This window comes from Ambystoma mexicanum, chromosome 8, assembly GCF_040938575.1.
Source record: "Ambystoma mexicanum isolate Mex_15411 chromosome 8, UKY_AmexF1_1, whole genome shotgun sequence".
NCBI classification, from domain to species: Eukaryota; Metazoa; Chordata; class Amphibia; order Caudata; family Ambystomatidae; genus Ambystoma; species Ambystoma mexicanum.
Window position 1 is genome coordinate 546,303,080 of NC_090929.1, and position 72,089 is coordinate 546,375,168.

Genomic DNA, 72,089 nt, shown 5'->3' on the forward strand with positions numbered 1-72,089 from the left:
TGTCTAAATAGCAAAGCCTTCACAAGTACAACATGTAGTATATCACCTCCATCACACACCACCTCTGTCAGGCACATGTCACAGGCAGAAATGACAGATGGCAACAAAGAGATGGCACATACCATAAGCATGTCTGAACTGCTAAATGCCCACAGCTGCAAGTGAATTCAAACACACAATGACACACGTAATATGCATGTACACATGCATCACTAAACCATCATCACCAATATGGCTTCATGCATCTGCGGATCAGCCCGTACCGGGCGTCATGGGCCATGTAGACATAGTGAATGTCCCGAGCAAAGCGGGGGCCTGCAACCAGGCATGAGGGACCATAACGCCCAGTACAGTCCGAGCTGCAGGCCATGAAGCCTCCAGAACACCCATCAGGGCCTGATTGAGCACATTGTGCTATGAATGTGCCCTATTCCATTATTCCTTGTGTAAATTCATCACGGCCAGGCCCCACGATATTAGTTAAGTGGGCCTGGGCGTACACATACTGCACAACAGTGCACCTTCATGATTATGCCAGTTGAACATAATGGGCGCAATGCTGAAATCTCACCAGCATTAACGTCAATCAACTACATATTTGTCAGTCAACCAAAAAGCTGCGGAAGACACATGTGTAAATGAACACTTTCACACACACATAAGTGAGTAGCCGCAATTCTGCACTACACAACGTAGAAGCTGCTTGCATACGTACATGTGAAAGTGTGCAAAAACACTCCTTTCCCTATACACCTTTATTGTGAACCTTAACAGCATCCAATACAGGAAAGCAAGCAGCTACAATGCTGCTTGCTTTGATGTATCTGAAAGTATACACATATACACGTGACGGCAGCTCCTTAGTCATTACAACCCGATTGGCAGGCTACAATCAATCTGCGCCCTAAACCCGTTGGTATAGGCTGCAGATTGACCAATCAACTTTGCTAAACACCCGCTAGGGTGTTCCAATACTGAGTACATGTGTCACAGGATGCACCTGTGCCCGTGGCATTCCTGACAGTGAAGAGATGCAAATCTGACCATACATGCCAGGTCACTTTGACATTGCAGCAGTGAGTAGGCATGTAGAACGGTGTAACACGACTCAGAAGTGGGTTGATGCAGTGCAGAACATGTGTACGTTACCCACTATCTACATGAACAAGTACATTATGATGTCAATCAATAAACATGAAGGCAGTGTAAGAGCAAGTTCAGGCATCACGTCCAATGTGCATGCAATGGGTTGCATAGCTACAGGCAACCCCCCCGCCCCCTTAGTGAAAAGGCATGGAGGCATTGCATTGCAGGGAAAGGGTGACCAGAGAACTGTGTATTGGCAGACAGTGTTGACTAGCGTCAATTTCATCATCTGAGTCAACTGACAATACAGCAGATGAGAATGGGACAGTAAGCAGGACACATGATGAACCCTCAGTAGTACACCCGAGTGTGCAGAAGCCACTACACCAGTTGAACAGAGTCAGGGGGCCTGAAACAGGGGGATGCCTGTGCCCACACAGACTGTGACACCCTAAACATGTGCGTGATGCAGGGCTGAGCCAGAGTGGGCATGGAATGGATGATCAAATGCCATTAAATGTATGTCATCCTGTACACATACTACAATGATCATCCGGACAAGGACACATAGGGGCATGCATGGAATGCACATGGAGCATGAATGGGCACTCATGTCCCTGCGGAGCATCTGCCATCTGCACAGTCCGAGTGAGACACCCTGCATCAAGGACAAAGGATGTATTCCACTGTATGTGTTTGGCAGGTTGGCACAGGGAAGTGTGCATGTACACAGGAGCGTTGAACAGGTCATTGCAGTACTCCAACATGATACCCACCAGTACCATGGTGAAATTGGGGTGCAGGGGGGTGCAGGGGCAAGGGAGCATGCCTATGTGGAGTACTCGCATGCAGGCAGAACCCACATGCATGTCAGTCATGCGATGACATAGTCCCAGTGCTGAGTGGGAAGACACCCCAGGCTACATGCAGAAGGGCCTGTGAGCAGGAACATGGACCGGAGGGGCTGCCGGGTGACTAGCATGTGAGCAGGGTGCAGGTGTGGCGATGAGGACAGTCCCCGTCTGCTCTACATGTCCAGCATGCTGCACAGCAGGCACGCATCACTGAAGCATTGCATGACTCGTACATGAGAACCATATTCACATAGCATGTAGTGGCAATCAAGCACATGGTCTGCACAAACATGCGCCAACACTCACTGGACGGGTCTTGAAAGTCCAGCATCTCTCCCACTCCTTCATACAATTCTGGTGGTATGAACTCCACAGCGACTGACTCGTGCGAAGTGAGATCTTCCTCCTCAGGTGGTGGCCCACTGCCATTCACCAGAGTCATGTTGTAATTAGAGGCACGCTTTAGCTTAGCAGAGCGTCGGAGGTCATCCCAACTCTTTTTGCACTGCTGAGCTGTGCGCACCTCATGGCCAATTGCACTGACACCCTCCACAACATACTTCGAGTGGGACAAACGCTGGGCAGCCGTAGTGTGACAATTCGGGCCCACTAGCATATCACGGTCGTGTCCCGACACGTAGTCCACAAGGAAGTCCAGTTCCTGCTTGCAGAAGGCTTCTTCCTCGACGTGCCGGAGGCCGTAGCTGTGCTGGGATCCCAGCCTCTGCTGCAGATACAACCTTCCTCCTCTTGGACAGTGGTCCCGACCCTGACTGACAAATGCCGCAATGATTAGTATGGGCAGTGGCGCTGGTGGATTGAACCGAGGGAATGGCAAGTGGAACAAGGATGGGAGCCCTGACTTGTGTCAGTGGCTGCTGGGTGCCCTTAACTTGACCCTGTGCAGCAACATGTGTTGTGCCAAGGTCATTGACCGGGACTGTCCTGGATGGTAGACTCACAGCCGGGGTATTGTCGGCTGCATCTGCCTATGCACTTGCCAACACCCGGCTGCTCGGGGCAGCAGCTGATAATACTGCCCCAGGGACATGAGCCTCGGTCAGGGCAGCCCTGCGTGCACTTACTGTGTGCCTCCTGACCTCCTGGAAATCATCCTGGAACTCTTCAGGTGCCAACGCAGAATGCGCTGGCCGACCCTGAGCCTGGATGGTGATGTCCACAGCTGCACCTGCAGCTACCACTAGCCTTGGGCCCGTGACTGTCAATGAAATGGACTGCCGGGTCACATGGCCGCCAGTGCCAAATGCAAGAGCTGCATCTCCTGGAACCACAGGGGGTGGTGGCATGACTGCACCAACACGTGGCACAACATCATGCCGAAGTGGCGGACCCCAGGCTCTTCCCCCTCTGCAACCACCCAGGACACCCTGGAGTCCCCCTACTCCCTGGTCACCCCGGCCACGTCCCTGAACATGCCCGCCACATGGAGTATGCCCGGCTGAGGCGCCCCTCACCTTTCGTGGCCTCCCAACCATGGCACAGCTGTAGTAGTGCCGGCAAAAATGTAGTAGTGCCAATGGGAGGTGTACACAACAATTGTCCTGGGCAATTGGGGTGAAGGGGGTGGGATACAAGATGTAAACAGCACCCCTGTGCACCTGCAAGGCTGTATGTGACCCCGGTGATAATGTGACTGGTCACGCAACGCTCAGGCACCACAAAACTGCAGTAAAACTGTGCACACAAACCCTGGTAGCCCACGTGTGTGGAATTAACCTTCTGCACTATGCAGTGGCACCCATGGACACGAAAAACACGTACGCGTGGGACACGCAGGCTACTATGACCTCAAAAATGGGTACGCGATACACAGGGGGACCCGCAGTGGGAAAAATAGCATGCACGACACACTGTCTGACTAGCGTGATAATGAAAAAAATGCGTAGCCAATACCCCCTGCTAAAAGAAGAGATACGTCCTTGATCCGCTTTGAAGTTGTGTTGGCGCGCAAAGCAACCAGAAGTAGCAACACACGATGGTCTCCACGAAAGGCACATACAGCGAACTGCTGGCCCCGCTCACCATTAACCCGTGCTGAGGGAAATGCCTGCGCGCATCACGCTTAGGCACTTTCCTCGAATTACATGCATTAACACGCGGACGTGCCGTTTTTTCACGTGCAGAATCACTATGCACTCGTGAAGAGGGAAACACCCGCGTGTATCACGTCACATACGCGCTTATGCGCTAAGGGCTTTTCCTCAAATTACATGCTGACGTGCTGTTTTTTCACATGCTAAATGACTCTGTATCAAGCTGGCCACGCGACAACACACAGAAGACCACACTCCTGCCCAGAAGGCCATTTTCCTGCCCCTCAGAGGACCGAGCAGAGCCCCGAGCAGACTCCCACCTGTCATCTGCTGTTGCCTGCCTGCCTGCTGGCCACGTGCCCGCCTGCTGGCCACGTGCTCTACCATTGGTACCTGCACGTCAACCATCTGCACAGGTCCAGTTGCTGTGACCACCCCTGTTGGAACAGAAGACTCCCGACTGAAGTTCCATCGCTCCACAGCCCAGCCTCAGGACCCAGTTGCCCACTCACACCTGCCTCGGTGGTTGCCATGTCGGGGGAAACACCATCAGACACCACTGGCAATCCCCAGCCAGAGAGGCAGAGGGCTGTCAGCTTCTCAGCAGGAGAGGTTGTCATCCTGGTGGAGCAAGTCCTGGGGCATTATGATTCCCTCTACGGTAGAAGACGCGCTGACAAGGATGGATGGGAGAGGATCTGGCTGGACATCGTGGTTGCCATCAACGTGGAGGGGGTGGCAACCCGTGACATACAACACGTCCATAAGCGCTGGGAGAACTTCAGGTCCAGGACCCCCCGGAAGGCCTGGCGCCTCTTGGCAGCAGCGCATGCAGTGAGGCGTTGGGTCCAATTTACTACCAATGACATGAGGGTCCTGGAACGTATTAACCAAGCGCTTCACCGCCAGGTCCTCGAGAGGGAGTCCGGTCCGGAGTCGAGCGGTAAGTGTCCATACCTATTTATTGGACGCAGTGCAAGTTGAGGTGTGCAAGGAGTGTGCAGCTTGGACATATGTCTGAAAAGGCCAATGTATGGATATGTATGTGCAGGGACATGACCGTGCTGCATGTGAGTCCTGTCATGAATGATGCACATCAATGGTGTATGTGTTCCAAAGCATGATGCACAACTGCATGTGGAGATACACACATGTTGGTATTTATGTGTATGTACTATGGCATGGTTGGGGTGTGACACATGGATGCTGGTTACACCTTCATGTATGTGCATGGCATACATATGCATGTGTGGGTTGCACGTGTGCGATAGTGATACAACATGGATGCATGTGACACGGACATGTATGAACCTGATTGGCAGATGTGACATAGTTGCTGATGATTGCACTGTGACAGGTAGTGGAGATGTACAGATGCATGTCTGTCTGTTGGCGCGTGTGCATGTGTTCGGCACTCCCCATGTTGCTTGTGACGTCATGCCAACCTTCGGATGTTCATGCTGTAGTGTGCTTGTGGATGCTGCTGCCTGCTGCACGATTCCTGTAAAATTCTGCATGTGTGTGGGTTCAAATGATATGAGTGTTCGGGAGTGTGTTGGCATCTGTGAAGTTTGACACTGCCACTCATGTGCAACTTTGACATGTGTATCCGACCATTGTACAGTGCCCTGATGCCTGTGTTCTGTCTCTCCCTATCTGCAGCATCGACTGATGAAGAGGGCGGAAACGGTGCTGTGGAGCACAGAGGCAGGAATCCCACCGCCAGACGGAGATGCAAGGCCAAGCTCTCCTCCCACGTTGTCATCTCTTCCAGGAGTGAGGAGTCTGGGGCCGCGTCCATGGCCACAGCTGCCGAGGACGGTCCAAGAGGCGGAGGTTGGAGGCGGACTCCTCGGGCAGCAGTAGGGGAAGCTGAGCCCCCCCCAGGTTGGTGGGGAGTTTGGTTGAGGAGGAGGCCATGGAAGGCCCACACAGGTGGCCTGGAGGGGGGCATTCCACTGGTGCTAGTGGTGCAGTCCAGGGGCAGGGCAGGAGGCAGCACAGGCTGCCGCGGAGGTGCCTGTGTGTAATCCTGTCCCCGATCCTGTGACTGCATCATCCCACACCAGCAGGGATGCCTTTGTCCAGACCCGTTTTCACGGAGGGGATGCACAAACAACAACTGGCCTTCGGACGTGGCAATCCAGGACCGGGTTGAGCCTGTCCTAGCTGGTGAGGCGTTGCGTCAACGCGGTATTCGGGATGACGTGCAGGGTTCTCGTGAGGACAATGCATGTCATTTCGAATACCTCATTGACCGCGTTGGCCTACTAGGACAGTTCACCCAGGCTGGGTTCCTCCGTGTGCTGGATCTTCTAGTGACCCCCTCCTCAACTGAACCCCCTATACGCCAGTCATCCTCCGTGCCATCTTCCTGCCCAAGTATCACCTGGGCACCCTGTGGAGCTGCCCCTGACCCAGCGGCCAGGCTGGTGGAGGACACATCCCATCCACAGTCAGGATTCGGAGGTCCAGCAGGGGTGGCCACCCCAACAATTGGACCCCAGCAAGAGGAGGACGTACAGGCATCGACCAGCAGGGCACATGCACGGCAGCAGCAGGCTCAGGTTGGGAGCCATGATGGCTCAGGGCCTTCAACATCACAGGCGCAGGAATCGGGCGGAGGGCAGGAGGACCCTGGATTGGGAGTGTCTTCCATATGGCAGCGGTTGGGCCAGCGGATAGATGTGGAGCGGCGGCGGGCGAAGGAGGCCCAGATCACTATGGTCAGGGCGGAGAACTCCATGCGCAGGGCATTGAGGCGGGCTGAGTGCCTCGAGGCAACTCGCAGAGAGTTGGAACAGGCCATGACTTCAGCCCTGCGAGACCTCGAGGCCAGGGAAGAGGCCCACGACATGGAGTTCGATGATGCCCGGGCCCAGAACATCAACAAGTGAGCCGTTGGACTTGCCCGCCGCCATTGTACATAGTTCATTAGTGTTAGGTTTCATTTGTTTTTTCTTTTATTTTGGAGTTAATGGACTTTGCCCCACTTCATGTATATAGTTTATTCTTCATAGGACTTTTTTGTAGATTTCATTTTGTTTTGGGGATCATGGACCCTTTGAACTTGGATTGTAGATAGTTGAAGACTTGTACATGCTTTCTTTTTCAATTTTCCCATGGATCAATGGTTTTCTTTTATTTGGATTATTTATTTCTTATTGACATTGGCAATGGACCACTTTTTTTTATTCAACATGACGTTTATTTTTTTTTCATTGGGTTACCATTTCTTTTGGTTATATCTGTCATTGTATGTTGATTTTCAAGTTTGATTTCCTCTATGTTACTTCATTATGTTTATAATACATGTTTTCTAACTTCATGATTGGTGTTGTGTTCTATCATTACTTTTGTGCATGTTTCAATGAACATTGCTTCAGTCATTTGTTGCCACTGTGTGGCTCTGTTGTGCATTTAGGCATGGGCATGGTGGTTCTTTTAAGACTGTCATGGCATTGGGTAATTTGGGAGTTGGTGCTGTGGATGATTGCATGCTTGTACTTGGGGCAAGGGGGATTTGGGTTGGCATTAGGGCCATGGGTCTGTTTTGTTAGGACATGTTGTTTGGTGGGCCATGTGTCGGGGCCTGCTGGCAGGTGCCCGTCACTGGTGGGTGGGTGTGGGTGTGGGTGTGGGAGGACATGAGTTGGGGCCTGCTGGCAGGTGCCCATCAATGGGGGTGGGTGGGGGTGTGGGGGGACATGAGTCGGGGCCTGCTGGTAGGTGCCTGTAAATGGGGGTGGGTGGGGGTGTGGCGGGACATGAGTCGGGGCCTGCTGGCAGATGCCCGTCACTGGTGGGTGGGTGGGGATGTGGGGGGACATGAGTCGGGGCCTGCTGGCAGGTGCCCGTCAATGGGGGTGGGTGGGGGTGTGGGGGAACATGATTCGAGGCCTGCTGGCAGGTGCCCGACAATGGGGGTGGGTGGAGGTCTGGGGGGATATGAGTCAGGGCCTGTTGGCAGGTGCCCGTCACTGGTGGGTGGGTGGGTGGACATGAGTCAGGGCCTGCTGGCAGGTGCCCGTCACTGGTGAGTGGGTGGGGTGTGGGGGGACATGAGTCGGGTCCTGCTGGCAGGTGCCTGTCAATGGGGGTGGGTGGGGGTGTGGGGGGACATGATTCGAGGCCTGCTGGCAGGTGCCCATCAATGGGGGTGGGTGGGGGTGTGGGGGGACATGAGTCAGGGCCTGCTGGCAGGTGCCCGTAAATGGGGGTGGGTGGGGGTGTGGCGGGATATGAGTTGGGGCCTGCTGGCAGTTTCCCGTCCCTGGTGGGTGGGTGGGGGTGTGGGAGGACATGAGTCGGGGCCTGCTGGCAGGTGCCTGTCAATGGGGGTGGGTGGGGGTGTGGCGGGATATGAGTTGGGGCCTGCTGGCAGGTTCCCGTCCCTGGTGGGTGGCTGGGGGTGTGGGAGGACATGAGTCGGGGCCTGCTGGCAGGTGCCTGTCAATGGGGGTGGGTTGGGGTGTGGGGGGACATGAGTCGGGGCCTGCTGGCAGGTGCCCATCAATGGGGGTGGGTAGGGGATATGTGTCAGTGCTGCCGAGTGCATGGTGCCATGTGGGCTGCCTGTGGGGCATGGTGTGGGGTGATGGGCTGCCTGCGGGGCATGGGGAGGGGGGGCACACACAGGAGAACCAAATCACGTGTAAAAATCCCTACGCAACCCCAAAATACACGTACCCTGTCCGTGCTAGAGAAACGTGTGTAAAAATCTATGCGCACCCCTCGGAATATGCGTACCACACTCGTGCTAGCGAAAACGCGTGCAAAAGTCCAGGCACACCCCCGGAATACGCATACCCCGCTCACGCTAGCGAAAATGCGTGTAAAAGTCCATGGGTACCCTGGAATACAGGTAGCGGGAGCGGGATACGCGTATTCCATGCAACTTTTGTTGGTGCATGGCGTGGGGTTGGGGCGTAACTGGCGCTGCTGCAGGGTCGCTGCGCCGCTCTGCGCCACGGCTGGTTATGGATGTCGGAATCCATGAATACGCTGTGCGCTGAAATGGGTTTTGGTGCACGCGGCTGGTGCAGACTTCCGCACACGCACTCTGTGCGCCACTTGTGCGCCGAATTCCATGAATTACCCCCATTGAGATTGCAATGCAAAACAGCAAACACCAAAATATGTCTATTCATGGTTATTGCAATCAAAACTCTGCCCCTACCATTGTAAAACAACCATAACTCGGTCACAGCAATGCACTGCTCATGACTTCTAAAACCTATAACATGTATGTGCCCCAACATCATACAAAAACATATATTGATTTATGTATTTATTTATTGTTCGCTTGTTAGGTTTTTTATTGGAAACCTGTCCAATAGATTTTTACAAATTAGTCTGGAATGGAGTGACTGTGGCACCAAAAGCTTTTTAATATCTCCCGTGATGTGTTGCTGTAGTCGAGATTTTTCATTTTTGAAAATTTGCTATTTCAATATTGCAATTGTTTTAAAATTGTGAAATTGTACATGGGCGTTCCTGAGCGGTGTTTGAAGGGAGCGCTAGTGAAGTGGATTAGTGAAGGCTTGAAGTTGGTTGGTTTCATAGAAACCTTTTTCTCGAGCCATTTTACAACATGGCGGTGTGATATCTCGATGTTTTACAAACGTAAAAGAAAAAGTAGCAGAAAATGACAAGCAATGAACTTTTAGAATTAATAGTAAATGGAGGGCATAGTTGGTGGGTGATTTTTTTAACTGCCATTGTTTTACTACATTTGCCAAGTATTATCTCATTTGGGTAACTCGGTGAATGCTTTGTAAATGGAATTTATGAATTTTCCTGAAAGGGAGCATGGGATTGTGAGGCGATGTGCCTGCGAAATATGGGATTGAAAATGCTATTTGGCATGACTTTTAATTTCAATTGCGCGACAGAGGCTCGAGTGCATGAAGCTTGTGCTGTTGTTATGGGTTATTTACAATGGGCGCTAATTTCGTGTCATGCTGAGAAAACACCACAATGACATCCTATGTGTTCACGACTCAGTGATTGCATACAAGCCATTTGTAATAAAATAATTATAAAGGAAACGCATAGAGTGGAATGGGGGAGTGTAAATGTGAGAAGGGTCAAAGCATCTCAAACAGAAACGTTTGGTATATTTGAAGATGCTTGTGTAGTGAACAATGTGCCCTATTCACATCAACAATTCGATATCATTTGTGGCATTGTGATGGACATGAACATATTATTTCGTTGCTTCTTCAGCACAATGGTGGTTTTATATAATATAGAAGCAATACATACAAACATTCTATAATTCATAACTTTAGACTTTATTGGAGGTCAGCCTAGATGTAAAAATGGTGGAGGGATTTCCAGTCGTACGGTTTTTACAGTGACATATTTGTTCAATTTCATTACACATTTTTATATAATTCGTGCCATCCTGAGATGTAAGTAAATGGGTGGATTACTTTGCCTTAGTCATCAGGATTGTTGTGGTGCGCTCTGCAGTCCCGCGATGTCCCGTGAGCCCTCACACGCCACAGACTCACACAGGAGACGTCTGCTCGGTTCGGGCTCCCCAGTTGCACTGACCACTGGGGCATGCCCCCTTTATTTATAGGCATGCAGCGGAGTGTAACGTCACTCTGCTGCGTGCCGAAGACCTTAAAGGGGTAGCACCACACTCCTCCTTTTTAATGAGGACAAAACAAAACAGTATGAACATCACACTCTTAAAACAGAACTATCACTTCAAAGACAGAACCTAAACTGGATCCCTTTAATCACAGCCACCCGGTCCCTTTATCACTAGCAAACCCCCCCCCCCGGGTTGTTTGGAATCACAGTTACAAAACATATTCATTGAGGCGAACAGGTTTCCCTCGCCCTGCCCTCATGGGGTACCTCCACTTGCCTCCTTGATCAGGGATCCGTCACACTGACCGGAGAGAGAGGCAATCTCCTGGTCTGGGGGTACCTCTGTCCTGGTTTCCCCCAGTCTTTTAAAGAAGCTCATATTTCTCCTGACCGATGCCTTGCGATCCGAGGCCGTCATCATGGACCCTTTTACCGCAACTGCGTCCAGTGGCTCGGGTTTGTATGTGAGGGATAACTTCCCGTGGGTGTGCCTATTTCTGATTAGCACCTCGTCACCGGGCACTAATTGTTGAGGCCTGACTCCTCTCCTCTGATTCTCTTGGCCAGTCCTCAGCCAGCGATCATACTCTACTTGTTAGTCGTCAATGACCGCCGCTCTCTTTCCGCTACCTCTGGTAACAGTCCTCTCAGGCACCGCTTGAAAAGTGCTTCTGCCAGGGCCACTCCCGTGGATGTGTGGGGGTGGTCCAGTGGATGCGCAGGAACTGGTAAAGTGCCCTCTCCAGGCATCAGCCTTGCCCCTGTGCTATATGGAACACTTTGTTGAGGGTGCTCAGCAGTCTCTCCGCCTCACCATTTGCCCTTGGCCAGAGTGGACTGATTTTCCTGTGTCGAACCCCATAATCCTCCATCAGGGCTGCAAACTGCTTGCCCTGAAATGGTGCTCCATTGTCCGAGCATAGAGTATTAGGGAGTCCATGAGCCGCGAAGATCTTTCCCATGGCCACCACAACATGCTCAAAGGCCACTGACTCAATGAACTCCACTTCTGGGTACCTGGACCATTCGTCGACCACCACCAGGAAGTGGGTCCCCTGCGCCGTGGATCCAAAGTCAGCATGCACTACCTCCCAAGACTGGGTGCTGCGTGGCATGGCTTCGATGGAGAGCTCTCTCTGGGCGGGGGACGCCTCTTGGCACCACACACACAAAGCCACAAAATCTTCCACTCGTTTTTTTGAGCTCAGGGAACCACCCATTGAGGCAAAGGTGGGCTTTGGTCTTGGCAACCCCTTGATGACCATGGTGAACCAGCCCAATGACCTCCTGGATCTTGGCCTGAGGGACCACAATCCGATCACCCCTGAGTAGGAGGCCGGACGCGGAGAATGACTGTTCATCCTTCACCTTCCACAGCTGCTCGAGCGCCACCTTTGTGTCCTGAGTACTACTCACCAGAGAGTCCAGCACCATCTTCCAGGATCCCTGTCACATCGCTGATCTCAGGATGCAAAAGCAATCGTCCTGGGCTGCTGCCAATTCCAGGTCTTCCACTGGAAGGGCATTCGTTGTTGGAGACTGGCCGATAGATCAGTGAGACCCCATATTCGAGCAGCGCCAGCATACACCTTTCGATCCTCGCTGGTGGTTTAGAGGATGACCCGGCCAAGATGGGGAGCAGTGGCTTGCGGTCAGTCACAACTGTTACTGGTCTGCCCAAAATGTACAATCAGAAGTGCCTGCACCCCCACAGGACTACCAAGCCAAAACCGCTCAATCTGGGAGTAGCGCTGCTCAGTTTCAGTCAGCACCTTACTTGCATACGCCACCGGCCTGACACTGGAATCAGTGCCAACCTGTGTCAGCACAGCCCCTGAGCCAAACGGGCTGGCATCCACTATGATTTCAAACTGAAGGGCAGGATCAAAGAATGGCATAGTTTCATCGGCCGTGAGGGCGTTCTTGATGTCCTCAAATGTCGCTTGTTCAAGTGGTCCCCACTGCCACACGGTCTCTTTCTTTGTGAGAGCCCACAGGGGCTCTGTCCAAGAGGCCAAGTTATTTATAAAGCGGCCACAGTAAGTCACCTTGCCCAAGAAACTCCATACCTTGGACACATTTTCTGGCTGGCGAGCGTCCTTGATGTACTTGACTTTGCAAGGGTCGGGGGATACGCCCTCCCTGAACACAAATCCGACAAACTTGGTGGTCGGTTTCAAAAACACGAGTGTCAGACCCAGTAAATGAATCCGTTCAAAAGTCTTGGTGAGTTTATGCGGATGTTCCACCTCAGATTTTGCGAACACAAGAATATCGTCACTAATTTTCAAGACCCCATCAAGGTCCGCCAAGGCACCACGGATGATGTTTTGAAATACCTCAGCTGCAGGGGACAGACCAAAACTAAGCCTCTTGTACCGGTACAACCCCCTATGAGTGGTGAAGGTTGTGATATACCTGGTTTCGGGGTGTAGCACCACCTGGTGAAACCCGCCACTAAGGTCCAGTTTTGAAAAGAATCAGGCTCCCTCAGGGTCAGTAATGATGTCATCTATAGTTGGTGTTAGGTCTCGCTATCTCCAGATGGCCTTATTGGGGAGCCTCATGTCGACACAGATCCTCACTGATTCTGGTTGCTTAGGTTTTCATGCAACGACGATGGGGGACACCCATAGTGTTGGACCTTCAACCTTCTCAATGATATCAAGGCTGACAAGATTGTCCAGTTCCTGGTTCACTAAGTCCCTCAAATGGAAGGGCACCTGGCGGTGTTTGAGAGCGACAAGCTGCACTGAGTCATCGATGTGCAGACTCACCGGGTCACCTGCAATCTGCCTGATTACTTAGAACAGATGTGAGTACTTTTCCAGTAAGGTTTGGATGTCCTCCAAGTATACTTAGTACGTGAAACTCACGATCCCCAGGGCCTCCACCACAGCGCAGCTCAGCAGCATGTTGGTGCTGACAGGTGTTACATAGAACCAGGCCTTTATCCTCGAACCACCATGGCCCGCCTCCGCTACAAAGGCACCACCTAGGGGAATTGGCTGCAGCCAGTTTCAGGGGGCACTCTATGGCGTCATAGTGTTTGTTTGTTTGTTTATTTATAGCGCGCGCCAGACCCGAAGGTATCCGGGCGCGTGTACAAGAATACTTTAAGCTTACAAGTTACAGTTACACATTCCAGAGTAGTTACAGGATACATTGACAACAAGGATGATGATTACCACACACATTTGTACACAGAGTTTGTAAACAGAGGTGTATACACAGTATACATTGAAATTCAAAAAGCAAGGTAGAGTAAGGGGGGGAGATGGGCATGTAAGTATGCGTTCGGCTAGAATTTACAGATGGGTCAGACGTGAGAAGTCATGGTATCGGTCAGTTATAGGTCGTTTTCTTTGAGCCATTTAATACAGTTGAGTCTGAAGTGTGGATAGGATTGGTCAGACCTTAAAGAGGATGGTAGGGAGTTCCACATCTGGGCCGCTTTGACAGGGAAGCTGTTGCCTCCGGCAGTGCTCAATTTAAATGGGGGCACAACTAGCTGGTTGGTATATGCTTCTCTGGTAGGTCTATTGGAAGTTCTTCTTTTGAACCTTTCTATTAGGTATTTGGGGGCTAAATCATTAATACTTTTGAACGTTAGTGATACTGTTTTAAGTTTAATTTTGTCAGGTGTAGTGAGCCAATTAGATTGTCTTCTGACATCTGAGATATGCTCTCTTCTTGGGATTTCTAAGGCGGCTCAGAGGGCATTATTCTGCAAGGTTTGGATTTTTTGAAGCGTGTGTTTATTAGATCCTATGTATAGTGCGTTGCAATAGTCCAATTTGGATAATACCAGAGCTCTTGATAGGGTGAGGCAGCTGGTGGTGGACAAGTATGGTTTTGCTGCTCTAATCAACTTGCAGGTGTATGCGGTAGTAGAGGCCTTCGCACTCACCTGCTTTGTTAGAGAGAGGCAGGAGTCGAGGTAGAAACCTAATGTGTTTACCTCTTTTGCTACTTTAATGGTGTTGCCATCTATAACAAAGGAAGAATAGTCATTGTTCAGTCTTTTGATATTTTGTGTATTCCCCAGTATGATGAGTTCCGTTTTGTCATCATTCAGGCATAGACCATGATGGGCCGTCCCTGCCTGGATGATGAGGTATATCATATTCACCAAGGCCAAATCCTGTTCTTAATCCCCCGAAAGTGGGATGAGAATTTGAGTGTCATATGCATAATTTGTGTAGGTGACACCCAGAAGGTCCAGGTCATCAAATAGGGCTTTGTGAAAATGTTATACATGGTTGGAGAGACACAGGAGCCCTGGGGAACGATGCATGTGATAGGTACTGGGTCAGCCGCTGCAGAGGTAGAAAAAACCCTCATAGTTCTGCCACTCACGAACGACTTGATCCACGTAAAGGCATATGAGGAGAAGTGGCTGCCGATTCCAAGTGGGTACAGAGCACATCATGATCCACCAAGTCAAATGCCGCTGAGAGATCCAGTAGAAGGAGTTTTGAGGACAATAAGCGCAGTTTCGGTGCCGTGCTGAGGCCTGAAACCTGATTGTCTGGTACCTAATAGTTGATGCAGTTCCAAGTATTTTTGAATCTGTAGGAAGCCACTCTGTCTAGTATTTTTAACAGAAATGGTACCATTGTAATTGGCCTGTAGTTAGTCGGGATGGACGGGTCCAAAGTTTGCTTTTTAAGGAGGGGGAGGACCCATGATTGTTTGAGGTTGTCTGGTATTGTGCCTGATGCAAAGGAAGCATTAATACGTTTAGAAATAAATGGGGATAGGTCTCTGGCCGCATCTTTTATAAGTTGGGCTGGGCATATTTCGCCTCGGCACTAGGAAGGTTTGAGCGAGAGTATTATTTTTTCAATCTCTAAAATAGTTACTTTGGTGAAATTAAATTTTAGTTCAGGTTTGGTAGAAGTGGGTAGTTTATCTCTTTGATTGGATGAGGGAGGAATATTTTTGTTCTTTTACTCAATTTTGGTTTGGAGTGTGGCAATTTTGTCGTTTAGCGTTTTTTGGATGTTGGAGCACCATATTTTATTTTTGTCGAAGTTGTCCGGAGCAGGGATAGGGTTTTCCAGTTCCTTTAGTATAATGAGTAGCTCTTTGGTTCCGGATTTTGCCTGCAGTATTCTGTTGTTAAAACTCTCTTTTTTAGCTCTCCCTTTTTCGTTTTTGTAAATCTTAGAGGCGTTGATGAGAGCTGCTTTATTAGTCTCAGATGGAGTTAGTCACCAGGCGGATTCACACCCTCGTTTTTCAATCCTTAGGGACTTAAGGTGAGGGGTGAACCAGGTGTTTAAGTGTGCTCTGGGCTTGCTTTTTCTCATTTTCAAAGGGGCGATAGTGTCCAAGGCTTTGGCCATGGTTGGGTTGAATGTGTTCACTAGAGCTGAGGTGTTTACTGATTCAGGTAGGAAGTTTAGAGTTGGGAGGATAAGTGGTAGCAGTTTGCCCGTGGTTATGTTTTTTTATTTCTGGTTGGTAAGGAGGGAGACAATATATTTTCCTTAGGTTGGGTAGTGTTTTCATTTATGAGGAAGGTTATTAGCGCATGATCTGTCCAGATTTGTGGGCTGACATCAGTGATAGTCACATTACAGTTATGGTCGGCTACCCGGTCGAGTGTTTGGCCTTTTTTATGGGTAGGTTGTAAAATTCTTTGGGTAAATCTTAGTTCTGTGAGAACATTGGTAATATTGGTCGCTTGCAAATCTTTATGGTCGTTGAAACCTAAGTTCAGGTCTCCCAGAAGGATGGCTTGTGATGAGTTTTTTAGGTCATTTGAGAGGATCATAGAGATGTCCTCCTCAAAGGTTCCAATGGGACCTGGTGGTCTATAGATGAGGTGTATATTGATATATTGAGAGGATGATGTTAAGAGTTTAGCGGTTAAGGATTCTCAAGATTTGGTGTTTGAAGGCGTTTCTATTTTTATGGTGAGATTATTTTTAGTGATGATGGCTACGCCGCCTCCTCGAGAGTTGGTTCTATCTTCTCTGAGAATGTTGTTTTAGGGGGCAAGGCAAGCTTCAGAGCGGGTCCTGCTGATTGGTGAAGCCAGGTTTCCGTTATGGCTAGGAAGTCATAATCACCTATTTGGATGAGATCGGCAATTTCGGTGGCATGTGCTATTAATGACCTAGCATTGATAAGGGCACCCTTCAGAAGGGTGTTTGGTTTAGGTGTCGCAGGGGTGATGCAACTTTTTTTTTTGTTAGCCTGTTGCTTGATTTGCAGTGATTGTTAATGGGGTTGTTAAGGTGGGAATCTCTTTTGGTGGGGGAGATGTTTAGTTTGGGGGCTTTGAGTTGGAAGTCTCTTCTATTGCTAGATTTGGTGACTAGTCTGGCTAAAGGTTCATAGATTTTAGGTAATCTTGAACGTAACTTGGCATTTCTGCTTACAGTATCACATGGGATCCTTGTTAGAGAGTGGTAGGGGATAGGTACCTTTGTGGACTGAGGGTCAGTGTCTGGGGTGATGGTCAGTCGGCACTCATCAGAGTTCAATGTTACAGTGGACATAAATTGCGGTGGGTAGTTTACTGTTACCATTTTGAACCAGAGAGTGGTCAGATAGATGAGGGTGGAGATCATTCTATCCTAGGGATGGTTATCTATGTGTTCCGTGGCCATCATGTTAATGGAGGTCCCTGTGTCAACTAGTACCGGGACAGATGACTCATTTACTGTGACAACGCACCATGGTTGCCGTCTGTTCTTGGATTTGAGGGCCTCAATGCTGGAAATAAAGAAAATGTTCTCTTCTTCTTCTTCCTCCTCCTCGTCCAGCTGTGCACCTTCCTCACCTTGATAGACCTGGGCAATGTTGTGCGGTCTTGATTGGCGAAAATAGCCAGACTTCACAGGGCTTCGCGGCACCATCACTGCTATGGATGCCCTGCATACTCGGGCATAGTGGTCAGCTTGCCCACACTGACCACAGGTTTTCCCCGCTGCTGGACACTCAGCAGGGTGGGGCTGGTCATACCCACACTTCAGGCATGCCTCCCCTGGCTTTCCGTCCCTGTCACAGAAATTGCCTGCTGGTCTCCTGGTACCTCTGCCACCAGGGCCCACTGCACAGACTTCCTCCAGCTTGACGGGGCACACTCCCGCTTCCATGTGGATGCACGTACCTCAGACACTTCTTGGCAGGGACCCAATTGGAGGATGCGAGGTAATGTGATCCCTGGTTCCCGCAGCACCTGTCTGCATAGCTTCCCTGATGAGCAGCTTTGGATCAGCTGATTCCTGACCATCGCATCAGGGTTGTCCCAGGCACACGCCACAGATAGCCGGAGATGGCCATAGAAGGTGTCCAGAGTCTCATCCTCTTTTTGGTGGGTGGATAGCATCACAAAGTGTTCATAGTCTGCATTTGCTAAAGGGAGGAAACAGTAATGAAGATCCACTTTTGATGCACAATAGGAGGCATCAGTTTGTTGGAGAAAGTCAAATATTTCCTCTACCGCTGGCCCCACAGAGTACTATAGGGTCGCCAAATTGCTGTCCTCATTGGTCTCCATGGTGGCCCTGAAGTACATGCCTAGGCGATCAATCCACCGCTTCCACCTGGGCCCCGGGCTGGATGGGGGTCCAGACACATCAAATTCCGGGATTGGCTGAACTGCCCCAGGAGGTCTCAACTATGCCATAGCTGTAGGCACAGGATGGGGCAACGGCTGGATCACCAGCTGAGGCTGGACTTGGGGCAGTGGCTGGCCTATCAGCCTGATCATTCATGGGTCAAGTGCACAAGCACTCATCCTTGGATGACTATGGGGCCGCAACTCACCCAGACAGTCAGAACACTGCAGGCCTCCTTGATCTTCAAACTTCCACACCAGTCCAGGATGCAGTGTATGTTAAACCAACACTGTCCAGTCCCAAAATAGCCAACCAATGTGAAGAAAAGTGGGCCACAGGCAAAGCAGGAAGTGTCCAAAAATTGAGCCAGGGAGGCCAAGGGAACCAACAAGGAAATCAGCAGGCTTCCCCCAGCACCTCATCTTCACTCGACAAAATTAGACATGGATGGCATGTGAGAGCTCCTCCGGAGCACTGCGATCATCCTAGGCCTCATCAACAAAATGGCCACCAGCCGCATGGTCCACACCCTTTACTAGTTGCAATTTACTAGTTGCAGTATTGTATGTATATTCTTTTTTGGTATTTTGGGTTTCTTATTTTCAATATTTAATTGCATTTTTTGGGAATAATTATTCTCCTTTTGAATTGTTTTCCTTTTTGTTTTTTTCCTCTTGATATCTTTTCAGTGCATGGAGGCTGTGGAATCACATGGGCAGTTGCAGGCAGTGGAGTCCCTCAAAACGGAGCCCCAAGAAGCCCCAAGGAGAACGTCTGGGAAGTGCTGGTTGATGAGTCAAAACCAGTGCCCAGGGACAGATAGGGGGACTGTGTGCAGCCTCCATGCCGAGCACAAAGAGGTCACCTTAGATATGCTGGGACAGTTACTGTGAGCCCGAGGTCCTGGCAGAGGTGGAGGAGACTCTCTGTAATTTGTGAGGTCATGTTATCCTGTAGGGTTGTATGGTTAACACCTCATTTGCCAGCTATTGGCACCAGATCTGTCAGGGCTTTTGAGAACATCAATGCACAAAGCTAATTAGGCTTGTAGGGAGGAGTCAACTTGTGGCAGTTATGATATGATATGATAGTTTATTTATATAGCGCCTATACACAATGTGTTTCAAAGCGCTTCAAGGCAAGGAAGGGAACAAGGGAAAATACAATGACATACTTACATGCCATGAACAGCAAGGATGTGAAATTAACTATCGTACTCGGCCTGACGACATTTCAGATAGTGCAAGAGCTTAGACATAGATAAGGAAGGGAATGGGGAGTGTTGGAAGGAATGGAAACAGACAGGCGACTTCCGTACTAGGCCTGATGACATTTCTGGTAAAACAGGAGAAAAACAAAAGGTTAGGGGTGCAGGAAGGGATGGGAGGAACAAAACAGCAAATATCGTACTAGGCCTGACAACATTTCAGATTGTGCTGGAGGGGGTGTGGGGGAAACAAGTAAGGGAAGGGGGAGGAGACAGATGAGGTTGCTACATACTAGGTCCAGGGACAAATCTGATAGAGTAAGTGCATAGAAGAAAGTAAGGGGAGGAGGAGAGGAGATAGGAAAAGGGAGGAGGGAGAAGAGGAGAGAACAAGCAGTCAAAAAGGGTGGAGAAGCAAGAGGGGAGAGCGAATACTATTGCTTAAGTCAGAAGTAACACATAATGTTGCAAGCCAGGATATAAGGTGACAAGGTGAACATGGGAACAGCATGATTCAGAGCCACCATGAGTACAAAATGTAAAGGAAGTCCAGCATGAGAGTTGAGAAAGCGTGATGCACCGTGAATAGATGAAGTCCATAAAAGTCAAATCCAGCATTGGCCACAAGACGGTGATGGTGAAACCTGAATGTATCAGGACAGACTACTGCATTAGTAGGCTGGAGAGGGGTGAGGGGGGAGCAGGGTAGAAGAATCAAGCAAAACAGGCAACTCCTGTGTGCCGGAATGGGGGCACAAGGGAACATCACAGGAGGACCAGAGGGGTGGGGATAGCCTGTGGGGACAGATGGAGTAAACACATGTTGGTGCATGCTTACCTGCTGTCTGAGTCAGGCCCTGGGTCCTCCTGGTCCAAACAGGTCCAAACAGAAATTGCCCTTTTCTTCATCTGCCCTTCACTTTGTTCGCCCAGGAGAGAGAGACACCCTTGATCTAAGTGTTAAGAGCAGGAAGCAAGAGGCAGGGCTAAGAAGGTAGGTGGGGCTTAGGCCAAGATCCACTTGCACTTGCTCCCCATCTGAAGTTCCTACTATCGCAGCATCTTCAGCTGCATGACTGTCTACAGTGTCTGAAAGTTATCCTCCTCTAGTTTCAGATGATCTGACCATAGCTGTATCAGCAGTCATCTGTGGCTGCTTCCGAAGGATGAGCACTCCACCCCAACTTGCATTGGCATGTGAAACACCCTACAGAGCTCCAGATGATGCACTAATGATGTGCATCACCTTTCACCAAAACGTCATTGTTTGTGTAAGCAGTTTTTTGGTATGTGAAATGCATGGACTGTGCACCCTGATTAATGGCCATCATTTTCTATTTATTTAGATGTTTTTAATTTAAATTTATGTGCATGTTTTGTTTTTTCCTATTTCAAAAAACAAACACACAAATAAGTATAAACAAGGATTGGTTTACCTTTCCTAACTGTTTTCTCCTTTTCCCCTTTTCAGAATCACAAGATACATTAAAGAGAATGAAGGGCAATGCACATTTTAAGTTTATCTGCTTGTAATTCTTTTTTTAAATGTATTTTTTTAATTATTTCATTCAAACCAAACAACAATACAACACAACATAATTAAACACATTTAACAACGTAAACACTGCACTCCCCGTCCCCCCCCTTATGAGCCTGTTTGTTCTTCACATTCAGTATCTGTTCCGTGTGTCAGGGCGTCGCTGCCCTGAGATTCGGCAGGGGCCGATATTGCTCCAAACATTTCAGCTATCAACAGTTTCAATGCCATGAGGGAGCCCATTTCTTCATCCCCCCCTTGTTACTAGCCTCTTGCCACACCACTGTTTCAGCCTCCGCCCATTTTTGTAAGTCCCTCCACCAGACCTCCACTCGCGGCTTATGACACTCCTTCCATCCCATGGCAATCCATCGTTTCGTGAGCGCATATGCCAAATCTTTCAATTTCCCAACATGTTTGAGTTTCCGCGCCCTTGGATACCCTCCCAGCAAGAAGGCCCAGGCCGAGTCTATTATGAGCGTGACCCCCTTCCCCGCTAGTTTCTGTGCCACTTCACCCCAGTAACATTCTATTACCGGGCACGCCCAGAACATGTGTATCATGTCTACATTCTCCTCGTCACACTTAGGGCATGCCTGGTGCCCAACATTCCTGAACTTTGATATTCTCCGAGGGGTCATGTATGCCCTGTGCCTTATGTATAGCTGTAGTTGTTTGAACCTGGCATTTCTCGACACCTTCTTATGATATCCCAAAGCCCGTTCCCACATCCAATCTTCCATCGGGGCTCCCATCTCTGTTTCCCATTCTGATCTCAAATGCACCAGGTCCTTCCCAATCTTAGTCATCAACATCTCGTACAATCTAGAAACCTCATGCCCACCCTCCGATGTATCATATATCCCCCCAACAGTAGCATCCGGCTCCTCTGCCAAACTAGTTTCGGGCCACCTACTCCGAATCTCCTGTACTACCCTATGATAAGTGACATATTGGCCTGCGTGCAATCCCAACGCTTCCCTAAGTTCCCCCAACTCCATAATAGGCCCGTCTTGCCAAATGTCTCCCAGAGTGACTAGTCCCACTAATTCCCAATAGGTCCTAATGATCACCCTCAGTTGCCTGTCCCCCTTTGCCAGTGCGACCAACGGTATCTGCGGAACACACGGGAAAGGGTCCCCCATCATCCGGCAGGCTCGGCATCACATGTTCCTCCCCAACAACAGCATTCTAGGGCGCTCCCTCATATACCAGCTAGCCACCCAGATCATTTCCCGCAAGTAAAAAGGAGAACAGTTCCTCCCGAACAACCTGTGTTCACTGCTTGTAATTCTTAAGTAATAAACATTGCAATTTGATGGTTTTACATCTACATTTTTTCAGAAAAAGTAGGGGCTGTGGTGAGTTTGTAGCTTGTGGATTCAACATAAAGATTTGTCTTTAAATGTACCTGTTTCAATTAAAAGTGAAAAGGCTTAAGTGCATGCAGCCTGTACACACGTTATCTATTAAATGGGTAGGGTGCATGTTTCACGGTGAAGTGAGAAAACATTGCAATGGCAACATTGGTGCTAGCATCAAGTCACAGCATACCATTGTGACATACACATGTGTGCCATGTAATTAAAACACATGTCAACATGTTCATATCAGCTTTAAGAAGAAGGGAGGGAAGACGTGTGTGTGGGTTATGGATGTGAACTGAAATGATTTGGTATGTATAGGCAGCGTGTGTGCAGAGATGATAAACTATTTTAACAAACATTTTATCAAACATCCTAATGTTTAAGGTGTTTATTGTGCATGCAATCTGGGGCACACATTGGTCTGATTGGTAAATGGACATCGTAATGTTACAGTGTAAAGGAAGGACCTGGTCCCAATAATGCTATTGATTTTGTGAATTGTGGTCAGGCGTGTGGGTCTTTTCCCAAACTTGGTTGGATTTAAAAAAGTGATTTTGTTGACCTTATTGCCCTTATCTTTCTCACTTTTTGGTTTTGGCATACTTTGATGACCGGTGTCTGTGTGGCTGCCTCACTCATATGCCCCTTTTTTGAAGAAGGGAGGTACAGTGTATGGCAGGGATTCACAACATTTCAAAGCTCTCCTCAGACAGGTCATGAGGATGGTGAACAACAGCCGGGCGTTGTCACAGTCCATATCCCTTGGATCTTTGGGGATCTCAGGACTTTGGCAAAGGAGTTCCCTAATATTAGGGAGGACCCCCACCGATTTGTGTAAGAACTGCAGACAGTCATGCAGTGTTACAACCCATTGTCGGGTGATATGAATGAACGTCTGAGAATAGTGATGCCACTGGAGGTGGGGCAGTGATTAGTAGAGCAGGACACTTTGGCAGTAGCAGATTCCAGCACAGGGGACACCCTACTTCAGGAAAAGGGAGAATATAATGGCAGTTGCAGAGGTATGCCACAGAAAGACAGATTGGGCAAAAATAGGAAATTGCAAGCTGAATAAGCGCAAATCTCCTGCCGACTATCTTTACAGGTTGAAAGTGGTATTGACTTAGTGCTCTGGTATTGTAAAACAAGAGGAGGCAACTCTGCAGGCCATAGCACATTTGTTTGTTTCCAGCCACTTACTAAAGATACAGGTACAACTTAAAAATGTGTGTATAGGCTGGCAGGCTAAGCGGTTAGCGGAGATGGTGGCTGTTGCGGATCATTGCACCACTTGCCAGGAGCAAATGGAAACCTTAAAAGAGGATCAGGAAGAGAAAGAATTAGAGAAAGATGGACAATGGTCAGAGGAATTACAGTAGCTGATTACTTCCATACTGGACCACCTTTTGGCCACACACAATAACGAAGTGGGACACATACATACTACTGAGCCATTGAGAATAAACGTATATCCATTTAAAATGGTGCCTCACACTCTCCAATACTTCTTGAAGGAAGAAGCAGGTATCACCCCAGTCACTGACTTATTGCTTAGCCAAGGGAATATTGTTCCAACTAGCAGCCCGTGCAAAACTCCTATATTTCCAGTGAAAAAGCCAGGAAAGGTGGTTTATCGTTTTGTTCAAGACTTGAGGGCTGTCAATGCAGTGGTGACACATTCTATCCCAGTGGTACCAAACCCCGCCACCATACAGTCCTGAATTCTTCCCGAAGCCACATATATTACTGCAGTCAATCTGTGTTCAGCCTTTTCTTTTGTCCCCATACATAAAGATAGTCAGCATCTATTTGCATTTTCTCATAGGGGAGTTTAAAACATGAGGACCATTTTGCCCGAGGGGTATACAGAATCCCTGACCCTCTCTCTACAACAGCTAAATAAATATCTAGATGATATAAAATTATCAGGGAAACTGGTACAAGTACAGTATGATGATGATTTGATGATTGTCTCACCTTTTTATGAGGCTTGTAAGGATGGCATTAAAGTTCTGTTAAAGGCATTGGGCCTCATTACGACCCTTGCGGAAATGGAAAAATGATGGCGGAAATGCAATACCGCCATCGAACACCGCTCGTTGCGATCATGACCCGTCACCGTAAAGTACGATGCCATTAGCGACACCGCAGTGAACGGCAACGCTAACTGCACCAAGTACGCGCACGCGCGCCTTGCAAAACCGGAATCACCGCCATGGCGCAACGGTACGCGAATTCTGACCCTAGCGGACATGTACTGAACGCCATCAAGCACGTCGTAAAGTACCATTCCGCCATGGCGAGAAATACGGCAACGCGAACCAACCGTAAATGGCCCACTGAGTGCCTGTACTCCACTCCCTGGCCTCATTGCACAACTCCTGGCAGGCGCAATGTACTCACACTATGCAACCAGTGAAATCCACAATCCACCCATGCATGCCAACGTAGAAAAGCATGCAGGGGCTCAAAGCGCCCCGTGAGTGGGCATCCATGTACGGCATGTCACCATAGCCGTACTGACGCAGCACAGGCATGTGAAGGTACAATACATCAAACTGAAAATCAAGAACACATGACACAAAACAACAGTAGTCCCCCATCGCTTGCCACCAGCGCAAGGCAACATCCAAAACAGCATCCTGAGGGGGATTGCACCAGCCCTGTACTCATGCCAGTAAACAAACCAACCATCAGCAGAAGCATGTACCACACAAGTCGGCAGAGTGACTGAGCAGCCAGGCTCATCCCAAGAGGGGCCGATGGGAGCTGCAGGGCACAGATGGCATCAATACAGAAGCTATTCCAATGGACATGACCCCAGTCCCCCTCCAACAAACGCACGCAAACACAGTCACCTGTGACCAGCCACATTCTGAACAACCCATCATTCCACCAATCGACCTGGCTGACAGGCACCAGTCGGCCAAAAGCCAATCCCCCGCCCCTGAACAGCACATCATGTAAACAGTCACAATGGCAGCCCCTATCCGTGACCATACTGTGCTACGTAGGCAAACGCGGCCAGTACTGTACCACACAACTCAACTCAGAAGGCGGAACACAATGCAGATCATCACGCAATACATACCGCCACAAAGCGAAAATCGCCACATCACCTGCAAAGAACAACGCAACACGACAAATATCGGAATACAATTTAAATGCACATCCAAATGACAAAGGCCCCACAGCAATTTGCAAAATACCACCAAAACAACCATCATCACCGAGGGCTGCATCTGCAATAATTGACCGGCTTCCACTTGTGTGACGCCCTGTACCATCATGGCACACAGGGCCTACATCAACGTTCCAAAAGGCAACATGGAAGCGGCAAGAACCGCAGGTCCGTCCCATGAGGCAGGCACTAGTCGAGCTGAAAGGCCGAAATGTTGCACCTAGCCACCAGTACAGCGTAAGGGCATGTGGCCCATTGGCGATCGTCCCATAAGATCGAAATGGTGCTCCACTGATTCACCCGAAGCTGCAGGAGTCGAGAGTAAAAACCATCTGGAGGAGTGGCGTAGAGATGGCATCTGCAATAGGGCAGGAGATACCTGTCACCCAAAAGAAACACAAATTAACCGATTGCATTACGGGACTCATGATGCATTACAATCTTCATTCAACACACCAAATCCACACCCATATGCATGCTAGCCCACTCCAAAGGAATATACACACCCCTAAATCAGTATCGAATCATAACGAAACCAATCGAGCTAAATACACCATTGTCAACGTCGGTTACTGTGCATGCGTCCGTCAAGATAGAACCCATGACATGGGATTAGTAACGTGCCTAGACACAAGTGTATGAAGGCGCGTCGAGACAGGGAGGGTTCAACAAGGGCAGATAGACGATGGTCCCACTATGGCAGCCTTGCATCACATAACGCAGGGGAAGGGGAGTGAATCAAAAAACCCATGTACATGGCAGACCCTAAACGGATTCATCAGTCCATGCATCCACACATCATTCCCTCATCCCGCAATGAAAACGCATGAATATTCACTCACATAATATGTGAAACTTCCATCGCGTCTGTGCGTAATGCAGTCCGCAAAAACCACTGTGCCCCTGGCCGGATCTGTAGTGTTGTGAAGCAAGATGGATTTGGGAACGTCCTGCCTTATCGTCCACTACGCTGTTGCGCATCCCATTCAATTCATATCATTCATTGCCTGCTCGTTATGGGCCATGTCCCAAGGACATTCTACAATAGAACGTTACATTTCCAGCCAGACCTGTGGGCGTATCCTCGCCGCTACTTCAAAACCCAAAATGCTGGCCTTCGAATTCCTCACTTGCAACATTACGTCGAAAAGGCTTCTGTGAACGCTTGCATTCACAATTACATCAATGTAGTGCGGCTGTGTGTCATGATGCTAACTGGCTGCAATCACAAATGCCACGCCACGCCCGTCGGTGAAGTACGTTACTGTGCTGCATGAGGGTCGGCCATCGATCGAGCCCTACATACCACTGACTCTTCACAGGTATGTAAGCGGCTGCAATCATAGCATGTGTAACAATGGGAGCATAGCATGAAAATCAGTCAAAGTACATCACACTGCCATCGGGATTTGATACATGATTCAAATCCCAAGATGCCATGCGGCCAAATGCAGCCTTACGTGCGGGACGTGCTCGGCCAGAAGGGATTGCATCTGCCACAGATTCATTCAATCAGCACAGGTGGAGGCCATACAGGCCGACAGCACATATATTGCAGACCCAAACCCCTCCCACAACCACTCCCACTCCAAAATGCTACCGGCAGGACTAGCGATGTTGGGCCTGGGGTACCAGATAGCACTGCAAGTGCTACAACTACAAGAAGACGACGAACAACAACAGGTACAACAACCGGGCGCACAGGGGAGACGGAGGAGAAGGAGGAGGAGGGGGGCAAGGCAGGGTCAGCAAGGCCCACAAGCACTGCCACTACCACCACGCAGGCGGCCCGCAATCCCACGCCTCCGAGCCGATCCGTTCAACCTCACTGCTGAGCAGATCCACACCCTCTACCGTTTGGACCGGGACACCATAATCGCCATTGTGGACATGACACATGCTGACCTCGTGAGCATGATAGATAGCCCAACCGCCATCCCACCCCTACTGAAGGTGGTGTCTGCACTCCACTTCCTGGCCACAGGCACCTACCAGCACACAGTGGGACAGTTGCATGGCATTTCACAGCCACTGTTCTCACGGACACTCTTCCAAGTGCACGATGCCCTCCTGAAGCACGCCGACGACCACATCACACTACCACGCACGTACCAGGAGATTACCAACGCTAAAGTGGGATTCCATGCACTTGGCGGCATCCCGGGTTGCATTGGTGCCATCGACTGCACCCATGTTGAATTGGTTGTCCCACATGCCATGGAGGTCCAGTACCGCAACCGGAAGCAATTTCATTCAATCAATGTGCAAATGGTGTGTGACTCCAACAAGATATTTACGCATTGTTGTGCCAGATTTCCAGGATCTACCCATGATTCTATGGTCCTGAGGAACACAAGAATACCACGCTACATGGAGCGACACGCAGGGCACAGATCCTGGCTACTCGGTGAGTCTCATTCCATGCATGACATCGTGGCCCATTTGATGCGTCAATGACCTTGCAGGGGGGGGGGGGCTACTTAGCACTATCATTCCACTGACACCCTTTATTCGTCTCATACAGGTGATGCCGGGTATCCACTGAAGAGATGGCTCCTTACACCAATCCGGAACCCACAGAACGAGCATGAGGAGGACTACAACCATGCCCACTCACGTACCCGTGTGGTCATTGAACAGGCATTCGGCCTACTGAAGGCTCGTTTCCGCAGCCTCAGCAGGTCTGGCGGGGCACTCATGTACAGCCATGAGAAGGTTTCTAAGATGGTCATGGCATGTGTCATGCTGCACAACATGTGCATACGTAGGAATGTGCCCATGCCCCCTGACGCTGTACTGCATGCACCTGAAGATGATGATGATGATGAGGGTGGGGATGTGGAGGCACCTCAAGGAGTCCATGAGGCACAGGATGCACGTGCAATCCGACAGAGCATCATAGATGCATGCTTCTAGCAACCACGCATGGTGCCTATTACACGGAAAGGGGACCTGTGGCACTGTGTGTGTGTAGTACAGGCACATTGTGGACTGTACGCCTATGAAGGCCTCGTACGCAATTATCAATGTCCACACATGTCATTGGATGATAATGAGGTGCTGTATTGTTAATTTGATTTGATTTATACACCCTATGGACCCGCCACCCAGTGAAGCCCAACACACCCCCTCCACCCTACTACCTCCCCCCCCAACACCAGTGTCCAAATATGCATGCTGTCCGTGGGTAGACGCTATTGCAAGCCCCCTCTACGGGTATCAGGGGCACCCCTGCCCGTGGAGCGCAGGTTCCTGCCAGATCTGCGTTGGGGGCTGCCCTGGACGGAACTTGCCACGGATGATGTCTCTGCCTGCTCGCGTCCATGCATGTCTCTGAGGGTTTGTGAGAGCTCCGAGAGCACACGGCGCACAGCAGCAAGTTCAGCACAAACGTCTTTGGACGTCGCATGCAGTTCCCCCCTCAGGCTCTCGGTGCTTTTCTCCATTTGTGCTCTCAGGCTCTCGGTGCTTCTCTCCATTTCTCCCCTGAGGCTCTCACTACTTTTCTCTATTTGTGCCCTGAGTGTCTCGGTGGATGTTTCCATGGCTGCCCTGGAACCCCCGCATTCATTTGCATGGTCCTTGAGTAGCGAGGACGCTTCCTGCTGTTGCTCGATCAGCAGGTCGAGGGACTGTTGCCTCTGCTGGGCCATGGACATTTGCGGTGGTGTGACAGGGGGGCTGCTCAACACATGTTGCCTTGGCACAGGACTTGTGGGGGTTGGCCAGTCGTCGTCTTCAGGGTGCCCCTGCGTGGTTTCGTCATGGTGTAGGGGAAGGAACATGCAGGGGGATTGGGAAAGGTCATGGATGGTACCTACGTCGCCAGCACTGTTTTCCGTGTCGGAGCATGCTGGCATGACAGCTGTGTCACCTATGGTGCTGCTACCACCAGAGGCAGTGCCATCAGATACGTTCTTTGGGGGGACCTGTGGTGCTGGGGTTGTGGACTTGCTGGCTGCTGGGGTGCCTGTTGCAGTCCCCTCCAGTGTGCTGCCACTTGATTCCTGCTGCTGCCGTGTCTTGATCCTTGCACCTGAGGTGGAGGCTCTTGGGACGTTGGTCCTGGCCCTCTTTGCAGGCGTGCTGGTAGGGGTGTCCTGCAGCTCGTCGTTGGTATCGGACCCTGTGGTGGAGTAAAGAGGGGCGAGCGTTAGTTATGGGTCTGTCGGATTTGGAATGGCAACGTATCAAATGCATTGGGGTGGTACATGAGGCTGATTTGGGACTGGGCCTTGGAGGTGGTCTCATTTTCGTGTGGATTGAGGATGCATTCATTTGGCTGCCTGCAGTTAGGGGGTGCATGCTGCACATGTAGGGGTTGTTTATGGCTTCTTGATTGATTTGTTTGTTCATTCTGACTTTTAGAGGGCGCTGTCAGGGCAAAGTATGTATTGCACTATGGGGTCACATGGTACTGCACATGTTCGTGGTTTGTGGATTTCGCATTGTTTCTCTTGGCCAACCTACCTGATTCTCCGGATGTCGGCACTCCTTTCTCCATCCCTCCGACTCCCTCTATGCTCTCCATTCCTATGGTGGAGGCGCAGATTTCCTCCCAGGGGGTCAACTTGATGGGCGACTCTGAACCCCCCCCGGTAGCTGTGGCGATGTTCCTGTTCGCAGAAAGTATGCTGCGTACGCGGATCCGCAGGTCGTCCCACCGCTTGCGACATTGCTGTGGCGTGCGGGGTGTTGTCCCCACCGCACTTACGCGCTGTGCCACCAGGGCCCATATGGCCTTCTTGTTGGCAAGGGCCGTCCTGGTCATTTGACTGGAGAAGACGACGGCGGAATTTTCCTGGAGGGTCTCGGTGAGCACGGTCAGTTCCTCTCGGGAGAAGTGTACCTGCCGCTTGCGGTCACACGCTTTCTTGGCTACCTTTCCCATATTTATTTTTTTAACTGGGGTTGCTAACGGGTTGGGATGTGTGTCAGGGTCGGATTTTTTATGGTTGTGTTGGGATTCGGATTTTATAGTTGTGCGGCGTGCTGTTTCCCGTTCCGGCCACATGCTTTTACTTCCGTTTCCGTATATTTACGGTGGCCGTAATTTGCGGTGCACGCTCGTTACGGTGACCGCTCATTACGGTGACCGCTAAGATGGGTGGCGGTATTGCACCTGGTGCAGCGTACGGCGGCGGTAAGGGCCGTTTTGGGGTCATTTCCGCCATCGCAGCCTTTCGGATTCCGCCATGGCGTAATGCTCGTGCCCGATGGGTCGTGATTGGCCGCACTTTGCTCCTTCGTGCAATGGCGGAAACGCTATTTACGCTGTTGCGGTCCGGTCAGTCACTTTCCGCCAGGGTCGTAATGAGGCCCATTGTCAGAAAAAGAGCACAAAGCATTGAAGAAGTAGCTACAGTTGTTTGCCAACATATTACATATTTTAGGTAATGGCATTATGACAGGATGTTGGCTGACATCCTCTTCATGGAAAGAGACAGTTTACAGGATTCCCAAGCCCCATACATTGACACAAATGCAAGCTTTTTTGGTAGGAGTTGGTTATTGCAGGTAATGGATCACAAGATATGCTGAACTAGTTAAATCACTTCAGGCATACACTTGTCTGACTACTGTAGAACCATTTAATTGGACTCCAGAGGCAGAGGAGGCTTTTACCAAGGTTAAGTCACACTTTGTGGAAGTGCGTGCTTTGGGGCTGCCTGAATACAAGAAGGGATTTACACAGTATTGTCATGAGGGAAACTGGTTCGCCCTCGCTGTCCGTATTCATCAGCGCAGGATTCACTGTAGACCAGTAGCCTAATACAGCATGGAATTGGACCCAGTTGCAGCTGGGTTGCCACCCTAGTTATGATCAGTAGTTGCTGCTGCACCAGCGAAGGAACAGAGTGAGAATAATGTGGTGGAATTACCCATGGAGTTGGCTATTCCACATGTTGTAGTATCTTTATTATTGAAGACAAAAACATAGAATATGTCAGTATCAAGAGCCAGTATATATGAGATGCTTTTATTTAATTCCTCAAACATTGCCCTAAATACCTCTGCTATTTTGAATCCAGTGTCCCTCTTACGTAGCTGTTAGGTTGACTGTCCCACATGCCCCACAAGCGGGCTCTCACCAGTCTACTACCACCGCCCTCTCTGGTCCCAGTCCTCCACATTCGCATTCTCATCAACCCAATTCGCCTCCCATTCTTAGATCGCCACTTACTCATGGGCGGCAGCAACATGGTAGGCATGGGCAGCGCACAAGGAGACAGCCTATTGGATATGAGCGCCCGAATTCCTTGCATCCGTTCCGCTAGTGGCAACTACCTTGGCGTCTCACAGCTGTTCGGCGCAGCCACCTGCCCAACTTGCTGCAACGTCACGTGATCCGGAAGGCCCGGCCGGCTGTTGTTGCTGCGGATCACGTGGCACGGAAGTGTATGGGGCCGCGCGTCATGCTACGCAATCACCTGACAGGTCCCTATTGCTTCAAATGCCGTGAGGGAAGGCTTATTCAGTGCTTCACAGCTGAATTGATTCGGCACTGTTTGGCGTTCCTGTTCCTTCGATCACGGTACTGATTTACGGACTGTTTTCTCCGATTTCTTCTTCTCAAGCCCTTGGATTTCGTTCTGATTTGCTAACTACCAGACTTCTGGACTACTTCTGGCTTCCTTTCGGATTATCCCTCGAATGTGTCGTACTCATCTGGTTTAAGACCTCCGAACTCTATCAGATTGTCTACGGATCACCCCACTTATTGCAACACCCGAAATTGACATTCCAGCTCACACAGGTATCCTAGTGCAAGTCCATCCAGATTGCCGCCCAGTTTGCTACACCACTTGCTGCTGCCAGTCACACCCTGTAACAACTCGGAACACCTCCCATCCCGTCTTTCTAATTCAGGGTTTGGTTCCCTCCACCTTGGTAAGCCCCTTTAGTACTAAGTTACATTGTGGTCATCGCCTTTTTTCCTTGTCACTGTACTTACCCATTGCTTGCTTTACAGCGGTCGGGGGGTTTCCGGTGTTCCTGGTTCCTGGCATTCCGGCACTCAATACCTGTGGCGTCAAAGATCGCACAGGGAGTTGTTTATGTATCTCCCTCTGTGGTACTTGGGGACAGAGGCCCTTTATGATCTTCATGACCATCAAGATATAACAGACTGTGAAGCCTGATTGGTCGTCTGGATTATGGAGGCATCAACTGGGGACCCCATGACCACTCTGGTGCAAGTGGTCAAGGTCTTGAGAGCAGACATGGCCGCAGCTACAACAGCGATACATCATCGCCTTGGCTCCCTCCAAAGCGCCCGCCCTCCTCTACCAGCTGACCCCGAATTCGGGGATACCACACCCCAGACCCCCGGTCCCTCTACTGCTCCATCTGCCACCATACCAGTGGTGGTTCCTACCCCCTTTCCATTGGCACCCCCTGAGAGGTATTAAGGTGACTCTAGGAAATTCCGTACATTTTTGAATCAATGCAAACTCCACTTCCTCTGAAGACCCCTAGCGTTTCCCGATTCAACCACCAAGGCCGCGTTCATGCTGTCCCATTTGTCCTGCATTGCCGCCACCTGGGCGAACCCACTGCTTGAAAACTACCACACGGCCCTTTATGACTTTGACCTACTGGTGAGCGAAATGTCCAAGGTATTTGACACAAGGCACAAGGCCCAGTCTAGGGACCTGGAGCTGCTCGAATTATCTCAATGGAAACACACCCTCATAGAGTACATAACAGGCTTAAACCAGTTAGCGGCAGAAACATCCTGGCCTGAAGACAAGAGAGCCGTGGTTTTCTATAGGGGGTTAAGCGGTTCCATGAAAGACGCTCTATCGGTGGTACCATCACTTCCGGCATCCTGACCTGGTCAACCTGGCGCTACAGGTAGACGCTCGACGAACCGAGCGAAGGGCAGAAGCCAGATTTTCTGGTACATATACTCCCGTACTGTTTGATTCATCCAGCGAGCCCATTCAGGAGGGCGGGGTACGCAGCCCCATCACTATGACAGAACGGGAACGCCGGAGAACAGACAATGCTTGCTTTTATTGTGGCCTTAATGGGCACTACGTTAAAGACTGTCCACGCCACCCAAAACACAAGAGCCAGGGTTTTCCGACTGCTTGTTCCTGAATATGGGGGCCAGGACGAGCTCTCTTCAGTCCCCCTCCGGTTCACCTCCTGCATTTGGGTCCATTAGACCAGTCATAGTTCATGCTATACTAAAACCTACTCCAGGTGTCATACATCCTATTCAGATAGTTATTGACTCCGGGGCCACGGGCTGTTTCATCGACATACAATTGGCCAAAACCTTGAATCTCCCATTAGTAACCAAGGAATGCCCTGAGCCTGTGCAGGCTGTGGATGGTACTTCCCTTGCATCTGGCCCTATCCAGCAACAGACAGCCCCTCTGGGGATGATCATTCAGGACACACATAGGGAAACACTTACGTTTGACCTCATAACCACTCCTCAGTTTGGTGTCATTTTGGGTATACCCTGGTTAAGCATAACCCACTAATCAACTGGGGAACTGGCCATGTCCATTACGAATCCGAGGTATGCCAACACTTCCGCCTTGTTGAGAGCGAGGGGATGGTCACGCCAGCTCGAGCGTTGGGTGCAGTAGCTCGTCTGACTGTATCCAAGGAAGACCAATCCTATGCATCCGTCCCACATGTGATCGGTGCTGTACTTGCCAATATACCCGCACTCTACCATGATTTCCTGGCAGTCTTCGATAAGGATACTGCGGAGAGATTACTCCCTCACAGACCGTACAACTGTCCCATAGATCTGGTCCCCGATGCCCCGATCCACAAGGGCCGAGCTTACTCTCTCTCGCCTTCAGAAGACCGGGCATTAAAAGACTATGTACAAGAGGCTCTACGTTTAGGCCACATACGGCCTTCCACCTCGCCCGCGGCATGCCCTATCTTTTTTGTTCCAAAGAAAGAGGGTGATCTTCACCCTAGTGTGGACTGCAGGCGTTTAAACGCCATCACAGTTAAGAACCGATATCCGATACCCCTCATATCTCCGCTCCTGGATCGGTTAACACACGCCTCCATCTACTCCAAACTTGACCTCCAGAGGGCCTATAATCTGATCCGTATCCGCAAAGGTGACGAGTGGAAGATGGCGTTTTGCACCCAGCAGGGTTTATACGAATACACGGTAATGCCCTTCAGGCTGTGCAACGCCCCAGCCACATTCCAGCAGTTTATGGATGATGTCTTCGGGGACATCCTGGACACATATGTCATGGTCTACTTGGACGACATCCTTGTATTTTCCTCCTCCTTGGAGGAACATATCCTCCACGTCCGAGAAGTTCTGTCCCGACTGCGCAAGAATGTGCTTTTTGCTAAACCTGAGAAATGCCAATTCCATACCAAAGAAGTAGAATTCCTAGGCTTCCACATCACGCCGGGAAGGTTGACCATGAACCAGTCCAAGGTGCGTGCCATCTTGGAATGGCCTTTTCCGGTATGTATAAAATCCTTGCAGTAATTCCTTGGATTCGCCAATTTTTATCGGTGGTTCATCCTAGGTTTCTCCTCTATCGTGGCCCCACTGATAGCACTAACCAGCCCACATGTTCCCTTCGTCTGGTCTCCCAAACTTCAAGTGGCTTTTGACTCACTTAAATCCGCCTTCACTACAGCTCCTGTCCTTCAACACCCGTACCCGGAGTTGCCCTTCATGGTAGAGGTGGACACCTCATCTTTTGCATTGGGAGCCTTGCTTTCACAACCCTGCCCGACATCTGGCTTCCTACACCAGGTGGCATACCACTCACACCAATTCACCTCTAATTTGTCCCACTACACAGTTACGGAGAAAGAACTCCTTGCTACTAAGGATGCATTCCAAGTCTGGAGACACCATCTGCTAGGGGCTAGGCATCAAACCATTGTCTATACCAATCACTGGAACCTGCAGGACCTTGCATCCTTCAAATGCGTCAATAGCCGGCAGATGCGCTGGCACCTGTTCTTTGCGGCCTACGATTTCTTGATTAAACAACAACCTGGTGTATATCACGGCAAGGCGGATGCGTTGTCTCGTTCTCCTGGGGGGGTGTCCCTTCTGATCTTTCCGGAAACTGTGCTCGATCATGGCCATGTAGTCTGCATTTGCATGCCCTCACAGCCCTTGGTGTCAGCCATACGCCTCTGGGTTTCCCAACACCCACATCAGTTATCGGAGTGGGATCCCGTTTCTCACGACGGTTTGCCTTTTGTACAAGAAAAGCTGTTCTTGCCCACTAGTGACACCCGTAAACTGGCCATGGAGTAGTCTAACGACACTGCCATCAATGGACACCCTGGGCAACAGCGTACTCTGGACTTACTTAAACGCTGGTGGCCATCGATGAGGCGTGACATGGAAAACTATGTCACTACATGCTCAGTATGCGCCCAATGTAAGCTGCGCATGGGTCGTCCTTTGGGTCTACTCCAGCTCCTGCCTGTGCCCCCGAAACCTTGGCATACCCTCACAATGGACTTCGTAACCGATCTGCCCCAGATACAAGGCTACGACACGGTGTGGGTAGTGGTGGATTCATAAACAAAAATGGCACGCTTTATACCCTGTTCCGGTTTCCATTCTGCACCCACACTGGCTAGTCTGTTCTTCAAGTCCGTTTTTTGTTTGTTTGGGCTCCCTACGGTCCTGGTTTCCGACATAGGCTCGCAATTTACGTCCCGTTTCTGGTGGGCTCTCACCAAATTGCTAGGTATAGATGCCCGTTTCTCCTCTGCTTAACATCCGGAAACTGACGGCCAGACGGAGAGGGTGAACCAAGCCATGGAGCAATACTTACTCTGTTTATCATTACAGTACCAGAAATCATGGCTCAGTTTGTTACACCTCAATGAGTTCGCACATAACAACGCATTGCATTCCTCCACTGGCTTCTCCCCGTTTTACTCTCTCTATGGCCAGCACCCACGGACACTTCCCATCCTCGATCTCACACTGTCTTGCACCCCTGATGCTACTGCCTGTGTTCGTGACCTTGCCACTGTCCATGCCCAGACTCTTGCTCATTTGCGGGAGGCTCAGGTGTCCATGAAAGCAAAGGCCGACAGGAAGTGGATTGCGGCACCCGATTACCGTGTGGTGGACTGTGTCTGGTTGTCCTCACGTCACCTGCACATACCCGGCTGCCGCAAACTCCTACCTCGGTTCGTAGGTCCATTTTGGGTGTCTGGGGTCCTGAATCTGGTTGCCTATTGTCTATCCGTACCCTCTATTTGGCGCATCCACCCGGTGTTTCACACCTCACTGTTCAAGCCTTGCCCTGGCCCAACCCGCATTGTTTCTCCTCCTGCTCCCGTGTCTGTGGTCACCCCCGATGAGTACGAGGTTGGCGGCATTTTGGGTTCTCGCTGTTTCAGGGAGAGGTTGCAGTATCTGGTGTATTGGTTGGGATACGGTCCTGAGGACCGCTCCTGGGTACCTGCCCGGGATGTCCATGCTCCTCAACTGGTGGCCCAGTTCCATCGGGATTCACCTTCCAGCCCACGGGGTCATGGGCCTTTGGGGGGGGGGCTCTGTTAGGCTGACTGTCCCACATGCCCCACATGCGGGCTCCCACCAGTCTACTACCACCACCCTCTCTGGTCCCAGTCCTCAACATTCGCATTCTCATCAACCCAATTCGCCTCCCATTCATAGATCCCGACTTACTCATGGGCGGCAGCAGCATGGTAGGCATGGGCAGTGCACATGGAGACAGCCTATTGGATATGGGCGCCCGAATTCCTTGCATCCGTTCCGCCAGTGGCAACTACCTTGGCATCTCACAGCTGTTCAGCGCAGCCACCAGCCCAACTTGCTGCAATGTCACGTGACCCGGAAGGCCCACCCGGCTGTTGTTGTTGTGGATCATGTGGCACGGAAGCATATGGGACCGTGCGTCATGTGATGCGATCACCTGACGGTGCCTATTGCTTCAAATGCCATGAGGGAAGGCTTATTCAGTGCTTCACAGCTGAATTGATTTGGCACTGTTTGGCGTTCCTGTTCCTTCGATCACGGTACTGATTTATGGACTGTTTTCCCGGATTTCTTCTTGTCAAGCCCTTGGATTTCATTCTGATTTGTTAACTACTGGACTTCTGGACTGCTTCTGGCTTACTTTCGGATTATCCCTCGAATTTGTCGTGCTCATCTTGTTTAAGACCTCGGAACTCTATTGGATTGTCTACGGATCACCCCACTTATTGCAACACCCGAACTTGACATTCCAGCTCACGCAGGTATCCTAGTGCGAGTCCATCCGGATTGCCGTCCAGTGTGCTACACCACTTGCTGCTGCCAGTCACACCCGGTAACAACTCAGAACAACTCCCATCCTGTCTTTCTAATTCAGGGTTTGGTTCCCTCCACCTTGGTAAGCCCCTTTAGTACTAAGTTACATTGTGGTCATCGCCTTGTTTCCTTGTCACTGTACTTACCCATTGCTTGCTTTACAGCGGTCAGGGGGTTTCTATTGTTCCTGGTTCCTGGCATTCCAGCACTCAATACCTGTGGCCTCAAGGATCGCACAGGGAGTTGTTTCTGTATCTCCCTGTGTGGTACTTGGGGACAGAGGCCCTCATAATCTTCACGACCATCAAGATATAACAGTAGCCCACAGGAGGGAGAGCCATATGACTCCACCTCTCATTGTTGTGTGTTGGTTACGGACTGCCTGGTGATGCCCTGCACTAACCTCTCTGACGTGCCACTGCCGACTCAGACCTCAAGTACTTTATGGATTGATAGTTTTTTAGAAATCAGAATGGGCAGGTGGTTGCAGACTATGCAGTATGTGCCCCAGGTGAGGTGGTATAGAGTGGAAAATTATCTCAAGTGATGTCAGTATAAGTAGCCAAACTATTAGCACTTACGAGGGCTTGTCGATTAATGGCTCAACAATCAGTTAACATTTACACAGATTCATGGTACATGTTTGGCGTTGCCCATGTCTTTGGGCAGCTCTGGAAGCAGAGAGGCTTCATGACCTCAACCTACACGCCTATAAAATAAAAAATAGTCAAAATGTGATGGCCCTTTTAGATGCCATGATGCTGCCTAAACTTATTGAGATTGTTAAATGTGCAGTACATCAGACATTGGATGACCCTATTAGCTGTGGTAATGATTCCGCTGAACAAACTGCCTAGCCGGCGGCCGGCCAATGTAGAGGAAAGTCATGCTTATTATTATTATTATTATTATTATTATTATTATTATTATTATTATTATTATTATTATTATTATTATTATTTTAATTATTGAGCATGGACCCAGCTTTGAGAAGCAACAGAGTTCTTTACAGAGGTATACACCAATATATATACCTAACAGAGCACTTTAAAGAGGTGTACAACATTAAAAATGCATGACAGAATGCTTTTCAGAGGTAACAGCAGAACATTTATACAGTGGGGGTAGGATACAGAGGGGCACAGAGGAGGGGTAAAGCTGTACTGGGGAGGGGAGGAGAGGGGCAGCAGAGTCTAGCAAGTCAAGTGACACGAGGGGCGACGTCATGGCCTAGGTGTCGCATATATTCGGCCAGTCAAAACAGTACAGGAAGTAGCACCATATAAAACCATGGTAGACATTGCGTTTAAACAGGAGAATGCCCCATCCATTGAAAAGGAACATTGTATTTTAAAGGGTGGCCGGCAGCATGAGGACTCTCTGTGGTGAAATGAGCTGGGTGCATTAGTGGCTCCAAAAATACTTTAATCACACCTTGCCAGGGTTAGGCATGCACATGTAGGTAGACATTTTATGTCAATGCGCGTGGGACACTTGTCGTTCACACTGGAATTCACCACTATGGAACAGGAATACTGTCAAAGGTGTGTGTCATGGTCATGAAGTTAGGAGCACAGGCTCATGAAAAAAAGTAAACAACAACCTCCATTTAACACCAAAAAGCTTTCATTATGGACATATCACTTCAGATGCATTAATCTTGAACATTCCTTCCATTAAGCAGGATGCATTAACCTTGAACATTCCATCCATTAAGCAGGATGCATTAACCTTGAACATTCCATCCATTAAGCAGCCCCAAGTGTATTCTTGGGTGTGGCTGCTAATGAATTGCCTTTGCACATGCTCACTCTCTAGGAGTGGTAGGGTGTGGCTGGTAAGCCAGCCCTAACGGGCGTGCCCACAATCTCAGCTATATAAGCTGCCCCGATACTCAAGACAGACGCTTCACATTATACCGGACTTGCAAGCAGTGTGATGCTCAGTGATGCTCACTGAAGTCAGACTTACCTTTGAAGTTCCTGCTTCCTGGACATCCTGCTTCCTGTCAGCATACTTACCAACTGGGGGAAGCTGTTCTTACCTGTACATCTCTTTGACGAATCAAGTATTCATCTTTACACTTTCCGGAATGCCGAAATCTTCATCTTGGAACCTTGGCACAGCAGCACGACACGCTCCATCGTCGACAGCAGCGCCTGCAAGGAAATACAGGAGACAAGGTTAGACATCGAAAAAACAGTCCGTTTAAGGTTACGCTTTGTCATACTTCGTGCTTTCCTTAAACCATCACTTGCCTGCTGTCGAACATTGCGTTAATATCCATCTTCCATCCGGCCGTGTCTCGCATCTCACAGCTGCATTGAGGCTGCATTTCCATCTTAGGGAAGAAAATAGAAGAGAGACATTATTGCGGGCATGAATTGGAGCAATATATAAAGACATTAAACAAAAACAACAGCATCACAAGAGCTCAATAAAGACTTACCAAACATAAGGAGAAGCATGGTCGCAGCTGGACTGGACAAATCTTATCAGGGATCAGTGAAGGAACTAGATCCCATTCGACGCGCCCCTGCCAGAAGTAGCAGGACGGAGAGCTTATCTTCCATAATTCACAGGTGAGCTTTATGGGCCGGCGTATGCTCACAGAAACCGTACTTTGGGGTGAAGGGTTTGAGAGGTATAACAATCACAGATTGGCGCACTCACACACTTTTATCTCCACTCAGGAGCAGTATCACCACGTACCACCGCTCACAGCTTGAGGGAGAGTCCTGAAGGGGGTGATTCAAGTTCAGGGAGAGCTGCAACCGTGCCCCCAATGCCTCAGCAGAGACCAGGTGAGTGTAACAGTGTGTGATTTACTTACCGAATAACATGGGGAAAAGTGTGCCAATCAGGCCATGGGTGTACCCTCACCCTTATGTACCTTTTGTAGGGCTACAAATAGATTTCCTCAAATTGCCAAAATACAATCATATGGCAGTATTTACTTGTGGTGGTGGATGCCTTCAAAGGGTAGGAGGAGGCCTAGCCCTATAGGAAGGCAGATGCAGTGACTGTGGAAAATATATTGAATTGTGAGTTCATACCAAGATTTGGAATACCTGTGTGCATTAACAGCGATCAGGGAACTCATTTTGTTAGTAATATTAATAAGACATTGTTGTCAACATTGAAAATTCAGCGTAACTTGTACTGTTGTTGCCATGTCCAGTCAGTAGGAGCAGTGAAGATAGTAAATGGGGTCTTAAAGAACAAACTTGCAATATGGTGTCAGGAAAAAGGGATGAAGTAGCCTGAGGCCCTTCTCCTGGTTTTGTTTAGCATGAGAAGTACCTCAAAAAGAAAAACTGGGCTCAGCCCTTATGAGGTCCCTTAAAGAAGACCTATGAGACTACCTGCATCCCACCATTGAAAACTGTACTTGATAACTTGCAGCTGTCAGATATCGATTATTTCAGATATCGATTATTTTATTTTATTTATTTATTTTATTTTATTTTATTTACTTATGTGTAGCCATATATAGGCTTTTACAAGGAACGTTGTGAAAATGTCAAGAGGGAGTATAATGATGTATCTCATAATTTAATTTTCACTTTCTTTGTTAGGCTTTTAGTGCTTTAAGTTTCTCAAGTGCTAAGTTTAAAATGTTTGCCGTTGCAATTGTCCATCTGGTGTTTTCTCCACTTATACGGCGGGCCCACCAGGCGTCTTCTTCACGTAAGTCTCGGTCTGAAAATAAAGGGGTAAGATACGTGGTCCTTGCCTCACGTGTTGCTCGGCACGACAATAGTAAGTGTTGTACCGTTTCCGGATGGTTTTCTCCTGGACACAGTCGGTATTCATTCGAATTTGACATACATCTTATTTTCAATATTTCTCGCATTGGAAGGAGGTTTAGTCTAGGTTTAGTCTAGCTCTCATGAATGTTTCTCTTAGTTTACTGTCTGGAAAACTTTGCAATGTATGCCATGGTGTCTTTGGCTTTTCTAGTTGACATCGGCAAGTAGCGCATCAATTTGTTCCTTGCTGTCCGATTATTGCAGTATGACAAGACGCTAATGTCTTCTGTCAGTCTCATTCATAATCATGGTCAAGCTGCTCTCCCATGGGAACCAGACATTCCAGGTCATTCGCTGCAGCCTGGTGACATTGTCCAAATAAAGGTTCATCAAAAAAGAAAACGAGCTCCTGCCACCAGGTGGAAGGGGCCCTACCAGATGTTACTCACTTCTAGTTCAGCTCTGAAGGTTCAGGGACTCTCAACATGTGTGAATGTGAGTCATTACAAGTGGGCGGTAGTCCCTGCAGTGTAGTTTCTACAACCTTTCCGATCTCCTTGTCTGTATTGGCTTATTGTAATGTAGTTGTAGGAGAGCATGACTCTGTTGTGCAGACCATTTTAGTCATGAAGAACTTAAATAACATGATAACCTCTTCTGATGACAGAGCCTGGCCGTGGTATAAGACACACTGGGTGGTGCACTGGAAAGGAGGAACCTGCAACTTGAATGGGGCCTGGGAATGCTGGTTGGACCTTTGGTTGGGATTTGTTCCACGGGCAGCAGAATGTCCAATCGGGTATTTCCTTATCCCTGTGAGGCACTTCCAATTAGATGAGTGATGAGGTTTACCTCAAAGCTCTGAACACTGAACTGAAGGAACTCACAGTAACACCTAAACCTAAACTTAGAGATAGGGGATCCCAATCAATCAGGTTGTATCAAGGTGAAGAATCCTTCTACCAAGATGCGCAAACTGATTCGGACACCATTTGAGTGCCGGAAGCCAACCTCAGGAGTGGCTGTCTTCTCCCTTGATGCTGAGAAAGTGTTTGATCTGATAGAGTGGGTCTTCCATTTTTGAGGCTCAGAAAAATATTCAGATTTGGGGCAGAGTTGATAAACTGGATATCGTTATTATACTCAAAATTAACAGCTGCAGTTACTGCGAAAGACTTGTCCTCCAACAGCTTCAAACTGGAAAGAGGCACTAGGTAGGGCTGTCCTCTATCACCATTGCTATTCGTACTGAAAATGGAACAATTAGCTGTGCAGATAGGTGTGGCTTCATGCAGATGATATGCTTGTGGTATGGGAGCTGGAATCTTCCCTTCCGGCCTTAATGTCACAGATTGAATCTTTCAATGCTTGCTCTGGCTATAAAATAAATTAGACAAAGTCTCGGGCCATGCCTGCTTGCTCTTTGTTTTGCATTCAATATGTTTGCAGGCACGGATTCTGATGGTGTCTGGAGAGGATAAGATTTTTAGGAATATGGTTGACTTTGATGGATGAAAACATCAGGTAAGTGACGGTGAACTCGAAGATAGATTTGGACATGTGGTCTTAATTGAAGCTGTCTCTTTGGGGGAGGGTTAAAGCTTTCAAGATGACTTCTGCTCCTTCTATAAACTAAATCCTGATTATAATGCTGCTTCCATCATACAAACATGCCTGACAGAAATAGATGGCCTGTTGCAGAGTATTCTATGGAGCATAAACAACCATGTCTGAAACTTTGGAAGCTGCAGCTGCCTTGTGAAAAAGGGGGTTTGTGAGTTCCAGACTTTGTATTGTATCAACTGGCCTTCTTTGCAATTCATTTAACTCAATTTCTTGAAGAGTCGCCTGAGATCTGGGTGTGGACAGAATATCGTATGAACATGCGGCTTGCACCTGAGGCACTTTTGATGACCAGAGGTTATGCTTCTTGTCCAGGGTTGGAATTCTTATGGAAGTGCTAGCATAAACTTCATGAATTGACTAGAGAAATGCCTTTACTTTCAGCAAGATCATCCTTATGGTTGAATCCCAAGGTGCAGATTGATGGGAAGTAGAATTTTTGGACAAACTGGTTTCTGAGTTGAGTCCATTGAATATGAGATATATTTGAGAACAGGAGTTGGATCCCCCTTAATAAACTATCTGCAATAAAAGGCCTCCAGGATTGCACCTAAAGTGAATGCAGGAAGCTAAAGGTAGCAATTGGGGTAGTGGTAACAGATAGGAAGGATGTTCTCAAGGATCAACTGTTGGATTTCAAGCAGAAAGGTTACTGCTTAGAATGTGTACAGGCTTCTAACTAGCTACTAGAAGGTGAATGAAAAGCTCCTCAGATCTTGGTCGGAAACGATTGGCACTGAGATGACAAAGAGGACATGGGACAATCTGTGCAGGAACATAGCTTTGACATCGTTAACTCCTGGGGAGAGAGACAGATAAAAATCCTTAACATCTACTCTGGACTCCTACCAAATTGTGTGAATGAGGTTTGGGTGACTCCGAGACCTGTTGGGGTTGCAGAAATAGAGTGGGCTCCATTGATCATTTTATATCGGACTGCAGTAAAGTAAGAACATTTGGGATCAGTGTAGCTGAAACCATGAATAAGGTCTTGATATCAGACCTGGATTTTGACTTTCAGATCATTGTTTTGGGGAAAGATGAGCTCATAGCTGATCTGTTTTATGCCAAGAAATGTTGTTTTTTCAGGGCTTCCCTATCTGCTAAGAAAATTATTCTGAGAGAATGGAAGAGTGACAATTTTCCCTTGTGGTCTGGGTGGGTTGAAGAGCTTCACAAAACGTCCCTGATTGAAATAATTATTTTCTGTAAACTGAAGAAGAATAATCTGTATGAAGAAATCTAGGGAAGGTTATTGAATCGGCTGTAAATGTTTATTCTCTTTTTAATTCCTGGCCTGTGATTGTTGTATAGTATTGTTTGTTAAAAATGGTTTAGTAAAAATGTGAATACAAAAAAAAAAACTTAGATAAAGAGGTTTGCTTACTACTACTACTACTACGAACATACCTTCTACCACTGGAAGATTATAACTATTGAGTATACTGAGCATTTCCATATTTCTGATTTGATTTACTACTGTTACTCTGCCCTTTTCACCAGGAGGAGGAACAAGGCGATCTCTAAACTGATCTACTGGTATAAGCAATGGTCCGGTTCCACAGTGCACAGTGTTGACATTCTGACGAAGACTTGGTGGCAATGCTAGTTTGGTGTCAGACATAGTGAACTTATACTTGGCCATGTAAAGGATTGTTGTGCCAGGTTATTGTGAGTTGGAAGATCTCAGCACTATTCTGGGGAGAAGTAGGGTCAGACTGATAATTTTTAGACTTTCATTTGTTAACGATCTTTGATAGGAGGAATGGTTCTCGAGCAGCGAAGGTATGTTCACATTTCGTCAGACGGCCAGTGTCTGTTCTCTGTTACGCTCACCTGTTCTCTGCGGAGGAGTTGGGGAGGAGTTGGGGCATGGTTGCAGCCCTCCCAGGAGTTAGATCACCCCCGTCAGGTCTTTCCCTCTGCTGATAAACTGTGAGCAGCGGCAATTGGTGACACTGCTCCTGCGTGGATATGAGAAAAGGTGAGTGTGCTGATCGGTGACTATTGTACCTTTCAAACCCTTCTACCAAATGTGCGATTTTTGTGGGCATGTACCGGCCCATAGGGCTCACCTGTTAATTATTGATGGTAAGCTCTCCATCCTGCTACTTCTGGCGCTTGTCGATGGGATCTAGTTCCTTCACTCAGTAAGTAATAGTCCAGCCCAGCTGCGACTATGCTTCTCCTTTTGTCTCTTTCCTTTTCTTTTTTCTCTTTGCCTCTTCTCGTTTTCTGTCTTGGTATTATTGCTCTCAATATTGCTGTTAATTCCTGAATAACGTTTTCTCTTCTGTTTTCTTCCCAATAGATGGAAATGCAGCCCAAAAGCAGCTGTGGGGAGCGGAACGTGGACAGGAGGAAGATGGATGAAACCGCAGTGTCCGACAACAGGTGAGTGATGGTTTAAAGCAAAGTGCAAGGTTTGTTGGTAGCACAACCTTAAACTGAATGTCTTTAAGTGTCTAACCTTGCCTTTCATTTTTACTTGCAGGTGCTGCTGTCGCTGACGAAGCGTGTCATGCTGCGGTGCAAAGATGAAGATTTTCAGCATCCCAGAAGATTTGATGATGAGCTGCGGTGCCAGGATGAAGATGTCAGTGTTCCGGAAGGCTTGAAGATGAACTGCGGTGCCAACAAGAAGATGTCAGCGTTCCGGAAGATTTGAAGAAGAATGTCAGGATCAACGAAGATGCGCATAGGTGAGAGCAGGTTCCCCAGGTGGTAAGTATGAAAGCTGGAAGCAGGATTTCCAAAGGTAAGTTTAATCCCAGGTGGCGGTGAGCGTTACACTGCATGGAAGTGCAGAATAATGCGAAGCCTCCGCCTTGGGGATCGGAGCAGCTTATATAGCTGTAATCATGGGCATGCCCACTAGGCCTGGCTTGCCTGCCACACCCTGCCACTCCTCGAGAGTCAGCACGTGCAAGGCAACACAATAGCAGCCACCCAAGATTACACGTGGGGCTGCTTTAGTGATGGAAGTTCCCATGTTAAATACACCTTGCACCCAAAATGAGGTGTTAGGTCCAAAACAAAAGCATTCTTGTTCCAAATAAATGTTCTTGCTTACTGTTAATCATGAGCCTGGCGCCAAAGGCACCAGGACTGTGTCCATCCAGGCCCCATGTGTATGTGGCCCTTTAATGTTAGCCTTCCTGGCCTGATGACCATGACAGCACTCTCCCTCAAGGCCCCTCTCAAGGGTGGTCCTCCTCCCGGTCCCGGTTTGGTGGGATTATTGAGATGGAACTGCCTGATTAAACGTGGAGCATGGACGTGTTCACTGGGTTCCATGTTCAGTCTTGAGGTCCATAGGCTTTCCAGTCTATAAGGTAATACAATTTGGACGGAACCACCTTGCAGTCCAGGATGGATTTAACTTCATACTCCCGTTCCCCATGTAGTAATTGAGGCTCTGGTGGAGGGCTAATCCATGTATTTGGTTTCATTGGTTTGAGGAGAGAGACATGAAATACTGGCTGAATCTTCATGTGTGATGGTAACTCCAATTTCTTGGCGGCAGGATTGATTATTGCATGATAGTATAGGGGCCCAAATATCTGGGGCAGAAGGCCCTTAAGTCCTTTCAACAGTTTGTATCTGGATGCTAACCAGACTTTATCCCCAATCTGGTAATCGGGAGCTTCCTTTTAGTGCCGATCATCAAACAGTTGTGTCTTTCTTTGGCCTTAGTTAAATGTTCTGTCGCTTCCTCAAGAACCTGAGTGATGGTTTTATGCAAGGTTTTTATTGCTGCCATTTCCAAAGTATCGAGTGGATCAAACACTGATGTTCACTGATGTCTTCCGTGCACAGTATAGAATGGAGTTTGCCCATTACTCGTGTTAACAGAGTTGTTATATGCATACTCGGCTACCCAGAGTATGTCTTTCCAGGAGTCCTCGGAGTGCTGTAACATACACCTTAAATACTGCTCTAACGTCTGATTAGTTCGTTCAGTTTGCCAATCAGTTTGCGGGTGATGGCTTGTGGACAACCGGATGTCAATTTCGGCAATTGTACAACACTTTCTCCAAAAGGCGGAAACAAATTGAGTTCCACGATCCGATATTAATATTGATGGAAATCCATGCAACCAGACAATTTGGTCTAAAAACACAATAGCGAGAGTCTATGTTGTTGGGAGTCCCTTCAGAGGGATGAAATGGGTCATTTTGGAGAATAAATCCACAATGACTAAGATGGTGTTATAACCATTGCAGGGAGGAAGATCTGTGATAAAGTCCATGAAAGATTATGCCAAGGTGCTAGTGGTACCATCAAGGACGTAGTAAGCCAGCAGGGTTTTGTTTCTGAGACTTGTGTTGTGCGCAGGTACCACAGGTTGCAATAAACTGGGCAATGTCTTTTCTCCAAGTTGCCCACCAGTAGTTTTGCATTATCTTAGCCTGAGTTTTGGCTATTCATGGATGTCCTTCCACTAATGAATCATGATAGTTTGTGATGATTTGATTTTGCAGTTTCTTGTCCTGGATATGTAAGCTTCCTTGAAAATATTGTAGATTGTTTTCGATGGTGTGCCGTCTCCCTTTAAAAGCCATTCCTGTTGTGTTGACTGATCCATTTGGGACTGCAAAGTGGTTTTTAAGTCATCTACACACATGGTGGCGGCGATCTTGGTTTGGATTCATTCTTCGAGAATGATGGCCACGGGATCAGTTGTTGTAACAGCCTCTTTTTCTTCACTCATGTGTGATAGTGCTTCTGCCTTTCCATTCTGTACTCCAGGTCTACAGGTGATAATAAAGTTGTATTCTGCGAAAAAGCGATCCCAACAAAGTTGATGGAAGGATTGTGCTTTGCCGGTCTTCAAGTATTGTAAGTTACGGTGGTCTGTGATGACGGTGACGTGTGTCTTGCCCCAAGAACATAACGGCAGTCAGGGGTTAATGGCACTTGTAAAGGTGCCGGAGATGTCAACCCCTTACCGCCCCATTATATGTCTGCTTGCAGGAACCCGCTATGGATGCCTGGTTTTACCAGGTGCCCTTAGCGGGTCCTGCGAGCACCCTCCCCATCCCCATTGAGCCCTGCGACTATGCATCTCCTCTTGTCTCTTTCTCTTTTCTCTTTGCCTGTTCTCGTTTTCTGTCTTGGTATTATTGCCCTCAATATTGCTGTTAATTCCTGAATAACGTTTTCTCTTCTGTTTTCTTCCCAATAGATGGAAATGTGGCCTAAAAGCAGCTGTGGGGCTCGGAACGTGGCCAGGAGGAAGATGGATGAAACCGCAATGTCCGACAACAGGTGAGTGAAGGTTTAAGGCAAAGCGTGAGGTTCGGTGGTAGCGCAACCTTAAACTGAATGTCTTTAAGTGTCTAACCTTGCCTTTCATTTTTACTTGCAGGTGCTGCTGATGCTGATGAAGCGTGTTGTGCTGCGGTGCCAAAATGAAGATTTTTAGTGTCCCAGAAGATTTGAAGATGAGCTGCAGTGCCGGATGAATATGTCAGTGTTCCGGAAGGCTTGAAGATGAACTGCCGTGCCAAGAAGAAGATGTCAGCGTTCCAGAAGATTTGAAGAAGAATGTCAGGATCAACGAAGACACGCACAGGTGAGAGCAGTTTCCCCAGGTGGTAAGTATGAAATCTGGAAGCAGCATTTCCAAAGGTAAGCTTAATCCTAGGCAGCGGTGAGCGTTACGCTGCATGGACGTGCAGAATAACGCAAAGCGTGTGCCTTGGGGATTGGAGCAGCTTATATAGCTGTGATCGTGGGCACGCCCACTAGGTCTGGCTTGCCTGCCACACCCTGCCACTCCTCGAGAGTCAACACGTGCAAGGAAACACAATAGCAGCCACCCAGGAGTGCACGTGGGGCTGCTTTAGTGATGGAAGTTCCCATGTTAAATGCACCTTGCACCCGAAATGAGGTATTATGTCAAAATAAAAGCATTCTTGTCCCAAATAAATGTTCTTTCTTACTGTTATGCATGAGCCTGGCGCCAAAGGCGCCAGGACTGTGTCCATCTGGGCCCCCCTGTGTATGTGGCCCTTTAATGTTTGTGTTCCTGGCCCGATGACCTTGACATTCTCAGGGAATTTAGATACCAGAATGTGTACTATGATTCAACATTTGCAGTCTCCACATATGGATATAGAAGAGTTTATGATAAATACACAAGTTTATAATCAAAAAGTTATGGCACAATACAGTGGCACATTTAGACATGACTGGATACCAGTACTTGGCATTGAATGCAACAGGAGATACAGTGCTATTTACTGTTCTCCTGTCTGCCTTTCAGGTTATCCCCCAATACCCAAACTGCTCAAGAGGAGGCTGGAATCTGGTTGGATCACTTGTGAGAGGAGTTGTTTTGAAGACAACAGAAAAGGGAAGTAATTGATCAAATCTGGAATGTAGCTAAAACTGCACTTGCTACATAGAAGATCTACAAAAGGCCAAATTTAGAAGGTCGGATTGACCGATTTGAAAATGCCACTGGGCTTATATCTGGGGCAAAGCTTTCCAGTAGTGATGCACAAGTTGGGGAGCTGCACGTAATTGGCATCCTTAGCCAGCAAACTCAAGAAGCCTTCCAAGGACTGATGAGCGTGTGCTACAAGTAGAACAACTCTGGGATGGAATATGGTGTGAGAGGAGGTGAAAGATTAAGTTAACACGCAGCTGGTATCCATCTGAGACAACGTGTTACATGACAGCTGGCCCAGACTGTTGAAGACTGATTCAGGAGAAACCGAGCGCTTGTGGTCCTGGAGACATTTATGGAAGTACAGTGGCTGGTACTGTGAAGCAAAGAAGTGAGTGCTCTTTTACAGCACAAGGTCCAATTATAGGATTGTGGCCATTGACAAGCAAAATACTGTCAGGCTAGTGGGAAATGAAACATGTCGGGTTAAATGGGAGAGAAGTCGTGTGGTAGTTATTAGTTATTTCAGTTGTGTGATATATATTTTTTCTAACCCAATCACTGTGGTTAGGCTTAGTAGCAACATATTGATTTAAAAATGTTTTATGCTTATTGTAATCTTTGACTGTGTGGTTTTTTAGGTTTACACGTAAACCTCCGTCCCCTGGTGTACTTATATTGTCACTGATGCTTTATGGTTGTCTTTCTTGTTCTTTAGTTCATTCTGTACAAAAAGTTTTTAAGGATTATGCTATTTGTGTATTAAATGATGTATTATGCCATATTGGCATTTTTGTGATGTATTCTTGCCATTGAGGGTTAATAAAATTAATGATTGTATACCTGGTTCTATCTTCCTTGTGTAGTACCAATAATGTTAAGCACTAATGTTTAGAGTTATGTTAAGTGGGCACTGTTTACCCCTTTCCCTGCCTTCTAATCAGTGAGGTCCGATACGTGACACCGTGAGACTATACTGTGGACCATTCTTTAGTTTATACTTTTTAGGTGTTCCTAAAGTTAGGGGGCGTTTTTGGTCCTTAGTTTAATCCCCCCACCTCTTTTGTGTACAATGCTAGTGGGAAATATGTAACTGGGAATGGGTCACCCACCACAAAGTGTGGGAAATTAAACCACCTGACGGTGCCTCTCGATACCTTGTCTCTGCTCTGGGGATGACCCCTGTTCTATGGTTTAGTATTGGCTCAAATTGGAAATTGTGGCCTTTCCAGTCCCCACATTTGCATTGTTTAAGTAGGCTAGACGAAGGACAGATTGTGCACGTAGGAAACAGGATGTGTTGGAAACAAGAAGGTGCTGGATACTATTTGATAGGAAAGCAGCCTTCTAGGCGAAAATATTGGTGTGTAGAATTGGTAGCTCCACCAGAATCTTATTACCATTTCACTATTCATACAGGAAACAAGCAATTTATGGATTTCTGGCCAGCTACAGAGAGACAGACGGCATAGGTGTATGTTGAGTTTTTTTAAGCATGTCTTACGTTGGTGCCATGCAAGTTTGAAGGTTTGGAGGAAGTAGAGGAAGTGATTAGAAAGGTGACTGCTATTTTGAAGAGTTTACATGTTCTAGAAACTGTGTATAACGAGGAGGAACATGCTTTTGAAGTGGCTCATCGAACTGCTACAATATGGTACTTGTTTTATATGCTATGCAACAAGAAGTGCCTGAACAACCTTACATTACCACCACTGCCCTTCTCAGAAGAAGGACCTATGGTCCGAAATGCATTGGCCTATTTTATTTATGTCTCTGAGCAGGGACTGTTTGGATTCTACTGTTGTCATGCCGCCGTCTTTTGGTGGTCGCTGGCGGTTATGGAAGGCTTGGCGTTGGCGGCGCCATTAGATTGTTCCGTGTTTTTTCCTTTCACTTCCTGGTTTGACGGTCTAGTCTTTTTCTCTTGTTTCTGTATTTAACCACGCCCTCCCCTGGGCTCTGTGCGTTGCAACTTTGTTTCCCTTCCTTGTTGCCGTGCTACTTTGTTTTCCGTGCCTTTTCCTGTTGCCATTTTCCGCGGAGCTCTATCGCGGTATCCTTTCACTCAGCTTCTCCCCCTTCCTTCCCTGTCTGCTTTTCCGTCCTCTCGGTCCTCTTACCTTTCGGGGTTTCTCCTCTCCTTCCTTTCTCCCGGATCTCGTTCCTGGTTCCTGGCGGTGCTTCCATTCCAGTCCCTCGCACTGCTCCTAGTTCAGTATCAGCATCTCCGGACTATCCAGCTTACTGCCGCACCGAGAGTCTTACCTTGATTCTCCTGCTCCGGTTTTTTCCTGCATTCACGGGCTCTCCAGTCATCTCTTCCTGCACAGCATCCGTACCAACTACATCGTAGAGAGGTTTTTTTTAGCGGCTGCTTTTTTCCTCTCGTCTTGGTTTCTGCGGGACGGGGGCCGGCGGCTTCCCTGTTTATCAGGGGATCAGGGTGGCTTCTTCCCGCGGACGGCCGTACCTCTTCACAAAGAAGAAGAAGCCCAAGAACAAGGCCTCCAGACGAGAAACCGTTCCGAAAGAGACAGGTGAGGAGAAAGGGGAGGTGGACGTTGATTTATCAGACTTGGAGGATAATCCACTGGTTCCCATCATCCGTGACAGTTTGCAACGCCAGAGAGAGATTACAATGTCTATTCCGGAACAGGTCCAAGAGCTGCTCACCGCAATGCAGAATGTAACATTAGAAATACAGGCTGTAAAGGCCGAAAACGCTGCTTTGAGACAGCTAGTCGACCACTTCGAACAGTCCCGGAGTGATCTGCCTCCCATGCCCTTAGCCTGCGGTAAATATGATGGTTCACCTACTAGATTTAAGGAATTCATGGAGGCTTGCATAATCTATTTCACCTTCAGACCTCAGACATATGCCTCAGATGCAGCCCGCATAGGTTTTCTGATTTCTAACCTTACGGGTAACGCTCTTTCCTGGGCTACTCCGCTTGTGACCGGTGCCAGCCCGTTACTACACGATTACGCCGGTTTCACTGCCCAGTTCAAATTGGCCTTCGAGAGGCAGGAGACTGCGGTAGTCGCCAGTGAACAGTTACTGGACATTCGACAGGGAAGCTCAGATCTTCTGTCCTACCTCTCCCGCTTTAAACGGGTGGCTGCAGACGCAGGCTGGCAAGAGAACGCTCAGTACACCATTTTTCGCCGAGGATTAAGGGAAGACCTTAAAGATGAATTAGCAAGGGTAACCAGACCAGCCACTTTAACCGACTTGTGGTCTACAGTGGTTCAGCTGGATTTCCGTCTCTCAGAACGGCGGTCTGAACGTCGAAGACAGCGTGGATTTCCTGCTACGCCTGATCCTGGGATTACCTCTCCTTCTCCTACCTGTATGTCGAAAGAAGAGCCAATGCAAATTGGAACTACTCGAGGGCCACTCACCTCGGAAGAAAGAAGAAGACGCAGGGAGAACAACCTGTGTATGTATTGTGGATCTAACCAGCATATTCTTAGAGACTGCCCTAATGTACCACCAAGACGTTCGGGAAACGCCAGTCCTCGGAGCTAGTAGGGACAAGTTACTGAGGGGGATTTCCTGGTCCCTTTGTTTCTTTATCAGTCACACCCATGCTTACTACAGAAGACAACCGTTTTATGGTAGTCGGAGTAGAGTTATGCATCTCTCAGCAGTCCTATGAGGTTCTGGCTCTACTGGATTGCGGCGCTGCTGGTTGCTTTATGGACTTGGTTTGGGCGGAAAAGGTCGGTATTCGCCGTTTGCAGAAAGACGAGGACCAAAAGGTGGAAGGTGTGGATGGTAGACCACTCAGCTCGGGTCTTATCACCCATACCACATCTCCTATGCAGATGAAGATCCTACATCACAACGAAACCATTCAGTTCGACCTTATCCGAGCAGCACATTTTCCAGTAATCCTGGGAATCTCTTGGCTTCGGAAGCATAACCCGACCATTGATTGGACAAAGAATCAACTGTCATTTACTTCAACATTTTGTCGTCGGTCATGTTCTTCGCAGACCATGCATACCTCTGTCCACATTTTTCCAGATATAACCTCCAGTTCAGATATATTGAAGGTAAACAGCATCCCTAAAGAATATCTCCGCTATCAGGAGGTGTTTACGGACGATGGCCCGCAGGAGTTACCTTCTCATAGACCAGAGGATTGTCAGATCATTCTCCAGCCCAATGCTGTTGTCCCTTTTGGACAAATGTTTTCTCTTTCTCTCAAGGAAAAGAAGGCTCTCAAGGAATATCTGGATTCTAATTCACATCATGGCCTGATCCGACCTTCATTCTCTCCCGCTGGGGCTTCACTTTTTTTTGTTTCAAAGAAAGGTTCCAATGAACTTCGTCCTTGCATTGATTATAGGGGCCTAAACCAAGTCACGCTTAGGGATAGGTATCCCATGCCACTTATCGGAGACATTCTGGAAGCAGTTCAAGGGGCGAAAGTCTTTTCCAAAATCGATTTAAGAAGAGCCTACCACCTTTTGCGGATACGAGCAGGTGATGAATGGAAGACAGCCTTTCGTACTCCCTTCGGACACTACGAATATTGTGTCATGCCCTTTGGCCTAGTCAACGCTCCATCGATATTCCAAAGATTCATGGATCGCATCTTTTCTGATCTACTTTTCCATTGTGCCGTCGTTTATCTTGACGACATTCTGGTTTATTCTAAAAACGCCCAACTCCATTCTGATCACCTCCACCAAGTCCTTCAAAGACTGCGAGACAATCTACTTAAGGCCAATGCTGATAAATGCATTTTTCAAGCCTCCGAGGTCAACTACCTTGGCTTTATCCTGTCTTCGGAAGGAATCCGCATGGATCCCACTAAGATCGACGCCATATTGCAATGGCCTACACCCCATTCCATCAAAGACGTCCAAAGGTTTCTAGGACTAGCCAATTTTTATCGCAAATTCATCCAAGGTTTCTCGGATCAAGTTCTTCCCATTACGAGGCTGTTAAAAAAGTCTTCAATGCCCTTTATCTGGTCTTCTGAGGCAAACCGAGCTTTCCAACGACTTAAGGAGGAATTCTGTTCTGCCCCGGTACTTCGTCAACCAGATCAGAATCTAAGATTCATTGTGGAGACTGACGCCTCCTCTGCGGCGATTGGTGCAGTTCTTCTACAGGAACATGAAGGTTTGGAGTATCCTGTTGCCTACATGTCCAAGACACTGAATGACAGCCAGTCACATTATTCAGTGATAGAAAAAGAACTCCTGACCATGAAATCCGGATGCGAAGAATGGAGACATCTCCTACAAGGAGCAAACCATCCCTTTGAGATCAGAACTGACCACAAGAATCTTAAAATTCTACAAAAGATGGAATGTGTCAACTCCCGTCAGGCTCGCTGGGCGCATTTTTTCTCCCAATATGATTTCACATTGACTTACCTACCAGGTTCCAAGAACATACTAGCCGATGCCCTTTCTAGAAAGCCATATCCAGACGTGTCTCAGAAGGAATTTCCCAGTCTCATGCTTCCTGAGGTCAAGGTAATCTGTTCGGTGGAGTCTTTCTTAGAAAGGGTCCGCAAGGCCACGCGGTCCACCTCTCCTCTCTCAAAGGACCTATCCATTCAAGATGGTTTATGTTTCAAGCAACAGCGATTGTTTCTGCCAGACAGATTCAACCGTCAGTCGGTTTTAAAGTGGTGCCACGACGATCCAACGGCAGGACACTGAGGTGTTAAGAACACGTTGGAATTGCTTCATCGCAGGTTCTGGTGGCCCGGTATGGCCAAAGATGTTTCAACCTACGTCAAGTCATGTCCGGTATGCTGTCGATCCAAACATTGCACTCAAAAGTCAATTGGACAACAACAGGACCTTCCCAAGAGACCCTGGAGCCTTATTTCCACAGATTTTATTGTGGATCTGCCACCCTCGGAAGGTTGTTCATGCATCATGGTAACAGTCGACTGCTTCAGTAAGATGGCACATTTCACTCCCTTGGCTGGTCTTCCCACTGCCGCTGAGATGGCGGCTGTATTTGCCAGAGAAATATTTCGCTTACATGGTACTCCAGACAAGATTATTTCTGACAGAGGTTCTCAGTATACTTCAAAGTTCTGGAAGGAGCTTTGTGAGAGACTGGGAATGGAACGAGCATTGTCATCTGGCTTTCACCCACAGACTAACGGGCAGACTGAAAGAACCAATGCCACGCTGGAGCAGTATCTTCGATGCTTCACAAATGCCCAACAGGATAATTGGGTTAGTCTGTTGGTCACTGCGGAATTTGCCTATAACAATGCCAAACACAGTGCCACTGGTCTCAGTCCTTTCTTTTGTTCCTATGGTTTCCATCCCAGCTTTATTCCTTCTCTCTCCTTTCCTCCTTCTACCACTCCATCTGTGGATGCCCTACTTACCAGTATCTCGGAGGCTCACAAGTCCGCTACAGGATGTTTGCGGGCAAGCAGTCTTCGGTATCGATCGTACTGCAATCTTAAGCGCCAGCCTGTTCCGGCATGGCGGAGGGGCACCAAGGTCTGGTTATCTACTAGGTTTCTGCCTCGCTGGCTTCACCCCTCTAAACTGTCTCCCCGGTACCTGGGTCCTTTCCCTATACTTCGCCAGATCAACCCTGTGGCTTTCCGCCTCCAGTTGCCCAAACACATGCACCGTCTCCATCCTGTGTTTCATTCCTCTCTCCTGAGGGAATGTAGGGGTGATCCCTACCATCGTCCTTTGCCACGGGACCCGGTCCCCAAGGTGGTTCCTTCCGATGAGTATGAGGTGGCCTCCGTTCGTGACTCCCGCTATCGGCGGGGTCGCTTGGAGTATCTCATCCACTGGAAAGGGTACCCCCACTCAGAGGACTCCTGGGAACCGGTGTCTCATGTGCACGCTCCGGCGTTGATTCAGCGGTTTCACCGTCTGTTCCCGGGTAAGCCGGGGGGGGTGTCCCTTGGGGGGGGGCATACTGTCATGCCGCCGTCTTTTGGTGGTCGCTGGCGGTTATGGAAGGCTTGGCGTTGGCGGCGCCATTAGATTGTTCCGTGTTTTTTCCTTTCACTTCCTGGTTTGACGGTCTAGTCTTTTTCTCTTGTTTCTGTATTTAACCACGCCCTCCCCTGGGCTCTGTGCGTTGCAACTTTGTTTCCCTTCCTTGTTGCCGTGCTACTTTGTTTTCCGTGCCTTTTCCTGTTGCCATTTTCCGCGGAGCTCTATCGCGGTATCCTTTCACTCAGCTTCTCCCCCTTCCTTCCCTTTGTCTGCTTTTCCGTCCTCTCGGTCCTCTTACCTTTCGGGGTTTCTCCTCTCCTTCCTTTCTCCCGGATCTCGTTCCTGGTTCCTGGCGGTGCTTCCATTCCAGTCCCTCGCACTGCTCCTAGTTCAGTATCAGCATCTCCGGACTATCCAGCTTACTGCCGCACCGAGAGACTTACCTTGATTCTCCTGCTCCGGTTTTTTCCTGCATTCACGGGCTCTCCAGTCATCTCTTCCTGCACAGCATCCGTACCAATTACATCGTAGAGAGGTTTTTTTTAGCGGCTGCTTTTTTCCTCTCGTCTTGGTTTCTGCGGGACGGGGGCCGGCTGCTTCCCTGTTTATCAGGGGATCAGGGTGGCTTCTTCCCGCGGACGGCCGTACCTCTTCACAAAGAAGAAGAAGCCCAAGAACAAGGCCTCCAGACGAGAAACCGTTCCGAAAGAGACAGGTGAGGAGAAAGGGGAGGTGGACGTTGATTTATCAGACTTGGAGGATAATCCACTGGTTCCCATCATCCGTGACAACTGTATCAAATACTTTAGAAAAACCACATCTGGTTCTACGTGACAATATTAATTGATATTAATATCATAACTGAAGTGTTTCAGTGTTTGTTGTGTGCAATAGTGTGTACAGTCAGACCTGAGGAGGATTTTTCCCCATTGTTTCTTGTTTGTTATATAAACACATGTGTAAGGTGGTCACTGACCTGCACCCACCTCATCATTACTGTTTGCATACAGTTTTGAATACTTGTTTATAAGTAAGTGGTGCCCACTTTCTTCCCCTGGTGCATGTATTTCTATTGGACAACATATGTGCTAGCAATGAAAATACGTCCCGAATGGTCACTAAACAATTTAATGTATAATGAAAATTAAGCAATCAGAACTCTGGCCAAACGTTCATATGTGAGTACCAAATCTTTAGCTGGATGTGTCACAGGTCAAGCAATCATTATTTTGATTGTAAGAAGTCAGATCCTTCATGCTGCCTCATGCCTTGTCCCCTGCTCCGGCAGTTTAGGAGGGTCCTTATCCCATCATCCTCAACAAGTTTTGTACAACACCTGGTAGGCACTGTCTGCCATTCCAGCAGACTGTTCCAAGGAGTTGGAAATATTTCTCCTGTTGCCCAAAACAGGAAAAATGCCAATCGTAGTTTTCATCTTCATTTTTCATCTTCCTGAAAAAAACTCACTGGACGTGTAAAGTTGGGATCAGTCATATCATGATCAGTCCTCAGTACCTATAGAGTTCCAGATACATAGGTGAATTTGCAGATGATCTTTAACAAATTGCTAAACTTGATGGCCCCAATTAACGAAGATCCGGACATCAGCCATCAGCTTGCCAATGTACAAATAGTTGAACCTCAAAGTACATAAATGTTGCCGACAAATAGTCGCTCATGTCTCCCATTCATCTGCCCTGACTTAACAGAGCCACCATTAATACCATTAGTAAAGGTGCATATCCTAGATACATTGTTTGCCATTAACTTCTTATTGACTCCTCGAGTTAATTCAACCATCAAGAATGGTATATCCTCCCCCTTGGTGCTTGATACCGGGAAGAAGAGGTACAGACCACTGTGGCACATGAATGCATGAACAGCTACTATCTGGGGTTTCCCCGACTTCCTGGATAGGATGGTGTCCAAAACGAACAAATACTTTGAGATTTATACTGGGTCACTGCATAACCAGACACTGTTATGGAAAGGCTGTAAGGTGGTCCGGCAGGGCGAGATGATTTCCTTGGTCACTGCGTCTAGAGCAGCCTATAGGCAAGAGGTGGTGGAGGCTAAGGAACAGGAGATATTGGCTAGGTATCAAACTTAAAGCGCGGTAACCCGAGCGGGAGGAAAGTGCTCCTTTAAGCCCAAGACTGGCTTCAGAATATCGCCATGGACCATGCCAAACAAGCACCTTGGCTCAAACCAAGCCAGATTTATGAGGCAGGGGACGAGGCAGGTAAAATGCTGGCCTGGCTGGAGAGGAGAGATGAAGGACTAAGGCATGTCAAGGAGAGGATGGGTCAAGATGGTCTACGTTAAGGGAAGATGAGGAGATTGCAGACTCATTCGCCACTTACTATGAGGAGCTTCACTGCTCCCATCAAACTGCGGAGCAGTTGGAAGACTTCCCCTTCTTGGTGGGGGTCCCTCTCCCCCGGTTTACCACTGCTCAGATAGACAACTTAGAGGCAGATATTACAGGGGAGGAGGTGGCAGCAGCTATATCATACCTCCAATCAGGGAGGGCAGCTGGCCCCAATGGGTTTTCTGTTAAAATGTGGAAAATGTTGGGAGATCTGGCACTCCCACACACACATAATCTATTTATTCATTCAAAAACAGTTGACATGCTCTCCCCAAACCTCAAGAGGGTGTGTATAGTCATCATACGCAAAGCAGCCAGACCCCCCGGAGTGCTACACCTCTTATAGGCCCATCTCCCTTATCAATGGAGAAGTCAAAATCCTTGCTAGGGTGCTCGCGGAGCGCCTCAACAAAGTGATTAAATACCTGGTTCATCCAGATCAATGCGTCTTCATGCCTGATAAGTCCATCAGAATGAATATCCAGAGACTGTTCATGACAGTGTCCGAGGCACATATGTTGGAGGAGTCGTTAGCACTTCTCTTGATAGATTTGGATAAAGCCTTCAACTCAGTGGAGCGGAGGTTCTTGTGGAAAGTCCTGTCTCGCATGGGGTTTGGAGAGTCTTTCCTGGGATGGGGGCACTTTTTGTATAAGTCCCCAAGTGCGGAGGTCTGCGTGAATGGGGTGAGTTCCCGGACGTTACCTCTGGAACAAAGGACGAGGCAGGGCTGTCCCCATTCACTGCTATTATTTATGCTGGCTATTGAGCAGTTGGCCATCCGCTTGAGCACAGATCGGACATGGTCCGGCATCAACTGGAGGCAAGGGGTGAGGACAAAGTCTCACTGTATGCCGATGATCTTTTGATCTTTCTCAGAAAACCACAGGAGGTTTGCACACGAGCCACACGTACCCTGCTGGAGCTCTAAGGTGTTAGTGGACTCAAGGTGAACTGGGACAAATCCATCTTCTTTCCCCTCCAGGGGATGGGTAATGATCTACCCCAGGGTTGTCCATATAGAATATCAACAGAGGGGTTCAAATATGTGGGTGTCTGGGTGGGTCCTCACTTAAAGGAATACGTGCGTCACAACTTGAACCCCATCACAGAGCGATTCCTGTGGGATGTCACGCACTGGAGATCCCTTGCACTGACTATGCTTGGAAAAGCAGCCCAGATTTAAATGTTAACCCTCCCACGTTATATGTACATCCTTCAGAATGCTCCTCTCTAGATCCCTAAGGCTGCACTTTCTAGAATGGATGCTGCTCTCCGGATGCTTCCCAGTAAGGGGGTCGGGGGGGCAGTTAGGCCCATATTCCCCTGGCTACACTGCAGCATGTGGTTTGGGAAGGTGGCATTGGGTTCCCCAATTCGCCTAGTTACTATTGGGCCAGTTAACTGGCAGTAATAAATGACTGTCTGCATGTAGATGAGACTCCTGCACCCCCTTAGGGTTCTGTAGCACAAGGAAACTCCCACCCATGATGCAACCTACTAGACGGGTATGGCGGGATGCCCATCGATATGTGGGATGGGGAGGCAGAGTCACCCTTATTCAACCTTTGTGGGATAATGCCCTTGTTCCAGAGGTGGGTACGATTGGTTGACTCTTAGTCTGGGAAAGAAGGCAGATACCTACGGTGGGAGATGTGATGAGAGAGGGGGTGTTGGTTTAATTTCCTGAGCTATGTGACAGATTTGGTCTGCCAGAAACAGAAAGATTTCATTATGTACAGCTGTCACACACAATAGAATCTCCGCTTCAATCCCTTCGAGAATGGCGGACCTGCTCCCCAATAGAGGCGAACCTCCTTCTGGAACATATAGGCTCAAAGGTTATATCCGACCTTTACCAGGTCCTCACCACCTTTGCCACAAAAGATTTACGCTCCCTCAGGTCATGGTGGGAACCGGATCTCAGCCCACTGGAACCAGAGGAGTGGGTAGAGGCCCCACTGTTCCCCAGGGAAATGTATATCTCGACTTGAATAAGATTGATACAATTCAAGGTGTTACACTGGATTTATTACTCTTGCACTGCGAACAGCTCATGCTGAATGTCTTAGATGTTGTGGGACGGAGGGTACCTTTTTTCACATAATCTGGGAGTGGTCAAAGGTACGTTGTTTTTGGCAGAAGTGTTTGGGTAGGATCCACTCGGTGTCTTGGTTAATAATACCAGTGGACCCCAAACTGTGGAGAAACCGAATACACAAGGTTTGAGAAATTGTTTGTGTCCACAGCTATTGGTCTGATAAAACTTGTCATTGTAGCACAGCAGGGGGCACCCAGTAGCCAGAGTCCTGCTAAATGGGCCACGGACATGGACTGCTGTATGGCCCTGGAGTAGAGAATATACAATGCACAAGGCTGTCCTGGGAAGTGGGGGAAGATTTGCGGGAAATGGGTCGGGGAGACTAAAGGGGGAGAGATGTGCGATTTTGTGTTTTAGTGATTGTGTTTCTTGCTAGTTTTCTGGCCGTTTCTTTTGTTGCTAATATTTCCTGGGACTATGACCTGTTTGAATCTGCCATTGTCATCCCATCGTCTCACATCATTATTTCCTCATATGTAGACTGTTCATTTCCTTTTTGTTTCTGTTGTAAAATAATAAAACGTGTTTTAAAAAAAGAATGGTATATTATGCCTATATCAGTTTTGACAAGCCTTTCCCTTACTGCAAATTAACTTGGTTGCAAATCCAAACTCTGCAAATGCAATTCCAGCTGCACAGGGCTCCCTAGAAATACACTTTGGTTTATACACTAGCCCATATTTGGTCTGCAATACCACAAAAATATTATTCTTGTCATTAAGACACTTCACTGGCTCCCCATTAAGAAAGGAATGTAGTTCATGACCATGTGACTTACTGACAAGGCACTAAATGGCAGAGCCGCAGGGTTGTTCTCCAAGGTCTTCAAGTCCTTACTGCCATCCAGACACCCGAGGCTCAACAATGTGATGATGTTGCATGGGATACATCAATAATCTTATAATGCTAGAAATAATCAATCTTTCTAAAGATACAAAGAGTCTCAGTCTCCAGCAACAAATGGTTTATTACAAAGAAAAAACCTCACACCATTAACAAAAGTACTTTGTCTGCTCCTATGTCTACTCCCAAAAAATGCATGCAACTTCATAATCCTAAAACCATCAATTGGATTCATGTAATACTTCACACAAACTCAATCATACATCCCTTCTTAATTTCACAAAAACCTCATATTAACAAATATATGTAAAGAACTCTTTGTGTCTTTAGAAAGAATGGTTCATTCTAGCATTAAAAGATTATTAATCTAGCCCATGCAACATCATTATGTTGTTGAGCATTTGATTATACCCTACTGTGGCGGAAGTTACAGGGCATCCCAACATTTTGTGACATCCAGACACCTGAGGTCAATCACCCAGACTCTATTTGCCACCCGCTCATCCACATATAAAAGTTTTGGCAAGGATTATTTTAAATATAAGCCTGATGTTAGGAAGGATTTCTCTGTGTGCAACATTCCCTCCATAGTTTCCATGGAGGCCCATTCTTTTTTTCTATGTTGTTAAACCTGTTCTGACTTTTTGTAGGGGAGTAAAGCCTTCAGCTTCACTTACCTTCCCTTTTGCCCTTTGTTATGGGGAAACTGATCATTCCATCAGACTATCAGTACTGGGAAATGACGTTTCCCTTTTGAATTCTTGAACTTTTTTAACATTGCAGACAGCACCTTACAGTGCAGTGGAATAGAGATACTTTGCATCAACCAAGCTTTCTACACTTGGGACTTTTGGATACTTTTAAATGTACCTAAAGACATTTTGGAAGCAGATACATTTGTACAATGTTTGCATTATTGTTAGTGTGCACACTCACGTTTACCGCATATGGCTACTAAATGTGGTTAGTGCCCTAAAATGGCTGTGCCATGAGAGTTTTGCTTGCCTCTTTGGCCTTATTTGCCCATATTGTTGTTTGGTCAGGAAATTCCTTATAAGGTTATGCAGTCGCTAGGGAAATCTGCTGTTTTCGTGGGCTAGTGATGCCTTGGTGTGCGTGTGACCTAGGAAGGGGTTGGGACTGTTTAGTCTCACTCCACATCCATGGTGCCAGAAATTCTAGGTGTAGGGCAAATGTGAAACCAGTAATTGTCCCTGATTGGACAGCTGCTGGCTGCTTAACTGGTGCAGTGCCTTACCACTGATGTGCTTTGACTTGCTTCCAGCTCAGAGTTTGGATAAGAAGATGACCTCTGCAGCCATTTCTTCAGATCATCGTTGGAGCCAATAATCCCTAAAAAAAGAGCAGCCTGATCAATATCCTTTATTGGCCGAGCATCTCTTCCAGTACCCAATGCGGAGAAGCCCTGCTCCTCTTCCTGATTTCTGAAGGCCCTAAATGGTGCTTTAACCCATGGGCTATTGGGACGAACTAGCCTTGATGCCCTCTCGAGGCTCCTGCCGTTGTGAGCCTTTAGAAATGTCCCTGGACTGCCCGATGTACTGACCCGCTCTCTCATGGGTTAGCTCACCAGAAGCATCACTGTTCTGCATTCGAGTCTGGATCTTTGATGGTTGGCAACTGGTGCCACAAGTCACCTTATCCCTGAATTTCAGCATCCCAGCATCAAGAGATACTGTCCAGGATTTGCTTCTGTGACCAAGATTGGAAGGGCACCTTTCATAGCCTATGTGTGGAGACCATTGCTCCAACTTGTGAAGTGTCATGAGGAGGCATGCATCAGTGGTTCTTGCATTTCTTCATCGACAGAGGTTGCATCTTGCAATTGCAGCCGACTGGAAGATCGAGTCCTCATTGACCCCCAGACAATCCACATAGACACATGGGAAAATCAGAGTCAGGGGGTTAAGTAAACACAGTGGATCTGTCCCCACAACCCCTGTCCTCCGTAGGATAACATTGGGGTGAAGCCTCTTTGTCTCCTACATTCTATTACAATCACCTTTTGGTCATCAAACCTGGGTAGAGTATCCTGAAATACAAGAAAACATGTATTTACCTTTAGTAACATAGTTGAAGAACTTTTTGAATGATCACCAACACAAGTAAATTGCAACCTACCTGCAGAGGCACCATTCTGTTGAGACACGTTGTGACTCCTGTGACATTGGGCACAAGGCCCCATTTGTGTTAGGGTTTGGACTGCTTAAGTTTGGTAATTGACTTTTGACCTGGTTTAATCATTTATTGCATCTAATCTACATGTTAACCTATGGTGAATGTATAAATTCAATTATTGTGTGCCATACTGTGTGGACTCATTGAGACTCTCTGACTCCACTAACACTCTCCTGAGAATAAGCCTTGACTGCTCTCCATTTCTACCATGAGTGGGTTTTGCATAACCTTGCTGAGTTCCCTGTTCACTGTAACTAGGACGGCCTCCTATAATCCGTCCACCCGGCCAGATTCTAGAATTCCATCTTAATACCTCTTAACTCCAGAACACTGTGCCTACAGATCTGTGACCTTGAAGGAGACTTTCTAAACATTTGCAGATATGTGAGGAACCATCCCATGTGGTCATAATGCACAATAATCACTTGTGCCCCATACATGTATATGCTACATCATACCTTTGCCATCTGTCAAGTCAAATGTGTAAGACGCCACCCATCATCCCGTCAAAATGCATTGATGCTGTATGACCTCCTACCACTATCAATTCACCAAGGATCTACCATCACACCCTTGCTGCACTAAGTTGTCTCACAGAGGAACTGAAAGGTGATCACCCAACTCTGGTTGTATAAACCGTGGCCCTGTATAATGCCCTTTTGTGCCTTTCCCAATCCCAACCTCCCCCTTGATAATAAAACTGAGGTCGCGACTTGTACCAAGCAGTGCCTTACAATACCATGAAATAAATTCAGGCCAGTCAGCCTTCTTTTGTGCTAAATGCCTCAAAAAGCTAACTGGGCAGACATCCATCTTTGTAAACTCCTTTGATTTAGACTTCCTGGTCTTCTCTGCCTGCCCTTCTTAGAAAAGGGCTAGTATGCATCACTCAAGGAAGTCCTCAGGCTATGAAGGAGTCGCAGAATCGTATGATCCAGCACATTGAGCTGCCCACGTGTAACTTGCAAGCCACAGGTCCAAATCCTGACAACGTCGAGTTGACTCAGCCTTTCATCTGTTTGTGTCGATAAAAACAGCCTGACTGGTTTGAGTACTAAATGGCCTGTTTTGACAGTGCTTTGAAAACAAATGAATCATTCCTGAAGTGGAAAATAAAACTTTACATATTTATTCCACGCCAAAAACAGCCTCTTTCAAAAGAGGACTTCGGGTAACCCACCTACCACAGGAAAGCTGACTCCTACCACCATCTGTTGCTTTTCAATCAACAAATGCCTTTTATTAGGGCTTTCAAATGGGATGTGTCCGCTAGACTTAAGAATCGCCCTGTACCATATTGCAGCAATAAAAATGCAAATGCCGCACAGTTATGCAAAACCAAGCAAACCCCGCAGATTTGTGCATGGTGTGTGAGGATCCATTATTGGCGCTCAGCTGGGCTTTGCGAAGCTCCACTTCTTTGCGCCATGGATGTCAATAAAGCATGTCTGACGTGCACGAGTCCGGCCTGTTCCTTCATTATAGACGTCTTAATGGCCGGGCTTCGGGAAAGATTGCCTAAACCCCAAGCTTCTCATCTATCAAATATGATTTCCCTCAGTTATCGTGCAGATTCTGCAGCTCAGCTGTCCAGCTTATTAATTCATTAGAATATGTTTTGCTCAGACAAACTGCCCATGTGGGGGCCGGCTTTTTCAATGCAAGCTCTTTGCACCGAATAATGAAGGCTAGCAAAGCCCGCCAAGGATATATTTCCAGACACCACCTCGCACGCAGGATGTGTACGCCTTTAGGCGATGCAGCATGTTACCATCCTCTGCCAAAGAAAAGGAGCCCCTTTAAGTGCCCTTAGTACCGCATTGCCCAAGACCCTGCCCTGCCTCAGGAATCTACGGGGCCAAATTACAGAAACTGTACACTGGTGCAAGTGCAAAATTGCACGGTATTAGCACTAGGGCAAAGTTTGCCCTATTTTTAAATACACTAGGACACATAAGAAAACGATTGCACCATGACAAGTGCAATTTGACATATTAAATGCACGAGGGCAAAAATTGCCCTAGTGCAAAAAAGATACATTTTTGATGCATGTTTGCATCAGAGCAAAGTTTGCCCTAGTGCTAATACCATTCCGTATTACCACTAGGGCAAACTTTGCCTGGTGCAAAAATGCAGTGAAATGCATCTTTCTTGCACTAGGACAATTTTTGACATGGTGCTTTTAATATGCCAAACTGCCCATGTCATGGTGCAGTAGTTTTCTAGTGTATGCCAGTGTTTTAAAAAAGAGGCCAAACTTTGCCCTAGTGCTAATACCGTGCAACTTTGCCCTTGCACTGGCGCAAAGTTTCTGTAATCTGGCTGTGTATTGTCGGCTGCACCTAATCTGCTAAGAGCCTCTTTGGAACCGTTCTGATAATGAATGATTGGACAAACGAATTAATGGATCATTGAATGAATGATAGACTTATTAAATTAATGTGTGGGAGAGAGCCCACTACCAAGTGCATTGATTCTGAGTGCCACAGTGATGCCCATACTTGTGATTCTCCACAAATTATAGGTTTTTAAATCTATCATTTCACAGAACAGTATCCTCGAGTTCACCAGTGTGAACAACTAGGGCATTATTGCAGTACGTTTGTCCTTTTTGCCATCACATTAGCACAAGTGCAAATGCAGTGAAATTGTATTGGCACTGGTAGCAATTTGATTACACATGTGAAAACATTGCATGTGAGAAAACAGCATTGAAACATGCCCACATGTAAGGTATTCCCACCCTTGGATTACAATTGCAAAACAATTGTCAATACTTGTATTTAAAGTTCCTTCAAATGTTCAGACATGCTTTTGAAAAGGTGCAGAGGTTTACATGTCAGCAATGAGGCCCTTACGTTCGACAACAAACCATAAATACTTCCTTTCTGTTAGATATATGTACATTTCAAGCACACCATTGACAGCAATCTAGCAGGACCAAAGGACAAGTACAATAGAAAACAAACATGGGCAAAGCCAACAGTTTGGGCTTTTGTGTAGGTATGCAGTAGGCATTTGCTAGGCACTGACACAATGGCCTGTTCATAAGATAACAACAGCAAGGACATGGTGGGATTACCTGGACGTGTGATAGCTGTGCCTGACAAATGTCTATCTGATACCTATTTACAAACCAAACTGTTGGCATTGCCACTGTGTTTTTTACAGGACTTCAATGCAAGGAACAAATATAAACCATGTTGCTCAATGCACAATTGGTTAATACATTTTTTTAATACCAGCATTTTATTTGCAGATGCAATTAAGCCATTACCTCTCAGAAGACTGCTTAGAAATAACACTGTCAGGTCACAGTTTGATGCTACTGCTTGATAGAGCTAGTTCAAAGAGATCCGAGGAGGATGTGCTTTTGGTGTTAAGGGGAATGCAGTACATGGGATTAGGCATAAGAACTAGCATGGCCATGGGCAGGCAACAGGTGGATAAATAACCAAACAAGACCCACAAGCATTTCAAAGGTGATTATTAAAATGGTAGTTGTTTGTGCTTACAATTGTTACAGAGTTTGACACTAATGACAGTTGTAACGTATTATTGATACTACCGCGCACTCAATCTACTTCACAAATATATGGTAATTGTATTTAGTTAGCAAAACCACATAAGATAAAGTCTTCAGGAAGGAAAAGGTTGGTTGCACACATAGCAGCAGAGCTTAACGGTCTAGGGACACTTTTCGGGGCTTCCAACAATTTCAAAGTCCAATCTCTAACTATTCGAAAAAGTCAGTGTAACAGTGAGCCAAAGTTTTATGATGTAGCAGAAATAAAATGTTCCACAGGATACTTTCAGCCTCTGCGATAAGATACCTTGAAGATATAACACAAGTAGGGAGGACCCTGCAAAAAGACTCCCTAAAGGGACACAAACTGACAAGCTTTGCTCAGAGTTAGAGTGGACACCTTGGACACCTCTTCACACACTTCAGTCACTCTGGAGTGACTTCTCGGTTCAAGGTAATTTATACCTTTCACCACACACTACCTTAGGTTAGAAGAAATGAATGTAGCTTGATTCTCCTTTGTGCAGCAGCGACAGAGCCGGTCTCCTGATTCTTCAGTCTTGTGACAAAAGGAAGTACTCTGTATGGGATGTCTCAGCAGCAGTCTCAAGAGAGGACACTTGGCACAGATTACTTCAGACCCCTTGGTTGGTCTGCAGTGTTGGCGCCTTTTTCTCAGCACAAACAAAGGACGGTATTCACCCGGTCTATCTTCTTAACTTCTGAAGTCCTGCACTGTGGTGAGGGGACTAATATGAGCGGGATCGTGCCTCTGGAGGTCCAACTGGAGCTCACCATGGTTTTGGACTGATTTGGCCTCTAAAACACGTTGCACTGCGGATGGGTTGGAGGTCTCCTGGTATTTGCTGTCTGTAGCTCTGGAAAGGCAGAGCACCTCATGAGATGGCTCCATTTGTAGTTTGTCTCAGGGCTGGTTGGTCTCAGTAGCCAAAGGGAAGGCGTTGTCCTCTTCGGAGCTCCTCTGTGGATTAGAAAACAGGGTCAGGACAGCGGTGATTGCTTCACAGTGATTGGAAGCGTCTTCAGCTTTGGTTCTTCGGTTCCAGTGGTCTACTTGCCTTTCACCCCAGAAACCTCACCTTTTATTCAGTGTTCCCACACACTCCTTTGCAAACTCTCTCAGCATTTTACAGAAAGGGGTGAGTGGCTGTCCAATCAGGACAGCCAGCCCCCCCGGTGGGAACTGGTTCCATTCAGACACTCTGGCAAACAAAGGGCAGGGGAGGGAATAACTCCTCCACCACTTCCTGCCTGTCCAGACACACTGGAGACTAGGTGGGGACACCCACAGACCTCCACTTTCCAGAATAGTAGAAGAAGGGCTAACAAATAACAACCATGATAGAAATGTCAAAAAAGCAAAGGAGCCATCATGTTAGAACATAGGTGAGCCTACTGTGCACAATGAGACTGTCAATACAGACAGTGCTGCAAAAGTTAAACAAAGATGCCTAGATATGGAGGAAGGCAGACTCCATAGTAAAGATAACACATAGAGAACAGAGTTCCAAAAGTCGGAGCAAATAAGAATGAATAAGGGGAAAAAGGCTTCCCTCATTCAGGATAGAAAGAAAAAGGTCTAGAAGTCCAGCAAAATATGCTGGGGGTCTCACTAGGAGAGGGGATGAAGCATAAACATGATACATCTCCCTAATAGTAACTAAGAACACGACTTTCCCTGAATCAAGTGTTCAATAAGGATATGTGCCTTCTGTGAATAAAGACACACTAGATTATAAATATGAAAAAACAGAAAGCACAGGATCTTCAGCCCTGACAACGACTTGTCAAATCCCCACTGTTGGACCTTCTTTGACCAATATTACACATGAAACAGTAAATACATGTACGCCCCTTAAATCTAAAAACAAGCAGGACACAAAACTACTGGATCTGACCGACAGAACAAAACTTAAAATCGCACTACTGAACACCAAATCACTCAAAAAACCTGCAGTAGATATCCATGATTATATCATTGACCACAATCTGGATATTCTGTGCCTAACTGAGACCTGGATCACCAACGCTAGTGGACCAACAATTAACCTAGCCACCCCAGATGGATATACCATCACATGTAAAAATCGAGAACAGGTTCACATTGAGGCGTAGCTTTAATTGCGATGGACACATTCAATTGTTTAAAGCCCCAAATCAATGTAACAACTGTGAAATCCTCCATTTCAATATTACACTGAAATGTTGTAGTTAATTTCATCTTACTATATTGATTTCCTGTCGATATGGTAATATTTCAATGAGGAAATTGTATAGCTATTAAGAACCTTAAATTGACCCTATTGCTCCACCCTATTCATAAGAGACTTTAATCAATGGTGCAATAACATCACTGACAAGGACGCTGTTGCCTTAGAACGAGCCCTTGATGACATCGACTATCACGTCCATAATAATGATCCCACTTTGAACAAAGGCAATATCTTGGACTGGGTTGCCTCAAGAAATCTGGATTTACACATCGAGAATACTACTCCATGCATTTGGTCTGATCATTACACTATAAACTTTAACATTCGGTCTCAAGATCCCCAAAGAAACAAACCAATCCTCCCTAAAGGGTCACTAGCCGCAACCTCAATAGGGTTTAGATCTCTGACCTTCAAGGCTCTCTTAATGACATTATGTCCCCCGCATCAGGCTCTGACACCCCTGAGCCACTGGTGGAGACATATAATAATACCTTGACATGTATACTGAATAAAGTAGTACCACCAAAACAGAAACCAGTTAGGGACAACCCTAGACACAAGAGGTGGTTTACTATAGATCTTAATAACCAGAAAAAAGAAAAGAGACGTGCAGAGTATCGTTGGTTAAAACACTCTACCGATCTCAAGAAAACTATTGGAAGATACTAGAACAATCATAACAAACTAGCTATATTGGAGACAAAAAACAACTACTTCAACAAACAGATAAACAGGGCCAACAACAACTCCCAAAAACATTTTAAAATTCTAAAACTCCTGGAAAAACCCAAAGCACTATCATTACCGATCTCCCCTTGACGGATCAGGACTGCGCTGATGTTCAGCCTGCCTTCGCTGATAAATAACCTCTGGCTCGAAAAAGAAAATTAAGAAGAACCTGACCGTCAACAAATTCCATGTCCTGGATGCCCAGATAGCATTCTGTCTAACATTACTAACAATTCGTCATTTAACAATGATCATTTAAAATTCCTCTTTGAAACAATCACAATCCTAGACATGGAGAAAGCTCTGGCCACAATGCATCCAACCTCTTGTCCTGGAAACATAATTCCAGCCAAATTTATATTGGACAATAAAAGTATCTGTAACCCCTTCCTCACCAGATTTGTAAATTCATCCTTGTACTACAATCACATCACGGATATCAATAAAGTGGTTTCCATTACTCCCCCGGTAAAGAAAATAGGTATGAATCCGAAAGTTGCCAAGAACCTGAGACCTATAACCGACTCAAATGTCCTACTATAGATTTTAGACAAAACAGCAACTCTACAACTTCAAGCCTATCTGGATGTCAACTTCAAACTACACACAAGGCAGTCTGGTTTCAGATCAGAGCATAGAACAGAGAAAGCCTTGCTCGATAACCAGACTCACATGTTTGAGATCATGGACAAAGGGAAAACAGGACTATTAGTCTTGTTGGACCTATCGGCGGAGTTCAACCTCTTTGATCACAAACGTCTACTCCACACCCTGGCCGATTTAGGAAATTGAACTCAGGAATCAGTAAAATGGATTCCATCTTTTCTATCACATTGGAAATCCACAGTATGCTGGGGTAACACATTGTCAGAACCAGCTCTGATCCTCTGTGGTGTGCCTCAGGGAGCTTGCATATCCCCCAGCTTTTTCAGTTTGTACAACAGACCATTTTGTAGTCTCCTTGACGGAATGAGGTTCTTTTTCACAGACTACGCTGATGATACCCAGCTGATCACTGAGATCAGTGGGGAGTACGCCACTGACACAGCTAATCTCCAACTCATATACAGTGCGATTGAACTGAATGACCAAGAACTGGATGTGTTTGAGTGGCGTGAAGACAGAGCTGCTGATCTTTGTATCCCCTCTGGCCAGGGCTAAATTGTACTCTAGCTACTCAAGCTTTAACATAAAGGATTGCAACATCCCAATACTAGGATATAGCTTATACCTCCAAGCTTCTAAAGGGCTTAGGCTTGTTTGTTACTGCTGACATCTCTTTGGAACATGGTGTGGGATGTTTTTACCCATGCATCCGAGCCCAACCTCAAAAACTGTGCAGTACTGACATGGAAAACATCATGATGGCCAGAGATTCCCAGAAAATGCCCAGGGAAGTGCATGAAGAATAGGCTGCCACCCATTTTGCCGATGTTATGGGCACAGAAGGGCACTGCCTAAAACCACCATTGGACTACCCACACAGTAGCCTGAAACCATTGGGAATGGCAATGCTGATTGCCAAAAGCAACCTAGAATTGTGGGGAATTCATTTTCTTAAATCCCAAAAATGGGTGCATTACCAGTACTCAC